The 61,591-nt window shown below is 39.0% G+C and overlaps 1 protein-coding gene and 1 long non-coding RNA gene across 5 annotated transcripts; both read right to left on the reverse strand.

The window, feature by feature from the left end:
- Positions 1-7,120: 7,120 nt before the first annotated feature.
- LOC124859155 (EGF-containing fibulin-like extracellular matrix protein 1) lies at positions 7,121-38,193 on the reverse strand. Of its 3 annotated transcripts, none has more exons than XM_047351732.1 (11): positions 38,038-38,193; positions 37,378-37,486; positions 37,221-37,266; positions 36,856-37,134; positions 15,029-15,151; positions 14,776-14,895; positions 12,040-12,159; positions 11,806-11,925; positions 10,983-11,109; positions 10,700-10,892; positions 7,121-8,796 (listed from the first exon to the last, which is right to left on the reverse strand). In XM_047351732.1, the coding sequence occupies exons 2-11, from the start codon at positions 37,456-37,458 to the stop codon at positions 8,635-8,637; spliced, it is 1,371 nt and encodes a 456-aa protein (XP_047207688.1). In that variant the 5' UTR covers positions 37,459-37,486; positions 38,038-38,193; the 3' UTR covers positions 7,121-8,634. The 3 variants fall into 3 exon arrangements, with proteins under 3 accessions (XP_047207688.1, XP_047207687.1, XP_047207689.1); XM_047351731.1 differs by having other exon boundaries at positions 38,028-38,193; XM_047351733.1 differs by lacking the exons at positions 14,776-14,895; positions 15,029-15,151 and having other exon boundaries at positions 38,028-38,192.
- A 5,172-nt stretch (positions 38,194-43,365) lies between these two features.
- LOC124859601 lies at positions 43,366-52,303 on the reverse strand. Of its 2 annotated transcripts, XR_007036157.1 has the most exons (4): positions 52,211-52,303; positions 49,927-50,102; positions 49,737-49,825; positions 43,366-43,488 (listed from the first exon to the last, which is right to left on the reverse strand). It is a non-coding gene; the product is annotated as an uncharacterized LOC124859601 (long non-coding RNA). The 2 variants fall into 2 exon arrangements; XR_007036156.1 differs by lacking the exon at positions 43,366-43,488 and having other exon boundaries at positions 49,245-49,825.
- Positions 52,304-61,591: the final 9,288 nt, after the last annotated feature.

Below are 61,591 nucleotides of genomic sequence, written 5' to 3' on the forward strand. Positions count from 1 at the left end.
TCTTGCAAAAAAGTTTCAAAATAGTTTCAAATTCACCTTGTAGTGCACCTGATATAAAATTTTAAATCCATATTTAGTTTAATGCATGTAGAAATACCTTAAATTCTACCAGGGGTTGTTTTTCCATCCTTTCAATGCAATTTATGTAACCTGTTCCACATTTACTGTTATTCCATAAAAGATCCAAACCTCAAATTAAATTTATGATCTAATTTATCTTTAAGCACATTTGCCAAGTACAGCTTACATAGCTACTGAGGTCATACGTACTGTCTTATCATATGTGTTTTAACACAAAACACCCAACAGTAACAGAAACTGAAGAATTCATCAGTGGACATTCCTGGGTTAAAAACCTGTTAAGTGCTCACCTTACAAGGCAGAGCTTGCAATCTGCTGTCTGCTCTGACAAGTCAATAAAACCCACTGGTATGCTGAACATTTTTGGAAGGCAAGATAGATATGGTGCTGCAGTGGAATTTGATCAGGGCAGAGAGCCAGCCTGCTTTTCATGACAGCAGACCATCCCGGGCATGCACACCTCAACCTGGGCAAAATTATTGCTAACCGGCATGTCTAGAGCCTCTGTGCCCACCCTTCTGGCTCTCCATCAGAGGTCTGCTTTCATTGCTGCCACATATACATGTGATCACACCCACATACACACAAAGATATCATGCACTGTTGTCTCAAGCTCTTCCAAGTTGCAATGGGAGGAATGGCAGGAGAGTGGAAAATATGAAAAGCTTTGGAAATACAGGGCAGATGTCAAACAACATGGGTGTGTGTGTGTGTGTGTGTGTGTGTGTGTGTGTGTGTGTGTGTGTGTGTGTGTGTGTGTGTGTGTGTGTGTGACAAGAATGGGTGTATTTGAAGCAAACAGCTTGGCATCAAAACTGCTTTTTCATAGTTTCCAGAGATTGTTTTAGGAAAATATGCTTATTAATTTGACAAAGTTGTCACCATCAATGATTATTTACTGACTTTAGGGTGAGCCACATCTTCAAAAAACTGCACATCCACACCTAATTGGTTAACTGTAGCTGGACTTCATGGGGAGGGTAACATATGTGAGAAATAGTGACCTTCCTTTTAGGATTATCTCTCTTGAAGTTTTTCCTCTTTCATCTTGGCTGCGGACCAATCAAAGCCCACATGGCAGAATCATTCAAGTACACTTTCCACTGTATAATCAGTTTATGAGTCATTCCCGATGCTGTTTTGGTCTCCTTTAAAATAAAGCCTTGTTGATTTATAGTAAAACATTTGGGGTATTTTAGGATAAATTGAAGAGTATCGTTATCAGTGGTGTTCCACATCAAAAATGTTATCGGCATACAGTATTAAATGTGAAATCTGTAAGGGCATGGAGTGCATCAGTGCAAACTGCATGGCCAACTCTGATTTTGGAGAATACAACACACAGTGGCTCTCAAAGCTTCTTAAAATGTTATGTTTTTGAGAACATGATTGATTATTACCAAACATTTTCTACATTTAATGTTAAATGTGCACTGTGCAATTGGACTGAAAAGCAAACAGAAGAGTTGGACTCATGGACAGTCGTAAAAGATAAAAAAGCCCCAATGACCAGGTTTCATGAATATGCATACTTTCAAAGTAGCATTTTGTTGAAGTACCTTTGGATTCAGTTATGGCATTTAGTCTTCTTGGGTCTATCAGCATGCAAGGTCTTGACTTTCTGATTTATGCACAAACTGTCTAACAAATATTCTCCATACGCCTCACCTGTGAGGATGTGTTGTGTGTGAAATTTACATTTTGGAGTTTTTGCCCAAAAAAATTAACTATGGTTTTATCAGACCTTAACACATCCCCACACAAGGTTTTAGAATAATTTAGCTTGGCTAGGATGTTTAATTTTGAAGACGAAGCTTCTGTCTTCAACCCTACTTCTCCAACCAGACATGCAAAGAATACAGGAGACTCTTCTCACATGTAGAACAAAACCAGTACTTCCTCACTACCTTTCATTTTTGGTGATCTCAGTGTTCCATATTTGCCTAAACTTTTTGATGGCTGTTTTCCATCTCCCTATCTCAGAGTTTATAATTAGAGGAGCGATTTTTTTTTTTTTTTTTTTGCTCACTTCACCTTACTGAAACCTGACATGGACTTACCATGTATATACATATAAATTTTCACGATGAGGATTTCAGAGCAGACCCAAGTGCAAACAAGCAGGCAGAGGCAGCGTGTCAAGAAAAAAAAAAGGTTTATTAAATAATAATTGTTTTTTAACTCACAGCAAACAGGAGGTAGCAGATGTAGGCAAGAACATAGGATGAACATGGCATGAGCAAAACAGTCGAGGACAGGCTTGGCTTGGCTTGGCGTGACAAGGCATAGCAAACAGTACACTCCAGGAATGAGTAAACAGAACAGGACAGGTATATGTAGAGCATGGCATAGGTGAAAGCAGTGAGACTGATTACATGAAGCAGATGGACTAACTGAGGCCGTTGCTGATGTGATATAAGTTTTCTGGACAAACACTGTTTATCTGTAGGTTTACATCCATATTATCTACATACCAATTTCTTATGGGCTGGTATGGTTGCTGCTCTCCACCAAGCAGCATGAGCAGACCAAAGACAATTCACCAATGCAGATATCAGAATTAAAGAATATGAAGTGAAGCTTCTCTTTCTGCTAATCTTTGATCTTCTTTCTTTGTTTGTTTGCTCCACAACTTCTACTGCAAAACTCTGGTCCAGTAGTTTTATTTTTAACTCATAAACCTATTGTTTTTTATTTTAAAAATAGCAAAAGCAATTAATTTTCTTGCTGAAGATCGTTTTTTTTTATTTTATTCAAATGTGTCTGTTGATGTCAAGCAGTGTGTAAATGATCTTTTTTGGTTTTAACATTGCTACAGTGATTTAGTTACGTTTTGCTTCAGTTGTGAGTGTGCATTCTGATGTCATATTGCAGTGTATCAGTTCTCCTCTGAATATATAAACTCTTCCACAGAATGGGCCTATTTGAAGCACTGCTGCCCTTCTTTTTACCCAGCGGCTAATGATAAATGCTTTACAAGGCGGAATAAAATTATGAGCTTTCTCTCTCCAATGAACTTGTATCCTAAAAGGTAATGGCACTTACTGTAACTGGGATAATTCATAACTTTGTGAAACATATATTTCCTTGTAATTATGTCCTAATTCAAAGGCTTTTCTAAAGATCTGAAAACAGTCAGGTACATCTTCATCTAACAAGCTCCTTTCTGAGGACTGAGCCTAATTATTTTCAGGATATAATTACATTCACAACACCCCAAGGGGTCCTTTTAAAGTTACTGCTCCAAACTGTAATTAGGGAATGTAATCACACAGGTATGAACTTCCAGAATTTCTTTTTCAGTCTGACAGAAGGTAGATTGAACCAACATCTGAAGCTGGATATCAGGCAGACAGGGCTTTACGACCTGGCACTCGTTCAGCAGTCAGGGGCACCAGGTGGCATACCAAATAAGGGGAGCAGTTCAGAAAGTTCACAAACACAAACATGCGTGCATGGATTGGATTCTTGTCAGTTCTGTTATTCCTCAAGTGACATGCATCTACATCATGCTTTGCCCTGTGAATGTCCCTGTGTGGTACAGTTTCCCAGTGTCAACAAGTGACTTCATCACATAATGACTTTACGATGGCAATGAACAGACCTTTTTCTCACCACCTCATGCGCTGTCTTTCACTATAAAAACCCCTCTGACAGCCCCTCTGAAACATGTCAGAACTAGTGGGTGAGAACATAAAAACTTCAAAGTGATTCTAAGGTGATGAAGCTTGAATTTCATAAACCTTTTTGTGGGATGTGGAGTTTAAAGTTTAAAAAGTGTGGATGAAGCAAATGTCTTCATTGATTTTGTTAAGCTGCTGTCAAACACGTTTATATCTGGCTACATCACTTCAAAAGGGTTTTTTATGGGTCCAACATGAAAAAATTAAGTGGATTTTGTGAAATAAAAGATCCTGCCACATGCATGAAGTATGCTACATAGCCTAGAGTCACCACTGCAAACCACTGAATTCAGGTGTTTCTATCTTTTTATTGACCACAGGTGTAAACAATCCAGCCTCTAGGCATGCAGAAGTCTTCTACAAACGTTTATAAAGGAATGGGTCAGTCTTAGGAGCTTAGTGAATTCCAGTGTGATATTTCTTGCCACTATATACTCCATGGAAGGTCAATGGATGCTGAGGAAGATACTGCACAGAGGTCACCAGCTCTCTACATTGCCACAGACCTCCAAACTGTGGCCTTCAGATTAGCTCAAGAACAGTTCATAGAGAGCTACGTGGAATGGGGTTTCCATTGTTGAGAAGCTGTATCAAAGCCTTACATTACCAAATGCAATGCAAAGCAGTGGATGTAGGGGTGTAAAACACACTGCCACTGGACTCTAGAGCAGTAGAGTCATGTTCTCTGGAGTGACAAATCATGTCTTTCTGTCTGGCAGTCCGAATGAAACTCTCGACTACTTTGTGTCAAGTATAAAGTTTGGTGTTGAGGGGATTATGGTGTAGGCCTGTTTTTCAGGAGTTGGGTTTTAGCCTCTTAGAGTAAATTGCAGCAAGTGTGAAGAACCCATGGCTTTCCTAGTGGATGGTTAAACAATTTATCATTCGTGGGATTGGACAGAAATACCTACTGTATCAAAACATGTAAACACGGTGATACATGTGACAGACATCCTCAGATCATGGAGAGGTACTTTTCTCCGGATCCTAAAAATTGATTGGAATCAATGCTAGAAATGGTATCTTTGCTAGCAAAGTTTAATGATGATACAGAAACCTTCCAGAAACGTTGAGACTGCTTAATACAGTGGCATATTTCGATGCCACGGATGAACAACAATTCTGAGAGGTTTTTTTTGTGTTTGTTTTCCTGTCTCTTTGAAATTAAATAATTAAACTCTGACCTGGCTTATGTTTGTTTTGTTTTTCTAGTTCTTAAACAAATAAAAACATTAATGACAACAACCCCATTGGCACTTTTAGATCATGATGTCTGTCAGGCCGCAATAATCTTGGAGCTTTGGAAAAGTATCCTGAGAAGATGCTATAATTGTCATCTCATCTCAGAAGTCTGATCCCTGAAAAAGAATAGCTTCAGATAAAAAGATGCAGCCTGGGAGACCAGAATATTACATCTGGCATTTTTTGGTTGTACCTGGTTATCAAACCTAGCTGGCTAAATACGAACTATATTATAAAGGTTAACATGAAATTAGTCTATTATTAACATATTGTAAAGGAGCTGATTGACACAGAATGCTAAATACTCACTTTTGTTTTGCTTCTTAGTGGCATTTATTCCACAAGATGTTGAAAACAATCCTGCTACATTTTGGACAGTGTGAGCACGACTGCACCACATAATTTCAGCAGATTTGTCAGCTGTACTTGCATTCTGCCAATCTCCTGTTTCCACTACTCCCAGAGGTGCTCTATGAGAATCAGATGGAGTTTCAGTTTGAGTTTTGTGACTCAGTGCATCATAGTGCATGGGAAGCTGTCCTTTCACCAAGTAAACTGAGGCCATAAAGAGACTCAAAGGTCAATGAGAGTTTTTAGCAACATTAAAACAATGATTGATTGGTATTAAACATTAAAGTGAGAAAACAAATTTACCCAATATTAAATACCACTAACAGCTGCTTGCCCAAGGCCCATTTAATTCAGGTATTCAGAAAAAGACAAATGAGAATCATTACTGCTTGGTGTTATAATCTTTCTCTGATCCTGAGCAAGTTGTAAAGTATATACACTTTCATAAAGAGGGGATTAGTAATCACCTCACATGTATATTACACAGGAGAGATGGCAGAGGATAATAACCATTAAATTGACAGAATTTTTGCTTTCCTGTGATCTGTAGCCAATAGGTTGAGCTTTGATCTGATCAATAGATTTTACTGTGATTAATGAGATGTCTTACTATACGCAGGGAGATTAAGTTAATTGTCCCCAATATTATCCCAAGTCGAATACTAATCAAGGGGAAAGAAATGAAAATGGTGCTTTTCCTCGGAAGTTCTCCACATGGTTGACCCAAACAGAAAGTGGGTAAGCGGTGTTTTCTCATGGGGGTTTCATTACGCAAGGACAGCAGAAACCCAGCTTGCATACAAGGGTTGCTGAGTTTGGTGTTTGGGGAACAATGACACATTATGTATCATCTTTCACATCCCAGTGCTGCTCGGACTACAGCCTGAGACAGCGGGTTGATTGAGTAACAACTTACCATAAAACCACTCCCATCCAGTCTCACATCTAAATATGATGTGTGCGCAGGTTTCAAATTTGTTCCTCAGCACACCCCGACTCAACTGCATTACTGTATCCCCTCTGGATGTCTTTAAACAAGATAGATATGATGCCTGTGGCATCATGTTAGGTGCATTTATCATTGTTAATTTCAGATGAAATCATCTTTAAGCTTCCCTGAAGCATGGAAAGAACGGCCCATTTCATGCAGACACTGTTACATTATATTTTAATGGACAGTGCCTTGTGAAAGTATTTTATCCCACCCTTTCCATTTTATTTGGATAGACAAACAAAAAGTAGTGCATAATTGTGGAATAAAAATCAGCCACCTAGAGTCAATGCTTTGCAGAAACACCTTTTGTTGCAGTTCCAGCTGGATTGAACAGATGCCTAAAATTTTCTAACCTTGTTTTGGATATTGTTATACAACCCAACAATGCTTAAGATTTCTCCACAACTTAATCCCTGACCCCACCTGATGTGTTCCTGGTCTGCATGGTGATGTTTGCTCACTGATTTGCTTTAGAAAACCTCTGAGTGAACAGTTGAATTTATACTCTGGAGGCTGAAATGCAGGCCCACATTTCAGATTTTTGTGTGTCATCGTTATTACACTTCACAATTATGCCCCACTTTGTGTTGGTCTATCACATAAAACAGCAATAAAATACATTGTTTGTGGTTTCAATGGTACAAAAGTTGAAAGAATTAGGGTTTGCAAAACCCTGTATGTGGAGTCGTGTGCTCCTGTTACCTTTGTTGAGTGTGCTGAACAAGCTGGGACTCTGGTTATTCCTTTTCACAGAGCAGGATGAGCAACCTGGATTTTTACATCATTTTTTATTTAACAATATAGCTTTTGCTCTTTAGAGTACAATCAATACAAGATAGATATGACAAAATATATATTTAAATAGAAACTGAAAAAAACATTTAGGCAACTCACAGAGGACAGTTAACAGGCTTGACAGCATGAATGATTAGTGTTACAGGTTTGAAGGCACTATGGCGTAATGAGAGCTAACGCCACATAAAAGGGATTTTTTAAGGCAAAGCTGGGCAACTTTCTGTACTTACAAAGGGATGACATGTCATTTTTTCAGTGGTGTAAATCAACAGTTTACAGTGTTTTAGCATTGAGCCAGAGCAGACACGTGGAGCCATAAGAATCAGAACAGGTAGTGAAAGATCTCTCACTCTGCCAAATGTCTGGTGGCATTGCATTAACACCTAAATAATCCCCTAAATTGAGCAGGAACTCGCTACAGGGAAAAACACTGCAATTATCTTTTATAATGCAAGGCAGCCTGGTGCCGGTGTGACTTCTTGACTGGGACTGACATTAGAGGGTCTTGCTGCAACTCTGGAGAATAACCCCGGCAAAGGAGAGTAGTCGAGTTGCCAAGGTGTGTTACCAAAGCCGTCATTTCTTGTATGTGTTCTCGAGTTTAAAGGTCTCTTATTGGCTCTGTGACAGAAAACTGCTGGGATGGCATCACAGAAACGCATAAACAGCTCAGCCATGTCCACCAAACCAAAGAAAGGAAAGCAAATGCTTTCTCATTCTTTCCTCTTCTCTCCCACTGTGTTTCACACTTACATCTGCATGCATGCATAAACAAAGCTAGGGGCACACACGCATTCATCAACATCCACACGTACAAAGATTTTTTTATCTATTTATATACATGTCTTTACTCTTGTGAGTCCAGTCTACAAGCTTTAAGCTTGCTATAACACAAAGTTTAACACTCTCTCAACTCCCGGGGTAATTAACTCTCTTGAACACCTTTGAACTGAGTTCTCTGGAAATTGTTACTTATGATGCAAACTATATAGAAACTTGCACCCTAACCCCTAACATTCATCAACAGAAGCTTGGATGTACAAACTGTAGATTACTGTTGCATAAAAAGCTGCTAATGCTGGATATTTGTTATGTGTTTAAGTGGGAATTTTACAAACTACAGATGCATCAAGAGCTTACTCAAAGCAGTTCTGATTTGAACAAAGGGATAAATGTATCGAGCTGATTACATTGTTTTCAGTTGTTTGGGATATTGCAAAAAAACAATTTATAAAATACAACTTTAAGGATTAAAAAAGGCATGTATTTGAAGCATCCTGACAAGAACAGGATATCTAATGGTGATATTATAGCACAGATTTGGTGTGATTTGACCAACCATATAGGAACTGCTTTTGCTAGTGTTTAAATGTGAGGCAGGCTATGCTATATGCATGTCTTGAGAGTGACAACATAGACTATGCTGATGCAGGCATTCACTATGTTTGCTGAAACCAGACTTATGGGGGTTGCTGGGACCTCTAAAGCTCAGAAGGGATAAGCTCCCACAATGATGGTGAGCCGCAGCAGTGAGCTGGCGCGGTAGTTCATGGTCAGATGGTGAGTGATCATCTCCAGATCCACCACGTACTCCCTGGGCCCTGACAAGGGCTTGGTAAGCACCAACATGGCACTCACATTACTGGAACGCTGCAAAAAACAAGAAGATGATTACTGTGTTTTATTTTACAGGCCATTCAACTTTAATTCATGTGACATTAAAATAACCATAATGAACTACAAGGAAAGCAAAATTTAGGAAAAAAGGTTATGTAAAAAGAGTAATACAGAATTTGCAATCACAAAATTTGATCTAATTTAAATTAAATAAAAATTGTTATATTTATTTAATGTTAGGGCTATTGAGTTAATTTTGATTACACCTTTAATACCACCTTTATAAGTTCCCTAATTTCTGGTAACACTAATACACACACTCCAGCCTCATAGGTAGCTGCAATTCATCTTAAGTTTGTCTGCAGATACATAGAGTTCACTAAGGCCGTGTTTATACGACAACAATCTATTTTGTCTGTTTCTGTTAACACTTCTACATTTATCATTTATAATGCAGCTAGTGATGCTAACTGTGCTAACTCTGTTAATCACTAATAAATGTTGTATGAAACAGCTTAAAAGTTCATGTTTTTATCTCTAATGTACACATGTAACATTGCCTCAGTTCATGATTAACAATAATTTTTCTACTGAGCGATATTTGTTGCTGCATTTTTAACCAACGCTTTAAACTCCAAAAAAGCAAAAAATATGACAGCAGAGACATTTTTTAGAATACGCTTAATACTGTGGTGGCCCATCCCTCGCTCTCTACAGTTTGTATACAGATTTAGAAGAACGAGAATCTAGACATAAAATTATTATTTGGACACTTTAAGTACAACTGACATTTACTACATTTGCTACTTTTTTCAGTTTAATTTAATTTTAAATTATATATTTATTACTTAGACGACTCATTGCAACTGTGGCTCACAGAGGCAATTGTGGCTCAGTGGGAAGAGGAGTCATCTCACAATCTGAAAGCTGTGGGTTTAATTCTAGCTTCCTCCTGCCCCATGTTGATGTGCCCCTGGGCAATGCACTTAACCTCGAGTTGCCTACCAATCTATGTATTAGGGCATGAATGTGTGCATGTTGGGGAGTGCGATTGGATGACTGTGGCTCTACTGTGAAGTGTTTTAAATGGTCATTATGACTGGAAAGGTGCTATATAAGTTCTGTCCATTTATTGCCTTTTTTTATTGGATGTTTGTATAACTCTTTTGGTTAAAGTTTACAGTTAAATGTTTTTTACCATTAGTGCATTGCCTTAATTATTGCATTTAATTGTGCAGTTGGTGATTTTTATTTCTGCCAAAGCAAGTGCTATTTTTTCTTTTATTTTGTTACTTTTTGCTTTCTTTATTTTGTCTCTATATTACAAATAGCACAAAAATGCTATTAATGTGCACAACACTTGCACTAAAAAACATTGGTACTTGATGTTTATATTTTGATAATTTATAGATAATTTTATGAATATATATACATAAAGAAATATTTTTTTTATTTTGAACACACTTTGGTTATATTTCAAACCTTTTAAACAAAAATATTAATCTTACTTAACACAGACAATTAAACTTTTTTGTGAATTTTATCCATACATGCCAGGTTTCCCAAAATTAATATATTTAACACTATATTAGGGATGAAATGACTTGTTCTTTGAAATATTTACAATTTTAAAAATGGATGATTTCAACAGCTCTTTTGTACGGCTCTCTGAAGTAAACGGATCCTGAAGATTCAGTTCCCTTGAAAGAGCCATAAGTCCTATCACAATGTTTCTAAATGGTTAGCATTGCAACCCAAGAGGTGAAATTCTTAACAATCCTGATCTGTAGACCTTTTGTGCGGTAACCGTTAGACATGTAATCATTTGATATCAAATTAATCCTGCTGTTCATTAGTGTAAAGAGCTATAGCAAAATAGTGAAAATGGTAAATTTATACCAGGTATGTAATCAATATCAATCTTTTTTAAACTTACCCGAAGGAAAAACTCTCCGTCATCATTACCGGCTTTAATCCTAAATGTGTTGTGTGTGTTGGTATACACACTGGTGGCCTGAATCTGGAAAATGTCCGCTGGCACAGTTCGGTCTGCCTGGATACTCATGTATTTGTACACTATTGACGGAGGAAGCCCCTGGCACTCTGCTTGAGATCGACAGATGCAGCGACTGCAAATGTACAAATGTTAGTAAAAGTAAAAGCATTTTGTGAAACAGGCCAAGCAGATGACGGTGACAAAGGAGAGCAGGATAACTAACTTTTCAGAAGTCAGGGTGTAAAGCGACTCGCAGGGGTTTCTGGGATAACAGCGAAAGCCTCCATAATAGTTCCAGCACATTTCATCATCTTGGCACTCATGGGTCCCCATCTCACACTCGTTAATGTCTGGTGAAAGTGACAGAAAGAACATGGCCTCAAACTCAGCAGGACTGCCATGCACTCTTTATGCACTCAATGAAACAGATGTTAAAGCTCAATCAACATTCGGGGTCTGAAGCTTGTAATTTGCAGGTGGTAACTGCAGGAAACCCTCCGCGTCTGTAGTCGAGGAGAATCCCCTAATGCAATCCTGTACAGGCCAGCAACTCAAGTTCTTTCAGGGAAGCAGCGTGAAAACAAAAACATCAAATGTTCCCCAAACCACAAAGCTATTTCTGGCACAGCAACCTGAATTCATCACCCAAACGTACCTCGGACCCAACAAGCTGGATTCATGGCTCTGTCATTTAAATCCATTTACACAGCTCTCCCTTTGAGAGAGAGGCACGGCTTCAAATAAGTACACTTCAAGAAATCAGGATCATGTACAGGAATTTTACAGATCTGACTTTGCAGGACAAAACAAAGCCGATGTGCATGTATGGCCTATCCTTTGCATTCTTTCTATGAATGTGCTGCCTGAGAAGTGGAACACCAAATGGTATATGGGAAAAAAAAACCGTTGTGATCTTTTAAAGCTTTAGGAGGAGGAAGGTAAGATGAGAAATTGCTTTGGAACTTTGTTTTGTGTAAAAAGAGAGGTAAGGGCATACAGTTAAATGCACTAAGTAAGAGGGGGAAATGATTTATGGACTGCTTTACCTTGACACAGCCTGTTTCCTTGGAGCTGATATCCTGGTGGGCACTCACAGGAGTAACTTCCAGGGTTGTTAACACACTGGTACTGACACATGTAGCTGGACAAGCTGCATTCATCAATGTCTATTCAAAATATGCACACACAAACACAGATAAAACTATGGTACGTGCTGAGAAACAGTTTATTTTCTTGTTTGTGTAGATGCTGAAAATAAATGTGGGTTTATGTGTGTCCACCTTGGCAGGAGACTTTGTCTGAAGCCAGCTCAAAGCCGTGATCGCACTGACACATGAAGGAGCCAATCAGGTTGTAGCAATGATGCTGACATGGAGTCTCCATATCACATTCATTCACATCTGAAACAAAAGCAGAACTTTTTTTTATCACACCTTGTATTTAATACCTATATTTCTGCTGAATTCTTTTTAGAGTTGGTGCAGTCGGTAGTTGAATATAAGGTTGTTGCTCTTTGTCTGGATCTTTTAACCTTTGTCATGTTGTCTGACTAGACTCAACCTGTTACCGAATAAATATAGCAGACAATTTTTTTAAATACTTGCCTTTTTTTGGATATTACAAAATCCTTTTTTGTCTTTGTAAGTTTGGTGCTTTAAGACTCGTGTTTAGACAATTTTGTTTTGAGAGCTTAATCGTTAAATAAATAAGGAACCAGTTAAGAATGGAGAAAGAAGTAGGAAGGAACGGAGAAGAAAGACATACAGCTAAAAGCGAAGTTGGATGACGTACCCCCACAACATTTTTTCCTAAAGCTGCCGAAAAAACACTAGTTATGTGGGTCTATGAGTAAATTAGCAACTTTTTGTGAAACTATCAAGTTTTCACATCTTTAAAGAAAATGTACTGCTTTCACTGCGCCCCCATTTTGGATAGTGAGTGTCTATCAGGATGAAAGGTATAGAGTTCATAGTAATTAGCTACTTCAGAATGTGGTACCTTTTACTGGGACCTCACTGTGTTGTATTTTTTTTTCCTAAATCAGGTGTGCTCGACCATCTGGGGATGACAGTTGAAAGCTCATCATACAGTCCGTGAATCCCCCTGTGTGGCCAAATAATTCATAGCTAAATCAGTCAGAAAGAGACATCAATCTAAGCCAATTAAATAATAATGCATATACAGTGCCATTTCTGGTGCAGTTGGTTGCACTGTTGCCTTGCAGCAAGAAGGTCCTGGGTTTGACTCCCGGCTGAGGGTCTTTCTGCATGGAGTTTGCATGTTCTCCCCGTGGATGCGTGGGTTCTCTCCAGGTACTCTGGCTTCCTCTCACAGTCCAAAGACATGTCTGTTAAGTTAATTGGTCTCTCTAAATTTCCCTTAGGTGTGTGAATGAGTTTGTACATGGTTGTTTGTGTGTTGCCCTGTGATGGACTGGCAACCTGTCCAGGGTGTACCCTGCCTCCTGCCCATAGACTGCTGGAGACCCACTATGGAAGAAGCAGTATAGAAAATGACTGACTGACATTTTCTAAAACAACAAAATCAGTTGTTTTCATCTTGCATACTTTTATTTTGTCAGTTTAAAGTAAAGTGATGTACAAATTCAGTTTTTACTGAAAACTGACATAATATTCCAAACTCTATGACAATAACTGGAGGCCAGAAGGGCACAGTGAAAGCAATAAATTAACACAGTTGCATACATTCAGCCTAAGTACACAGATGCACATTGCAGCATAACTGGGGGCCAGTTAGGCGTCCAGCTGGATTTGCAACAGAGATAAATAGTTCCGTATCACACACTTAGTAAGTCTATTAGACTTTAGCAGAAGATCTGTTTCATGGGCTCTGGATGGAGGAATAATGCCATGATAATTAAAATCTTCCTTCCATTTAAAGCAATGTAAAATATACCTTTGTTTCCTTTGTTTAAATATCTGCAACCTGAGAAAACAGGGTGATTACACAAAACACATAATGTGCTGATAGCTCAACCTGATCACAACTTGATTTGAGTGGATTTTATTACGTTTAGTTTTTCTCATTGAATGTGAATATTTCTTTGTTTACTTTTGAAATGTTAGTATGGTTAAAATCTCACTGTAAAGGGTACAAATATGTTTAGTTCTGGACTTAGAATGTTTGGAAATTCGACAAAATTATGTACAGTATTAAAGGCTAAGTGGAAGTAAGTGGAAGGTAGTTCAGGTCATGGAAATAAATAAAAAGGGTAGCTATCAAAACTCAAATGAAAGACAATAAACTGATTTATATACATTAGCTTAGAGTAGCCACCTCTTTTTCATTGCAGCTTTTTTTCTTTAATCAACCATGAAATTTCCCTCTCTTTATGCAGTTACCTTTTTATGCAGATGTTTTTATTTGTCAGCTAGACATGTGCAAAAGAAACACCAGAATTAAAATGGCTGACACAAAGACTAGAAATGCAAAGAAAACTTGGCTGGTGGACCAGAATATGCAGATTTCCAACTTGACTGGTCCTTTTTGGACACTGGCCAGTTGATAACTCAAAAATCTGATGATTTTCCAATCAGTTAGCGCACCATATGTAAGTGCTGTAAGCACTTACAACAGCACCCTTCATTGTGGATGTTGTTACTGAGAAAAGAAGACCCAAAACTAGCTATTATTAGCATCAGTAAGGTTTAAAATTTTTATCACAGAGAGGGAAAGCACAGACAATCTATTTCAAAGGAAAGTGTACTTTCTACAACAAACAGAAACATGTCCGCTGTTCATTCAAACTATGAGTGAGAGAAAGTTGGACCTTCAGCAGAAACAGAAAAGTTGAACATATTACAGTAAATCTTATCTTTCTGAGCTTTCAACCTCTGTCTGTCATGGTACAAGCTGGATTTTGATTGCTGTCATCCTTTTGGGGTAAAGGTAAGGATCAGCATTCTCAATTCCAAATTATTTGGTCTTGGTTTAAAGTAATAACAGTAAAAGCAGGAATTCTAATTGTGGTATCTCTTATTTTTACAACGACTTACCAACACATGAGTAGTTGTTATGGGCTAATTTGTAACCAGGATTGCATTCACAGTAGTATGAGCCCTGGGTATTCACACATCCGTGCATGCAGTAGTGGCTCAGGGCACACTCGTCTCTGTCTGCATGTGCAAGAGAGTCATGAGGGCACAGGCGGAAAGATTTAAAACAGATAAGGTACAGCCAATGTTTTCAAAAGCGTCACTATCGCGAGATAAAGTGAGAGGAAAATGTTTTTTTGTGTCTGCGGCTCACCGACACAGCTGTCCCCGTTCCTATAGTAGCCAGGAGGACACTGGCACATGAAGGAGCCTCTGGTGTTGTAGCAGGTCTGTCCAGGCCCGCAACTGTGTATGTCTGTTGCACATTCATCTATGTCTGCAGTTAACACACAGAGAGACTCTGAGAGGAAGCTGCACAAAGTTAAAAATGGCCGCATGCAGGAAAAACACGGACAAACTACAAAGCAGAGCAACATGTCTGAACTGCATGCACTTGATGATGTATGAACTGTTTTAAACAGCGAGCTAAATCCACGATCATGGACACCTTCAAATACAACACGCATGGGCATAAACATGCATCTCCACCTGCAGGAGATTAAATGAGGAGGGTTTTTATTAATCAGCTCTGGGTGAAGGATAAAACACAAATCATATATTCTACCAACAAGAGTTTCTTGTAGGGTGAAGTCTGTACATGCATATGGCTGTAAATATGCTTGTAAGTCATTTAACTCAAGTTAATGTAATGCAAAGCATTATAGAGTCATATTAAATAAATTAGAATATTATTGAAAGGTTCATTTACAGTTCCATGTAATTTAAATGTTTTTAATCCTATTTTATGTGATGGATGTGCACAAACTACTCTACGTTGGTAAATTGCAATGAGAAAAAGCTATCTGAAAAAAATTGGCATGTGCATATGTACCCACACCCTTTGCTATTAAATACCTAAACGTTTCTGGTGCAACAAATTACCTTCAAACATTTGTGAAATGAAGTCTACCTGTGTTTAATCTAAGTGTCACACGATCTGTCAGTATAAACACACCTTTTCTGAAAGGCCATCACGTCCCACCATGAAGACCAATGAACTCTCCAAACAAGTCAGGGACAAAGTTGTTGGAATGCACAAGTCAGGTTGGGGTTATAAAAAAATATACAACTCTTCTATGTTCCCCCTGAATCACTATCAAATCCATAATTTTCCAATGAATAGCACATGGTTCCACAACAAACCTACCAAGAAAGTGCCGCCCACCAAAAATCACAGACGTGGCAAGGAGGGCACCGTACTTTTGAAAATGAGGTGACTGTGACTGAGTGGGAAGAGTAGTCTTGCAGTCCGAAAGTTGTGGGTCCAAAATGACTGTAAATGTCAAGTACAGACCCCCTATGTGTAATTTGATCTCAGTACAAATAAAGCTGTTTTGTGAAGTCAGATGTCTGTTTGAGAACATTAGTAATCAACCAGCATCATGAAAACCAAGGAACACACCAGCCAGTGAGGGTGAATGTACTGCAAACCTGCCAAGACATTGCCTTTCACCTAAACTGACTCATAAAAGAAAAGCTACCAGAATGGTCATGGTAAATAAGCAGGAGCTGCAGAGAACCACATCTCAGGTGGGAGAATCTGTTGACAGGACAACTATTAGTCATACAATTCACATCTGGTCAGATGTGATCAAAACTGAACTTTTTGGGCTACATGAAATCTAATATGTGTGGTGGACAGATAAGCCTGCACCTTACCCTGAAGACACCATCCCAATAGTGAAACATGGTGGTGCCAGTAGCATATTGTGGGGATGCTATTCTTCAGCAGGAAATTTGGTAAGAGCTTATGGGAAGATGAATGTAGGTAAATACAGAACAATCTCAAGGGTGCTAAACACAACTGAATGTCACAGCCTTTTAGATTATGTGTAAAAGGTTTTAAAAGCAGTTTATCATTTTCCTTCCACTTCACAATTGTACACTACTTTGTGTTAGTCTAGCACATAAAATCCCAATAAAATACATTGAAATTGTGAATGTAATGTAACAAAATGGGAAAAAGCTTAAGATTAATAATTACTTTTGCAAAGCACTGTACCCCAACTACAAATATGTGTGCATAACAGATAGGTGTATACAAAAAACTAATAAATTTAACTACAGTAGTTCTTGAGTGAGAGCAAGATATATTTCCACAACGGACATATCTGTGAAAATCCTAATGTTTTTCCTGCAAATAGATTTTTCACATTTGGTTTGTTGCAGGTCCAGAGCTTTTTAAAAACAGCTTTCTCAGCATAACCCATGCACAAAAATATGTCAGTAGTGTATACTCTCATCCCTGAGGCCCACCAGCACTGCTCTTGGGTGGTCTGATGCAACCCATCATATGCAGACAGCTACTGGGCATCAGTTGAACAGCATGACAGACACTTATCCTCAGTATCACACACAAGGGATAAACTATATTACTGCATCACAGCCTAATAAGAAGACTACAAATGTGATTTTAAAAACAAACTAGAATTGAATTTTGTAGCCTTAGACAGACTTTACTCAAACCTTTCATAATGAGAGCAAGACACCAAATTGCTGCTCCACTGAAAACCTTGATGTCCTTAATACTGTATGTTCATATACTGGGATCACAGCTGCAAAGGTTGTACATCCTATCCTGAGTTCTTCAAATGCTCTGATATTTCAGTCACACAGCCTTCACTCTGTCAGTGAAATACTTTGCCAAACAAGGCCAGGGGAAAAGAAAAAGTAAGGGAAGAAGGCTGAAATGTGCTTGACTCCATGGGGGCACAGTGAAGGCATGAATTTGCAGCATAGAGGACAAAAGCGGGGCTTATCTGAAGGTGCTTCTCTGAGATAACAGGTGCAAATTGCACAAAGGGAGGAATGGACCAACAGGGCTTGTTGCTTACTGGGGCGTTAAGTGAAAAAGGAAGATAAAAGAAGTTTTGTTCTGGAAAATCTGTGCTTCGATGTGGCGTAAAAGGCTTCTTGGATAGGGCATCTATAAGCGTCACCAAGTAGAAATGAGTAAACAATCAACTGTCCTTATATAACCTACATGTCTATTATTTCATGTGCAGCATCCATCAGTTATTGCTCATTTCTTTTTTCTGTAAACTGCATGCATTCATAAACTAAACACAGACAGATTAAACAGATAATATAGAAAGCAGATACAGAGAGAACGATTTTACTAACTAGCTATTAAATGGGGCTAGCAGCTAAATAATCTATGAAACAACAACACAGTAGGATTTTTTATTTATTTTTTGCTTTGTAAACACTGAGAATGAACACAATGTCTGAATGGATACTAAATTACTTGGACAAGATGGAACAATATGAATCCTTGATCATGTCCTTATGAGTCATAAACAAGCCCAGTTACTGGAGGTATGCGGTGAATCATGTAAACTGGAAAAGCCCTGCCCTCAAGCATTAAAGTACATTTAAACAAACAAAAGCATGATGCTTAATGATTACAGTTTCTCGAGTTTAAACCAATGTGGCCTTGACAAACGGGCAACAATCCCTGAAGCTAATGAAATGCTGTGGTTTTAGTGACACAAATCAATATTGGCAAACTTCAGCTGTTTCTCAAACGTGTTATTTTAGATGCAGGAGAGCATAACAGCACCTGTGTTTGTGAGGTTGTGCTTAGCATACTGGTATTAAGGATATCAAAATTAGATTGACTATATAATATACCATCATGTTAATGATGAAGACACTTAAAGAGCTGACATCAATTCACACTAAGAAAAAAGTGTAAAAAAAAAATACAAATTTACCACAAGATACAAAATAGTGTTTTTACCTTCTGGCCCAGACTTTGGCAAGGGCTTTATGGGGGCAGTGACCTCAATACTGGATCCTAATTAATCTAACTCCAGCCCTGCCAACAATAATCCTTATGGACTGCAATTATTGCTGTTGAATCCCAGACCTCCTCTGGAGGCGCTGACAAATAATGAGATAAGAATTTTTCATGAACTGAAGGGTCTTAAATTATTTGCAAAGATAGCCAGTAAAATCTTATGTGGCCACCAAGGCATTGGCCACACCTCTGAAAACCTTCTGAATAAAAGGATATTTGATCAGTAACTACAACCAGCTGTCATGTCCAGTTGTAAATTACAAAAGTTCTCAAATGGTTAATATTTTCTCAAGTGTACTTGGGATTTGTTGAAATCTCACGGCAATGGCTAGATATCTGTTGTCAAAGTGAAGTTTGTCTTGTGAAAAGCTATCACTTTTCTGTCAACATGACCTTGTCTAGTTAAAGTGCAAGAAGCTATTATGTGTCCCAGATGTGAAGGTAAGAGCTTTAGGCTTTGAACTTGTTTGCATCAATGCTTGAGATGCTTATTTTGAAGTGAGAAAGGAAGTAGTTCTTGCATTGTTCACTGTGTTGACACCACTGACTAACAGACTTCTTATTTACATTTACAGAGGGTGACCGTTGACCTCCATGGATCCCCCATTGGTGGTGCCCCTGAGAAGGTTTCGCCACCATAAGGAACATAATCATGTGAGATCTGGATCCCATTCAAGATAATTCAAGAATAAACTGTTGCTAACTGTATGTGGTTTGATGTAAAGACCGCAGTTCTAGAAAGCCAGTGCGTGGAAAAGTGAGAGTCATCTTCTCAATCCCTTAAAAATGGGACCAGGGAGCTTTAAATAAAGACATATGTGCTGAATGAAGTCCAAAGTTCATTTTCAAGAATATCTTGTGGTGACTGCTACTTTGTCACTAAACCTCTGAGAAGCTGCCAATACAAAGTTACAGAAACATTCGTGTGTGGGAGTGGGTGGGGTGGGTATTCCACACTGTATCGTTCCCATGTCCCATAAAGTCCTGACCGCTTGCCACGTGCTTCACAGTTAATACAGTTTACACGAGAAAACAGATTTTACTGCAACAAGTCATCAGGAGTGATGATGTGTTGCATGTGGGGAAAAATGACTCCTTTCACTGAGGTCAGATCTTTTTTTTCCTCTTTGGTGAAATTTATTCAACATCGCTTACAAGTTCCTTCCAAGTGCGAGCCTGCTGAAACATCACAGGGAAAGATAAGCCTATCCAGCAGAAGATGTGGAAGGAAAGAATGAGGAGAAAGGGTGGAGGCTGTATTCCTTTTTTTCTCTGCTTTTCAAACAAAAAAAGGGGTTTTTAAGATTTGAAGTAAGATTTACGGCTGTGTGTGCTTATGTGATGTCAGGGTTAAAAACTCCTTGCTGTTCAGGGAGATTAATTCTAAATGCCTCGCGGGAGCAGAGGGAGTAACGGGAATGGCGGCAGCTCAAAGAATGCAAGTGTGTGTGCGTGTGTGTGTGTGTATAAATGGGTGTGCATGCATTTGAGGTCCTGTTTGAGGTGCTCAACAAATGGCCTTTCTGCAGAGCTGTGAATGTTTTAATAGAGTGGGCTGATGCAGTGTGAAGCTTTGAGCTGCAATGAAAAAATAGAAGAGAACAAGTATCTAGAACAGGTACTGGATATCCTTTGGCCTGAATTCTGAATAGATTGTTGTCTAAGTGACATTATATAACTTGCTGTAATTATCACTTGAGAGTATTTAGTCCTGTTTTCACTGAACCACCGCAATGGAAAGCAGGAGCTGTTCCAGAGAACAGTTGGAGGCATCCTGCTGCTGTTGGACACCAGCTCCGTTTCGCCTCTGGATTATTGGATAATTCAATTTTTGGGAAAGCAGGAGGCGAAATGTGCAACGTTAATAACTCATAAAACTTTACAACATTTAATGTATCAGAACGTCTAACACCATCCTGTGAGTGGCTGGTGTTGCTCAACCTTGAACACCTTAACACAGCCACTCGTGGCACTGGGTGATGTCCTTTAGGTTTGTGAATGATTATCTCTGTGATGTAGTACAAGCAAGCTCAAACAAAATGCAAAGAAGAAATCATCAATCATATAAACTTATATTTTGCCAATAATAGGGCATGAAACATTTCCCTCTCATTAGTCACTGTTCGAAAAGAGCTAAATTTGTACTTACAGTGTTCACAGCCCTTGAACCTATAACCTTATTCTGCCCAGATAGCTCAAGATCAGTCAGACTAGATGCTCAAAACAAATGACTGTCAAATGAATTAAGGTCTGGCCTTTAACTAGGTCATTCAAATGTATTATTATGCTACAATCTAAACCACTTCTACTGTAGATCTGGCTGTATGTTTAGAGTTGTTGCCCAGATTGAAGGTGAAGTCTTCTGCATGCTCTAACATGTTTTCTTCCAGTATTGCCCTGGATCTGGCTCTATCGATTTTCCTTTTAACTCTGACCAGCTTACCTGTACCTGATGAAACTTATTTCCACAGCATAATGCTGCCACCACGTTTGACCACTGGGATGATGTTCAGGGTGTGCAATGATAGTTTTCTGCCACAAATAGCATTTTGCAAGTAGTCCAAAAAGTAGAATTTTGGTCACATCTGACCAGAACAGCCTCTTCCACGTGTTTGCCTTCCCCCCTACACAGCTTGTGACAAACTGAAAACCAGACTTTTGATGACTTTCTTCCAATTATTCCTTTATTCTCGTTCCTCTTCCACAAAGGCTGGATTGGTGGAGTGCGCAAACATTGTTTGTCCTGTCAACAAATTCTCCCACCTGATCTGTGGATCTCAGCAGCTCCTTTTGGTTTACCAAGGGCCTCACAGCTGCTTTTCTGATTGATGCTCTCTTTCCCAGGCCTGTCATTTAGGTGGACAGCCTTGTCTGGATAGGTTTGTAGTTGTACCATTGTCTTTCTATTTTCAGATGATGGCTTCCAGTGCTTTGTGAGATTATTTAAAGCCTGGCATACATGTTTATTGAATCAAATCTGCTTTAAACTTTTCAACTTTATCTCTGAGCTTTCTGATCTGTTTCTTGATATTTGGAATGCTGTTTTTTCACTAAGGTTCTCTAACAAATCTTAGGCTTTCATAGAACGTTCAAGAAGTATGAATACAAAGTGTGCACTGATTGCAGTTTTCTGACCAATCACAATTACGACCTTTCAAAAGCCTGACCTGCCTATTCCGAATTTGGCTGATATCAGTTTTTTTATAACTGACACTGTTAGGTGTTATAAGGTCCCAATACAATCTCTGAATTTCCAATTTTGTTTTATTGAAAAACGTTGAACAATTCCCATGAAACAATACAAAATTGTTTTAACTGCACATGAGGAAGTGCTGTCAAATATAAGTGACATGTTTAGAGCATTGCAGTTCCTTTAGTCTTATTTTTCACATTTTATAAAGAAACAAAACTTGCTCAATAGGTTACACAAGTGGATATGATCAGTTAATAAGATTGGTTTCACATGTAAGTATTAAGGAAATCGGGGCTGATAGATCAGCCAGCCGATCAATCGGTGCACCCCTAATGTATACTTTTGCAAAACACAGAACTCAAACTTGAAGCAAAATACTGTTCTTGAAAAATCTTGGCAATGTACCTGCTACAGTTTTGAGTGATACCCATCTAGCTCGTTACTCGGTTGATATTCGAAGAAAGAAATCCAAAACATCTACGTATAAGAAAGATCGATCACTTTGGCCTCCCGACAATGTTTTTTTCAGGCTGCAGAAAGTTATTGTCATTGAAACGAAAAAAAGCTAGAAATTAATTAAAAATTCTAGACTTATTATACAATAAGAAGAATAACCGTGCAAAGCATTAAAGCTCAGATCACATGCAAGTGTCACCCAGCAGAGCGAAAAATGGTGATTTATAGCAGCTCTGTTACAAATCACTATTCCCTTCCATCATGAGGTAAACGGAAAGATCAACACATGCAAGCAAATCAGAGGAGGAAGCAGCTGTTGGACAGGCACCGACCTAGGGGAGGATAATAACAACAAACATTAGGCACTTGCACCGAGGAGGCACGGCAAAGCTGCTCCCACTTCAGTTTCCCCTGCTTTTGATAATGTGATTGCAGCAAGGAGCCAGTGGCAAACCACAAGCAATAACAATGTACTCTATGACAGCACTTCCCAGACCAACAGAAGGGATGCCTACATGATGGTTTGATTAAGCTAATTGAAAAGAAAGGCTCTGTAGTCTTCTGTCTGGCAGCATGACAAAGCTGATGAAGTACTGTCAATAAGGCATTACAAAAGGATAATTGGAAATCACACTAAAGAAATATTTCAATAGACTGGAAAGTTCAGTTTTTAACTATTTGAAATACAGTAGCTTGCAAAAGTCTTCATATCCCTTGTACGTTTTCCCATTTTTTCCTGTTGTGGCCACCATCTTCAATATATTTAAAGGGGATTTTACGTGACAGATCAGAATTATGAAGTGGGAGTAAAAAAGATACAGGGATTTCACTTTTTTACAAATAAAAATCTGGAAAGTGTGGCATGCATATGTATGCCTTTAATAAAATCTAATGCATGAAATTGGCTTCAAAGAGTATCAAATAGCATCATGAAGACCAATGAACAAAGAGAACAGATAAGGAATACAATTGTGGAGTTTAAAGCAGGGATTTGTTATAAAACAATATAATAAGCTTTGGACATTTAATGAAGCACTGTTTAATCTACCATCTGACAATAAACACCTACAAAGGCCACTCCAGTCCCATAGGGCTGATTTCCTGCTAATTTTAGATGTGTCCTTGGTCCAACACACCCGAATCAATTATATGGCTCATTACACGTGCTCAGACATGTGCAGAACTTGATTGCATACTGAGGAGGTAATTCAGCCATTTGATTCGGGTGTGTTAGGCTACATCTATAAGTTGCAGGACATCAGCCCCCGAGGACTGGAGAAGCCCACCTCTGTACAAAAACTAATACCACACATAATCCTGAACACATCATAATCACAATGACACGAGGCAGTGGAGCTTCATGCTGTAGAGATGCTTTTTTTCAACAAGGACAGGGAAGCTGTTCAGAGTTGATGGAAAAATGGATGAAATTAAATGCAGGGCAATACTGGTGGAACACTTAGAGGCTAACATTAGCCTCCAAGGATTTAAACAAACCCTCGGATATAGTGTGGAGATTATTTAATTCTACTCTTATAAATCAGTTATCTTTCTTATACGTCTTTAGATGGGTTTATTTCCTAAATCACAATGAAACTGTGTCTCAACAGTTAATTGTGTCAGGAAAACCTGGTATATATTTGAGCATATTCGCCCTTTAGCGTGTGCTATGGTGGGCTCTCAGGGTGTAGAATAATAACACACTTGATGGACTCTAGACTCCTCTTTGTACTCTAAAGTTGGGAGTAATTAGTGCCAAAAATGAAGTGGCGTAAGCCTGCACAGATGATCTAAAAAAACACTAAATGAGACAGAAATAGCACAAAAAAAGTGGAGTTGAGGCACTCCACTCTTTTCTACAAACCAGCTATTATAAAAAGAGCTACAAATTCATGATTCAATGGTGAGCAGTGATGCTGTTTTGCTAAGGTATTAAAACTTAAGCATGCCACTTTCGTGTCAATAAGAGTGTAAACTACCATCATCTGTGTCTAATCTTTCCCTGTATGTAGATGAAGTACTTGTTTCATTTATATAGTACTTATGATGCACATATTGTGTACATTTCTTTTGCTGTGTCATAAAAATCTGATTTTTTTCTTTTATCATATTTAATAATTGCTTGACCATTCTGGGCTGAATCTTCAATGCTCTGTTTAGTTATTAGCTGAACTGATTGGAAAACAGGTCTCACTTCCCTGCCATCTCAGCTACTTCATGGATTAGCCATGATGAGGTGAGTTAATTTCCATGAGTTCAAACATTAAGTAGTTTTATTATCAGGTTACTGCTGCAATGTTTGCATAGCTTTTACATGAATTTCCTATCAGTGGGTGCTGCAAAATGAAAGGCAGTTATGCAATACTGTGTAATGCTGGTATATAAAATTGTGTCAGTCTGTCATAATATACAGTACAGACCAAAGGTTTGGACACACCTTCTCATTCAAAGAGTTGTCTTTATTTTCATGACTAAGTAAGGTGACTCCTATGCTGGACAGGGGTGGTAAGGCGTATTCGTCACTTCCTGTTTTCGCTGTTACACTTGGTGAATTGTTTGGTGTGTGAAGGCTCTCTCATTTGATCTGATTTCTCTCTACTGTGATATCTCTTACTTGTTCTAATATATAAGCATGTTAAAACACATACTTTCTGTTGCTACTTTTAACGTTTGGGGACTCTCCATGTCTTACATGGTTTTTCTAGTAGTGGTAAGGAGTCGCTAGCTTAGCGTCCACCATGGCTACCCGTTCTGCTGTTTCTCTCTCTGAGTCTTCTCCTCTCTCCTGCTCTCTCTGTCAGATGTTCAGTTACTCCTCTGCCTCCTTTAGCGATAATGGGACGTGTAATAAATGTAGCATTTCTGTAGCTTTGGAGGCGAGGGTGTCGGAATTGGAGGCCCGGCTCCGCGCTGTTGAAAAACCAGCAGATAGCTAAGGCCCCTTAGCCACTGAGGGTAGCTCCCTGTAGCAGTCCTCCAGCAGAGCCCACGCAGCCGGGGCCTCAGGTCAGCTGGGTGACGGTACGTAGAAAGCAGAGTCCTAGATCCCAGCCCACAGGTCACCACCAACCCGTCTGCGTTTCTAACAGATTTTCCCCGCTCAGCGACACACCCGCTAAGAAGCCAACTCTGGCAATTGGCAGCTCCATAGTCAGAAACGTGGCACTAGAGAGACACCAGCGATCATAGTCAAATGTCTGCCAGGGGCCAGAACGGGCGACATCAAATCCTACCTGAAACTGCTGGCTAAGGATAAGCGTAAATACAGTAAGATTGTTATTTACGCTGGCGGTAATGACATCCGGTTACGTCAATCGGAGGTCACCAAAGTTAGTGTTGCTTCGGTGTGTAAGTTTGCCAAAACAATGTCGGACTCCGTAATTTTCTCTCGTCCCCTCCCCGATCGGACCAGTGACGACATGTTTAGCCGCATGCTGTCATTCAACTGCTGGCTGTCTAGGTGGTGTCCAGAAAACAATGTGGGTTACATTGATAACTGGCGAACATTTTGGGGAAAACCTGGTCTGATCCGGAGAGACGGCATCCATCCCACTTTGGATGGAGCAGCTCTTCTTTCTAGGAATTTGGCTGAATTTATTAGTTCTCCAAACCTCTGACAACCCAGGGTTCAGACCAGGAAGCAGGGTCATAGTTTAATACTCCTCTCTGCAGCTTCTGTACTGCTACCCACCCATTACCCTATTAAGACAGTGTCTCGCCCACGGCCAAAATTTAATAGATTAAAAAATAATCTCAAATGAGGAAACCAGGAAAATCTAATAAAAATAAACACAACTCGGACTAAAAAGAAAAATAAAACAATTAAATGTGCCTTACTGAACATAAGATCTCTCTCTTCAAAGACTGCTAGTTAGTGACCTGATTTGTGACAATCAGATTGATTTATTTTGCCTCACAGAAACCTGGCTGCAGCAAGAGGATTATGTTACTATAAATGAGTCAACTCCTACTAATTATTTAAATTTTCACATTCCTCAAATTACTGGGCGAGGAGGAGGAGTAGCAACCATCTTTCAGTCCGGTTTATTGATTAGTCCCAGACCAATCAATAGCTACAACTCTTTTGAATATTTAATCCTTAGTTTTCCTCATCCAAATTGCAAAGCACTAAAACTACTTCTGTTTGTTGTTTTGTACCGTCCACCAGGCCCTTACTCTCAATTTTTATATCAGTTTTCAGACCTTTTATCTGATTTAGTGTTAAATACAGATAAAGTTATTATAGTGGGGGATTTTAACATTCATGTTGACACTGAAAGTGGTAGCCTAAATATAGCGTTTAATGCTATCTTAGACTCAATTGGCTTTGCTCAAAACATTAACAAACCTACCCACCTTTGTCTTCATTCTCTGGACCTTGTGCTGTCATATGACATTGAGTGTAAAGACATAACATTTTCTCATAACCCTGTCCTGTCTGACCATTTTTTAATAACCTTTGAGTTTAATTTAACCGAGTACTCCACACCTGAAAGAAAATTTCATTACAGTAGATCATTATCAGGCGATGCTGTAACAACATTTAAAGAATCTGTTCCACTTTTAATTTCCTCATTACCACTGAAAAGCACAGTGGAGGGCAATAATTTTGTTTCTTCCCCTTCACAAATTGATTCTCTTGTTCATAGTGTTACTTCATCATTGTGTGGTGCATTAGACAATGCAGCCCCCTTGAAAAAGAAGGTAATTATTCATAGGAGGCTAGCTCCATGGTTTAATTCAGAGCTGTGTACTTTAAAGCACAATGTTAGAAAATTGGAGAGAAAATGGCGCTCTACACACCTAGAGGATTCCTACTTAATCTGGAAAAATAGCCTACTGTTGTATAAAAAGACACTTCGCCAAGCTAGAACAGCTTATTTCTCATCATTAATAGAAGAGAACAAGAATAATCCTAGGTTTCTCTTTAGTACAGTTGCTAAACTTACACAGAGTCATAGCTCTGTTGAGCCATCCATTCCCTTAGCTCTCAGCAGTCATGGCTTTATGGGATTCTTCTTAAATAAAATTGATTCTATTAAAAATAAAATCTTTGACATAATCCCGAAGATGATTACTTCATCCTCAGCAAGTGAGACAACATTGGAAGTAACTAGAACCTGATGTGTGTTTGGACTGCTTTGATCCTGTGGAGCTTCCTGAGTTATCAGAAATATTAGCTTAATCTAAACCTTCAACTTGTATGTTAGACCCAAACCCAACCAAATTATTTAAGGAAGTGTTCCCTCTGATTACCAGCCCCATTTTAGATATGATTAATCTATCCTTAGTAAATGGATATGTACCACAGTCTTTTAAGGTAGCTGTAATTAAACCTTTACTTAAGAAACCTTCGCTTGATCGAGATGACTTGAAAAATTACAGACCTATATCCAATCTTCAATTCTTATCTAAAATTCTTGAGAAAATAGTTGCTAATCAAATGTGTGATAATTTACACAGCAATGACCTGTTTGAAGAGTTTCAGTCAAGCTTCAGAGCTCATCATAGCACTGAAACAGCTCTGCTGAAAGTCACTAATGATATTCTTATGGCCTCAGATAATGGGCTTGTGTCTGTACTTGTCCTGTTAGATCTCAGTGCTGCATTTGATACAGTCGATCACAATATTCTCTTAGAAAGGCTGGAATATGCTGTAGGGATCAAGGAAACAGTGGAAGGCTGGTTTAAATCTTATTTGTCTGACAGATTCCAGTTTGTCCATGTAACTGATAAATCATCTTTAAACTTCAGGGTTAATTGTGGAGTGCTGCTATAGGCTTAGGCTGCTGGAGGACATAATGACCACTTTCATCCTCTTCACTACATTCTCACACTACTCTCTAATTCTGCATTATTTGCTGTTATTTCAGTTTTTAACTTTATGTTCTCCCTCTTTTCTCTTCCTAGAAGCTACACCTGGCCTGACTCTGTGTCTACCTCTGACACCTTTCTGGTGAGGGGCATCGTCCAAGCTTCTGCTTGAATTGAATTTAAATTTAAATTTAATTGACTGTGAATAATTGTAGCTTCACACTGAAGGCATCAAAACTATGAATTAACACATGTGGAATTATATACTGAACAAAAAAGTGTGAAACAACTGAAAATATGTCTTATATTCTAGGTTCTTCAAAGTAGCCACCTTTTGCTTTGATTATTGCTACACACACTCTTGGCATTCTGTTGATGAGCTTCAAGAGGTAGTCACCTGAAATGGTTTTCACTTCACAGGTGTGCCCTGTCAGGTTTAATAAGTGGGATTTCAAGCCTTATAAATGGGGTTGGGACCATCAGTTGTGTTGTGCAGGAAGTGGATACAGTACACAGCTGATAGTCCTACTGAATAGACTGTTAGAATTTGTATTATGGCAAGAAAAAAGCAGCTAAGTAAAGAAAAACGGGTGGCCATCATTACTTTAAGAAATGAAGGTCAGTCAGTCCGAACAATTGGGAAAACCTTGCCCAAGTGCAATCGCAAAAACCATCAAGCGCTACTAAGAAACTGGCTCACATGAGGACCGCCCCAGGAAAGGAAGACCAAGAGTCACCTCTGCTGCGGACGATAAGTTCATCCGAGTCACTAGCCTCAGAAATGGCAGGTTAACAGCAGCTCAGATTAGAGAACAGGTCAATGCCACACAGAGTTCTAGCAGCAGACACATCTCTAGAACAACTGTTGAGAGGAGACTGTGTGAATCAGGCCTTCATGGTAAAATAGCTGCTAGGAAACCACTGCTGAGGACAGGCAACAAGCAGAAGAGACTTGTTTGGGCTAAAGAACACAAGGAATGGACATTAGACCAGTGGAAATCTGTGCTTTGGTCTGATGAGTCCAAGTTTGAGATCTTTGGTTCCGACCACCGTGTCTTTGTGCGGCGCAGAAGAGGTGAACGGATGGACTCTACATGCCTGGTTCCCACCGTGAAGCATGGAGGAGGAGGTGTGATGCTGTGTGGGTGCTTTGCTGGTGACACTGTTGGGGATTTATTCAAAATTGAAGGCATACTGAACCAGCATGGCTACCACAGCATCTTGCAACGGCATGCTATTCCATCCGGTTTGTGTTTAGTTGGACCATCATTTATTTTTCAACAGGACAATGATCCCAAACACACCTCCAGGCTGTGTAAGGGCTATTTGACCAAGAAGGAGAGTGATGGGGTGCTGCGCCAGATGACCTGGCCTCCACAGTCACCGGACCTGAACCCAATCGAGATGGTTTGGGGTGAGCTGGACCGCAGAGTGAAGGTAAAAGGGCCAACAAGTGCTAAGCATCTCTAGGAACTCCTTAAAGACTGTTGGAAAACCATTTCAGGTGACTACCTCTTGAAGCTCATCAACAGAATGCCAAGAGTGTGCGGAGCAGTAATCAAAGCAAAAGATGGCTACTTTGAAGAACCTAGAATATAAGACATATTTTCAGTTGTTTCATACTTTTTTGTTCAGTATATAATTCCACATGTGTTAATTCATAGTTTTGATGCCTTCAGTGTGAAGCTACAATATTCATAGTCATGAAAATAAAGACAACTCTTTGAATGAGAAGGTGTGTCCAAACCTTTGGTCTGTACTGTATCTTCTTTGAACAATTCAATATGTCTTAAGTGTAAAGAGGCCAGTTTAGCAGCTGAACATGTATACTACCATGACTGTTGTAACAGGATACTAAGGCTGCAAAATATATCACAAATATATTATCACAATATTAGTGTTTGCGATATTGATGACGAAAAGGACTTTTCGGAGTGCAATAGTTGTTGGCTAATATATTCGAAGTGTTATTGACTTACATTTTTCATGCTAGTATAGTATTAATCCAGTTGGAAAGAGTCTTACGGCAGCAGATGCTCAAGCCGGACACAAATGACATTGCCCAAAATGCTAACAGTGACAGAGTGTAGCAACTCGTTATTACAATGTTTAACATTGTTATCGCCATCACAAGATTTTCGATTATCGTGTAGCCATATAGGCATATAGGCATATTAGGCAGTCTTACAATTAAATTTTCTTTTTAAATTGTTGAACAATTTGCAGTTTTTCAAAAGACTCTGGGATGCAATTTTGTACTTGAAACTCAATGGTATTTTAACAATTTTCAAGTCTGTTTTTGCCTAAACCATTTTTTATAAACTCTCAAGATATTGTATTACAATTGTGTCACAAATCTTTTACAAAGATGTTTACATGATAAGATTAGTTTACAGATCTCTAGTTGGCTTAAAATCTGTCAGCTTCCTGATATATAAGTTAAAACTATAGCAATTTGTAAGAGTAGGAATAATTAACTGTTGGGAAAAGTGAGGATTTTAGGCTAAACGCACAGGAAACTATAATCACATGTGCAATTGTTGAAAGTCAGTAGCCAATCAACCAGTAGAAGAATGGTCCCATCACTGCAAAGCAGCTATTCTAAGCGACACTATTCAAAGGCGACACGGCTATTGCAGCTAAAGCCGCAGTGCAACAGGTGCAACGAAGTGGTTAAAACAAATCACAGGGCACCATAATGGCTCTGTAAATACATACAGATCCAAGACAGACAAAATCATCCCTCTGATGGCAAGAGGAAGACAGAGGCTTAGGTTATAATTCATGGGTTTTAATTGGACAAGGGAGTGTCTCATCATTTAAGCAACACCAAACAATGTGAATGAGTTTTATTCGAACAAATCCTAAGTTAGTGAAGCAATAACATTTCTACATAACGCTTTCATACCAACACAAGGGTCTCCTGTATCATATTTTGTGTGTTTTGAAGGGTTTCCTCCCTCTGAAATAATGTTTTCTTAATAGCTGTTGCCAATCTTGATGAAAGTTTTGAAAAAACAAACACAATCAGATAAAATCTGAAGTATTTTTCAACAAACCTGTAACGACTTCATTTATGTGGATCAGGAAAGACTCAAGGCTCTGCCTTAGATGCAAACGTCAGGATGACACAGCAACAAACAGGACTGCTAGGAATTAACTGTAAAGGTCAAATCATGAAGGCTGCTGGCAGCTTCATCTCGAGCTTTGCAGCCACTGCTCTCTATCTGCTTGTTCTGCTCTCTGCATTCCTGCTTCTCTCAGATCGATCTGATCCTTATCTGTACAAAGGTGGATAAAAAATTCCTACCATTACAAAAGATGGGGAAAAAATGGAAAAAAACAACCACTACTGACATTCCAGAGATACTCCTCCAAAGAGCATTGTATCTCTGGGTAAAAATGTTATTGCCTGAACTCAGCCTTGTTTGGAAAAGTACACAAATTTCTGTCAAACAGGGCTTAACGGCCTTAGTAGAACATACTTGGGAGAGGTTTCCATCCAGGTGCAGGTGAGGAGCTCCCAGATGTAGCTGAAAGTAGTCGGGCACGTAGGTGGTAACATGGCTGCATGACCTCAAGAAACCAGACAGCTAAACAAGTGTGACATGTTCCTTCACGCCCAATACTGCGGCGTATAAGTGTCTAATTTAGACATGAAAAATAAATAAGCAGCAGAGGAGGTATGTATGTAAAGTCAGGACTTATCAGCAAAACAACATAACCCACAAAGTGTAAAACATGACGTGTTTAGGAGCAATGTAGCCAAAGAACTCAGTTAAGTTCATATTATAACTTTTTAAATTATGGGACTCATAACTTGTATACACCATAAAAATGGGCATGGTTTGAAAAACAATAACTTTTTTAGATTCCTTTGGTCCATTCATCATTTAAATGGTTTTACTTCAAACAAATGGTTTTACTCCAGGTAAAAAGGAAATTAAAAACAGCCTTCAGAAACTGCTGATAAGAGCTAATTAGATGTGTGATAAGATCTCTGGACATAAAATCTCATGGTAATAAAACAATACGAGTTCTTTTTTAATAAATGAAGTTTGTCTAATGAGTCAGGTACTGTCATTTTGTGGCTTTGTCTAGTGAAGCATGCACAAACCAGAGATTGGGACTCATGCTGGCAACTTAGACCCGAGTCAAACATGAGTCAAAAAAACAAAATTCCAGAAATGACTTAAACTTGGACTCTGAAGACTCGAGACTTGAGTCTTATTTGAGGTTTTAATGAATGAACAATATTATTATTATGTTCCTTTGAATAAACTGTGATTTAGTTTAAGCCACAATTTCGTCACCTGTAGTCATAGGTTTAGTCTGGTTTTAGTTGGCTACATCTTAGTGGACAAAATTAACAGTAAATTTCCTCAACTTAAAAATATAGTCATGATGGCAGATAGATAAGGCATCCTACATTTTTGGTAAAAGTAATTTCATTACACATAAGTGAAATATTTATATTGGGTGTAATGGAATTAAAGTGTATTTTGCAATACACAGAGACACATTAAGTTTTGTTATGTATAACAAGTTTAGATTAAGACTCCTTTGCTATTTTCCAAACAATCAAAATTGCAGTGTGTTGCAAAAGTGTTATTACACCCTCCCTCCTCATCCTTTACTCACCAGAGTTACAGATTTCTGCAACTTCTCTCGAGATGAATTGGGCCTCCTGTGCTTTTATGATTATTGCTTTTCATGACTTGCTTGTAGGTTTAGATGGATGGCCACATCTTGGGAGGTTTGCAGTTGTGTTATTCTCTCTTCATTTTAGGATGTTGGATTGAGGTTTTCAAAGCTTGTTTTATTGTTTTATAACCAAACAGCTTTAAACTTATCCTCCATAATTTTATCCCTGACCTGACTAATGTGTTCATTGATCTTTATGATGCTGTTTGTTCACTAATGCTCTCTTTGAGGCCTTCACAGAACAGCTGGATCTATACCGACAATAAGTTACATACACAGAGACTGTGTTTATTAATCAGCTGACCTTTGAAGGCAGCTGGTTACACTGCATTTTATTTCGGGGGATTAGAGTAAAAGTACAAATGCATGTCACACTTTTTACATTTTTATTGGTAAAAAAAACTTACTTATTCAAAAGAGCTACAGTTTTTGGTATAACAAAGGCAGGTTTATTATTTATACAAATTTTTTATTTATTAAGATCACTTGTTCACTTGTTATCTCTATGTTTAATTTGAGCTGAAAAGGATAAGTCATAGATCTAATCATTCATGGTTCTATTCAGTTTTTGTCAATTTTAACACCAAAGTTACCCAGGCTTTAAGTGCATTAATTTTCATCATTAGATCCCTTTTACTTTTTTTTCTTTTAGATCATAACTGTTCAGATTGCTTTTTGTCTGCATATAAACAAAATCTGAATTGTGTTACACTGTTATTTTAACTGGCTGGTTATTAATTATTACAAGAGTTCCTTTCACTTTCCCTAACACCTGCTGAGTGACAAGGCATGTCTGATGGACAACCTTCATTCCCAGGAGGATGTGATCTCACCTCTGCACACAACAAACCGCTTGTAAGCATCGACCGGCGGCAGCCACGCTGTGCGACTGGATGGAAGGAGGGACCTTTAAGCCATCACACATACAGCAAAGCTTCTTGGTGTCTCTGTGTGGCCAGAGTCCGGTGCCAGCTTCCTGCTTGTGTCACTACAACAGCAATCATTCACACTTGACCCAAAGGATTTTACAATCAAAAGAACATTATGAAGCTGTGGAATGTTCTTTGTTTTGTGCTTTTTTTTGCTTCCTATTAGCTTGAGCAAAAGCACGTCTTTGTTTTAGAGACATGTTTTTTTTTTTACAATTTAGTTTGTTCGGTGGAAAACCGGCACATTAGATTTAGCTTTCAACAGCGTGCCTTGGACCCAGCAGCTGAACAACTTACGAAGCTGGTGCAGCTTGGCTCGGTCCCTTCTGCGGTTATACACAGTGTCGGCCTTTCATCCTCCCCTTTGCCCTACCTGACTCTGCACTCCAGGTTTCCTCCACAGAGTGGTGAGTTAGCAGGGAAGAAGCCTGATGTAAGCGCTATTTGATACACTGAGGTTTCCCCCTCTATTGAAATTGAAATTTAATGGGAATTCCTTTGCTTGCAAGATGCAAACTGTGCAGAACAAGAACAAAAACAAAAAGATGATAATGCCGTGTCCAATAACAATTGGCTGATTGTAGCGAGTTGAAGGTAATGACAGAGAAACGAGAGACTGATGTAAACAAAGATTATATCAGCCTCCAGCACAAATATAAGCCCACATAACAGCGAACGACGCCAACTGCACCCATCTCAAAGCACTCACACTGACAGCAACAGTCAATCTTTGTTTAGCTCGAGCTTTGCAACAGCTCACCAGTGAATGTGTCTCCGCCAGCTTGCCAATGTGGTTGCTTTAACTGATATGCTGCCATGTTTTACACTCCAGTAAAACCTAATTGGGTTCCAACTCAGAAAAACACATAAAGCAGCTTACACGTATCGTCGCCCCAGGTGTAAAATCAAATTTGTTGCTTTCACTAGGGCCGTGTGACCACAAACCCCAACACCGCACAGCCACTCAACCACATGCCTCTGCCTGCTGGCAAGAGGAAGTCCTCACCACCTAACAAATAAGCAAATAAGCATATTGCATTTATAGATCTACCCGACATATCTCAAAAAGGACAGTGAAAGAGATTCTCTCTATTCAAATGCTAAAGCGAGTGTTGGTGTGTGTGTGCAAGCAGGACAAAGAATGAATCTTTCAACCACTCCTCATTTCAGAGGATCAAAGAGTCTTGCTCAAACACAAGATCACACCCAGCCCGCCCCTGTGCATCTCAACCTCATAGAGGCCCTGCTGTAGATGTAAAGGCTGCCCATGAGCACAGAGCTTTCCTGCAATTTTGCAAAATCATCTGCTTGATATTTTTTTCCACCCCCTGATGCAGTGTACTTCATCACCCAAAACAAGAGGACTTTTAGACAGAAGCTGAACTGTGGCCAAAAACATCATGCTGCAAGCAAGCAAAGAGTTTAGAAAACATGACATCACAGCGAGAAGGAGCGAGAACCTTGCAACACATCTGGCAGCTACAAATAGTTGAGCTGCTGATGGTTGTCAAACAGATGGATCAACTGTTCACCTTTGGAGCTCAGTTTACGGAGACTCTAAAGTAGTGAGCAAGTAACTGTCAAAGACCTACAGTCACAGGGAGAAGAAACCTTTCATTGACTGTCAGTAAAGTTATGGAAAAAAACTAAGTACATCAGTTTTGCTTCCATATGATTTAAGAGGGAAAGTAATTACTCAAAGCAGTCAATTTAATGATCATCCTCCGAGCAGGAGCAAACCAGATTATGACACCAAGAGTCAGCATTACCAAGGACCTGCCTTCGCCTGCCAAACCGGCTCGCACTCCACCAGACCTCAACGTTCCTTCCCACAGGTGGTCGACCCATGCAGGAAAAAAATTGGGTGCAAAATAGGGCTGCAGAATATGAGGAAAATATATAATTCTGATACTACTGCTTAAATCTGCCCGATGGTGGAAAAAATTTGACCCACAATTATTTTGGTCAATACTGAAATCCAGATTTTAAAAAGATGTTGCCATTAGGTTTGGGAAAACAAAGTGTTTACCACACTTGAAAATTTGACAATTGCCTTAAAACATTAAATTATACAGGATAAGACCATTATTATGTATATCATTTTTTTTCACATTTTGTTTACATTAAAAATGTAAATAGAGCAAAAATGCAGGATTGAAATGCTGCCATTTATTTCAGACAAAAGCTATTTTCAATTTACTTCTCAACCTCACTGTAAGGGGATCAGCCAGTGGCTGCTTTGCACCTGCATGATTCACTTCTTTTAAAAGCAGCTAGAGGCAATCAAAATGCCCAAATTGGTTATTGATATATACAAAGTGTGACGGTAAGGCACTTAAAGGACAATATCCTACCAAATTGCATCCAAGTTGACTTTTGATTTTATTATATTAGGCACACTGATATTGTGATGATGATAGCGATTCAATACATTGTGCTGCTGTAGTGCAAAACATTTAAAACTGTAAAAGTACAAAATGGCAGGAGAAAGGAGAAACAATTTCAGCATTCACCCAATTCACTGACTGGAAAAATGTTAGATTTTTGAGTTCCCAAACAGTAAGTCTCTGTCAGTTCAGCTAAAAATCAGCTCAGGTTTCCAGCCCAATTCTTGGTGCATCACTACTGCAAATCTCAATGAATTAGAGAAAGGAAAAATCTATGTAAGAGACTAGAAGGCTGAAAAGGTCATTCAGAAAATTAGTACTTCAAATTGCTGTTGCTAAAGGTTGTGTAAAGTATTGAATCATCATGTGTGCTGCTAGGCATGAAAACCCCCTTTCTAACTAAAGCAGTTGTGCTTTTCTAAAGCACATTTTTGAGGTCAAAACACTGAAACTAGAAAATAATAGAATATTATGGTCTCAGAGGCAGCCCAGAGGTCAATGAGGTCAAAGTGCAACGACAAAGAGTACAACCTCTTTTACGAAACTAGATACTATTCTTTAAACAAGATTAAACAATAAACAATGGGTGCTTATTAATATTCAGAGTCTGGAAGCCAATTACTGCCACCACAGGCAAAAACAAAACTAGTTTGCTGTCATCTTATTTGAAAGAAGCACCAGTGCTGCTAAACATACCTCTGCAGACGTTCTGTTCATCAGCAGTGAAGCCTGAAGAGCAGCGAATGGTCTGGCTGACTTGAGGGCCCCTGTTTCCACCCGTATGCCGAGTGTATTGAGCCTGGCTCGGTGGGACGACAGGAACCTGGGGGACCTGCTCAGGCGGTGGAGCTACGTCCACCTCGTTTGTAACGTAGATGATGGCGCTCTTGGGGAGGCAGAGATACCCACCATAGTGGTTGACACACTGCATCCCTCCTTTGCATGCATCCTCTAGAAGTTGACACTCATCAATGTCTTAAAGAAAAACGTTTATTAATATGGTAAATATAAACAACCCATATGAAAAGCTGCACAAACGAGACAATGCTGCCATATCTTACCTCTGCACTGTTCCCTTACTTTGTCATATGTGTAGCCTTCTGTGCACTGTGAAGACATACAGTAGGACACATGTTTATATTGCACCATTCTGTTCCCTATTAGAAATTTTAAAAAGAACAGGCCAGAGTGTGCTACACACAGAGTGACTACACTCACTGAAACTGTAATGGGCTCTTCGGCATCCTGAGACAGAACCTGCGTGAAAACCGCACACAGACACACGCAGATCCCCAACATTTCGACCCAGCTTCAGATAGGAGAGGTCCTGTAACAAAATATATAAGGGGGGGGGGCGAATGGATCATTTTCTGCTCGACAAGCCTACAAGTTTTAATACCAGTTATTACATCACTTGATGGCATTGCTTAACGAGTCCCAACATCTCCCGCTGCTGGCGCGGTGTTTATGTTGGCTGAGGTCCAGTTGAAATGTGCGACTTCAGTTCAGTCAAGTGGTTTTTTTTTCCGGCTGTTTTTCTTCAAAAGGGGATTAGAGTACACGCGTAAAGTTCGCGCGTAAAACTTGTCTTCGTATGCCAATAAGTGCCAAGATCATGAAGAAGCTCTGGAGCTCATGTTGGGTAGGACTAAAATGATTAGCAAAATATATACTTTAACAATTGGGTAATTCACTTACACTAGCTTTCATTTTTTTATTTTTTTTATTGTGTGCTTTAAAACAAATAATAAATACGTCTGAAACGTTTTAAACGTAAAGAAAAGAAAACTTCATTTAATTTCATTTTACTTTAATCGGCGCAGCAACTGCCAAAGTACTGAGTTCATTGTAAATAAATGAGAACCTACCTGCGTTTACCTGCGGTTGCCTAAATTTCCAAGCGGTGCTGCAGAAACCGTCTTCGGGTTATGTTGCTTCGAACCTGGACGCGTGTTGTGCGCAGCAGCCTGGCCGCTACTTTCCAAACTAAGCAGAGGATGTTAGATGTTTGACGCAGAACAAGCTTGTGATGAACATGCTGTTTGAGTAGACTGAGGCGGACCGGAGGGGGAGGAGATGGGGGGCGGTGTGCCGAGCAGGTTCAGCTCTGAGGTTGTCTCTCTCACCGGCTGTGGTTCAGAAAAGCATGGCTCCCTCTATGGACTAACGGATAGTAAAAGAGAAAATGTTTATAGATTCTTATGAAAATAGACAGGGTTATGACAATAAAATAGAATAGATTTTATTCTTGTAATTCATCTGAAAATATGAAACCCATATATAAATGAATCACACTCGATATTTCTCAAACATTTATTTTTGTTTTTGTATTTTGATGATATTGGCTTACAGCTCATGAAAACCAAAAATCCAGTGTTGTTAGAAAATTTGAATATTTAACAGGACCAATAATAAAATGTTTTTTAATATAGAAATATGTTTTGGTTATGTTATTGCCGACACAATTATGGCAAAGAATTCTGTCAGTAATTAGGAGGGTAAGTCATGAGTGTTGTATACAAGAATAATATTGGAAAGTTGAGTGGAAGGAAAAGGAAGAAGAAGAAAAAGGGTGCAGAAAAACAGGGAAAACTTCACGATTTCTGAGGGAGATTCACAAGGCATTAACATGCACCTGGAGTCACTGCTTCAAGAGCCACCAAACACAGACATATCCAGGACGTGGGCTACAACTTTAACATTCTTTGTGTGCCACTGCTGTACCAGAGACAACTTCAGAAGCATCTTACCTGAGCTAAGGAAGAAACAGAAATGACTGTGGCTCAGAGGTCCCAAATCTTCATTTCAGGCTAAAGATAATTTTGCATTTCACTTGAAAATCAAGGTCCCAGAGTCTGGAGGAAGAGTGAAGAGTCACAGAATCCAAGCTGCTTATGGTCCAGAGTGAAGTTTCCACAATCAGTTATGATTTGGGGAGAGGTGTTCTCTACTGGTGTTGGTTCGCTGTGTTTTATAGAGTTCAAAGTTAGCATAGCCATCTACCAGGGCATTTTAAAGCACTTCACACTGCCAAAACTACAAGTACCCATATCAGTTCCTGGTTTAATGACCATGGTATCACTGGTCAGCCAACTCACCGGACTTAGACGATGTAGAGATCCTATGGATTATTGTCAAGAGGAAGATGTGAGACATAGTAGACCCAACAATGCAGATGAGCTGAATGCTACCAAAGAAACCAGAACTTCCTTAACACTTCAGCAGAGCCACAGGCTTAACCATGCCAGGCTGCATAGATTAAGTAACTGATGTAAAAGGGGCCCAGACAAGGTATCAAATGCATTAACATGTCTATTTTAAGAAGCTTCTTTCTTTGGTCTTTTGTAATATTATTCATCTAATTTTAATTAGCTGTAAGCCATTATCATCAAAATTAACTGGCATAAATGCTTGAAATAATTCACTATGTGTGAAAAGAATGCATCACTTTGGATCTTGAATTAAATTAAGTTTATGATGATGTCCTAATTTATTGATATAAATCTGTACCTTTTTAAATTATATAAACCATTCGGTCAAGCATTTATAAAATTTGACTCTTTTAATGTTCCATAAGTTGGTTGTCACCCTGAGAACTCAGTAGTAAAGTCTACTCTGCCGGCTATGTGTGAGCAGCAGGTGGTATATTCAAATCTTGTGTCGAAGATCTCTGTCAGCAACTAGTACATTAACCTCCAAACCATTTCATGGTGTTTACAAGATGCCTGCGCTTAAGGAACATCTGTTGAAATTGGCATGGCTCCTCAGGATTTCACTTAGAGACGAAGAGACGGCAAGTGATTGCGTGTTTCTGCGGGCCAGCAGCTTGCTGATATAAGTTGATTGATAGACACTTGGCACATCCACCTTGCATGCTGACCTTCTGCCTTCTCAGAGGGTGTAGACAAGAAGATGGCAGGTAAATTTTGCATGAAGCCTTAGCCCTGATGCGAGAGTTTTAATTATAAACTTTACAAGGTCAAAAATAATTTTAAGAGTCAACTATATATATATATATATATATATATATATATATATATATATATATATATATATATATATTGTTGCACAAGGAAATGTGGAAATACACAAAACAACAAGAAAAACCCTTTTACTTATTAATGGAACTTTATTTAACTTTGCAAGTTATTAAACATACTAGACACAGAGATAAACCACAGATTTAATCAAATGTAAATCAAAGCAACTGCAATAAGAAAAAATATATATATGTATTTAAGTGTGAGAAAGTCTCTTCATGCAATTTACAATTATTCTTGAATTATTAAAGGTCAATGTAAGGTGCAGGGAAATAGCGTGTGTAAGTATTAAGGTGTGACCTGAAAGCAACCCTAACCCTAACCAGGTGTGTCATCTGAGCAGGAGGGGAACATGATAACTCAAATAACAACGAGATACCTTTAAATTCTGGTGAGTGCCTTCCATATTGCCCCAAACCTCATAACGTTTCCACATTTTGTAACATTACAACAGCAAACTTCAATTCCCTTTACTGAAATTGTATGTGACTGACCAACCCAAAGTATTCGATAAATGACTAGTAGAAGGAAAAGAATAAGTGGTTTGTTCAGTCCATTATATAAAAATGGAAATAGTACGGCACAACTGCAAACCTGTTGAGACATCACCCTCCACCTTAACTGACAGGCTGGATAGGGATAAGGTTTAATCAGAGAAGCAGCTAAGAGGCTGATGGAAACCACTGGAAGAGATACAAAGATCCACAGCTCAGATGGGAGAATCTCGTGGCAGTACATCTATTAGCTGTGGACTTCACAAGTCTGTGCATTATCGAAGAGTGACAATAAGAAAGAGCTTAATGAAACAAAGCCATAATAAGTCAAATTTAAAGTTACCCAAAAACGATGTAGGGGACACATCAAACATAGAAGAACATGCTCTGCTGCAAATCACCCTGAATATACCATTCCCACGGTGAAACACGGCAATGGGAGCATCATCAGCAGGGACAGGGAAGCTGGTCTGAGATGATGGGAAATTGGATAGAATTAAATAAAGGCAAATTCTGAAAGAATGCTTGTTAAGCACTCCAAAAGACTTGAGACTAGGGCCGAGATTCACCTTCTTGAAGGACAATGACCCTCCACTTACAACCAGAGCTTCAACAGTATGGTTTAGATCAAACCATACTGTCTAGCAAGACTTGGAAAAATGATCTTTAGAATGTCTCCATTCCGTTTGAGTGAGATTGACATTTTCTGTCTCTAAACATGCACAGTTGGTTGAGATGCAGCAAAATGTAGTGCTACATATATTGATTCTGGGGCTGAATACAAATGTATGCCACAGTTTTCAGATTTTTCCTTGTTAAATAATTTAAAAGGAAGATGTGTCCTTTTGCTTCCGATTCACAATTATGCACCACTGTCTGCTGGTCTCTCACAAGGAACCCCAGTAGAATACAATAAAGTTTGTGAATGTAGCTTGACAAAATGTGAAAAAGTTCAGGTAACTCTACAGCTTTTACAAGGGACTGTATTTTCCTCTTATTTTTAAGTTATCAAAGATCAATGTCTACTTTTAAGTATTTCGTGAAATACCATGTGTACAAAAATCATGAAGCTCCCAGTTTTGGACTTCGGAGAACTAGAGGGAAACTATGATATTGCAGATAGCACAAACATGCACTTATATATCAGGCTGGTAGAGTGAACCCATAAAACATAAACCCATATTAGGTTTCATGACACGATTTCACCTAATAGCAGAGCTCACAATTTGGACTAGTGTACACACATTTGCAAACATGAAGAAAAAAGTTTATTATTTTTTTCACACAATCAAAAGCAGATGGTGTGATGAGATGTTTCTTTCGATGCTGAAGGCAATGCATCAAGTACTGTTGGCAGTGAAGTATCAGCCAATCAGTTCCTGATGCAGTACCGTCCACATCAGAAAGCTCTTCCTTTGTGACAACATCATAAAACTTAAATAATAAGAAGAAAAAAGTAACAAATTTGGTTCTTTCTGCACTTTCCAACTCGAACCCAGACAATCAAGCCATGATTATTCTTTTGATGCTGCAACTATACAATAGGCGGTCCTGTACAGTACACATCATTATAAGGCAACATGGCAGCAGAAGCATCTGGATGGTGAATTCATGCAAATTCAAAATGGGCCTGCATTATGAAAGACCTGCAAGAGATGAGGCTGCACTTCAAAAGGGTTTCGAAAAGAAATTTTTCAAAAAAGAGGAGAAGTGGAGAGATGGGGGGGTTATGAGGAGGAAGAGCAGACACAGAGGGTGTCTATGAAACATGCTTGTGTAATTGCAGTGACATCTTCATTGAGAGCCCTCCATCTCCTTTCCTGTGCGCTCCAAAGGGCGTCGTCGATGCCGGTCGATGCAGGGGAGCAGCCGAGGCGCCGCGTTTAGCATAATCCCAGAGGCCATTGTGAGAGCAGCTAGTGAACGACTCACAGTTGCCAGCTGAGATTTCACCAAAACACAGCAGAACACGGTGGAGAACGAGATGAGACAGTGGGGGGAAAATGAGGGGTGGGTGTGGGGGACTGTGGTGATAAAAGCTATGAAGTAAAAAACTTGCATAATGGTGATAATTAGAAAGAATCTGAGGAGTAGTATTTTGTGCATAAAAGTTGTCTCATGTATCGCATCAAAGAGTGTGAAGCACATTTTTCTGCTAGTGGCATGCACCTGTTGGCCCTCATTCTGCACTGTAACTCAATTATCATTCCTTTGTTCTTTAGACCAATTACCAAATGTTTTGACTTTTAAGAGTCAGGCATAAAGAGGTTTGAAGCCAGTGCCTGGCTAAAAATCTCTTCTATTAAGCTAGAAAGTGAAACCCCTTTTTGATCACAGATTCACATATTTAGTCAGTTTAGTAAACAATGTGTTTCTAAGAGTAAATATGGAGAACAGAATGCAAGGCAAACTGCAGAATCTCTCCAGGTGATTGTGAGAACAAAATGCATCATCACAGTTGCCTGCAGAGATTACCCAGTGAGCCTTTAGCTTCCTTGCCCGTGCCCTGTCTGTCATGTACAAGCTGCTCTGCGCTGGGCTCGTTATACATCCAGCAAGTCAATCGACAGCAGATGTCTTACAACAATCAGCATAAAGACAGCCCTGACCCTGCTCCCCACCGTTTCCCAAAAGGTCCTACGTTACCATGGAGATTAGGCCAAGGCACGTGCCTCATATTGTCGGGCCGTGTCCTCTGGGGTCAACGTGCACACCAGGTCAGAGGTCAGATGTCATTCTGGCGTCCCGCTCAGGTCACCCACTGACCAGCTTTCAGCCTCTGACCTTAACAAACACTGGAACAAATTGGAAGATTAAGAAAAATACCAAATGTTTATTAATAAACTAATCACTCAAAAATTAAGGAGCTCAGACACATTTAAGTCCTGAAACTGTTTCAGGACTGCTAAGTTTAGATTTTGCAGTGAAGTTGTGTGTTAAAAAATGATTCTGCACATTACTGTATGTCTCCCTCTTGTGGTGATGTATAAGCCTTTGTAATCAAACATTTTAGCTGAAATTACTAACATTTAAGGGAGATACAATACCTAGAAAATCAACAACAAGAACAGCAAAAAATGATCAGCTGATCTATGTATAGGAACTGATGTATAAACATTTTTACCTTTTCTAGTACTCATTAATTCTACTAGTTGTTTGTTTTATTGTTGGAAGACATGAGCCTCCAAACAATACAACTCTGACCCAAGTTTGTGTATCATTAACCAAACACCATCAGCTTTTTTTAATGTTTAACCGCCATGCTCCTACATTTTTTAAGGACGTCCCTTCCTAAAAGATGCATTCTCCGCCACTGAGCTGGAAGAATGTGGGGATATTCAGGTCATCGAGCTGCAAAAGTGTTGCTCGGGCAATGACAAAAGAAAAATCTTAAGTTTATTAAACGGAACAGGCTGACAGTCCACACTTTGTTAGGCAGTGAATGAGCAGAGTGGTTTTGACAGGCCTAACCTCTTAAGCTTCGGGTCCCACTGAGCCCGGCACAGCTAGAGCTAAATACCATCTGTCCCAACATCATGAGGCCCCCCCACCCACACACACACACCCCAACCTGTCCCCCAACATTTTAGGATAAACATATTAAAATTGCTAACTAATATAAAATATTTGACAAGTATTGTTGTGCTTTAATTAAAACGGGTGTCAAGGTTAAATAGCTGCAAAAATGGGACACTTTTCATTGTCCATTCCTGTCAGTTGTGTTCATTAAGATAAATAAGATTGTTAACAGACCATCTGCATTTGAACAATGCAACTGAAATTGCAATCACTATATAATTTCAAATAGTTGTTATTGACTTTTTTGTACTGAGATGCTTTCTCTTCCTCTCTGTATGCACCTGCAGCTCGGCTCAAAGGCATTTACTAGCTCTGCTGTGGGGTTCATTTACAATGAAAAGAGCTCAACAGCCTGAGCACTGAGAAAAGAGACAGTCCAGGAAAAAAAAATTGAAGCCACATCTGAATGGATAGTGATATCCAAGGAACAGAGGCTACTCTCATGTTTTGCTACAATCACTACACATAAAACCATACAAAGCAAGTATTTTCTTTTAAAAAGTGGATCCAAACTGTAAATTCCTTTTGAGCCAATATTTTATGTTTTTATCAGTTTTGATAAAAAAAAAATGTTCAGTTGCATTCTCTCTTGTTCTAAAACTATCACTCATTCGAAGTCATTCTGAATCAGAGTTTTAAGCTTTGCTGATTACCACAGACAATACCGAACTATAACTAAATAAATGAATAACAAAATGCATGGTATTTTTTTTTGCCTACATGGTCTTCTACAGTTAAGAAGAGCAGAGCAAACACCTTTCGTGCCCTTTAGCGTTTCCTTCAGCACTTCATTAGTCCTGAACATTCACTGTACAAGCAATTGTCCTCCTCTAACAAAAAGACTGACGCATTGTATCAGTTGGAAGTAAATTTATCAAAGGAGGCTGATACAATAGACAGAACAGCTCAAATTATGAAACACGTCTGTAAGGAGGCCTCCTGGGGAGCCATATTGTACTGTTTGTTGATGGTCCAGTTTGGATTCAGTGACATGTGGTGCAATTCAGACAGAAAATAATAGAGAGAATATTGCTGTACGTCCACAATATGAGTTTGAAAAAAGGTGGGTCAGGAGCTGTGTGAGAGCATGTGCAAGGCTTTAACATATAAGAATGCATGCTGGGAAACACACGCAACAAGAAGACCTTTCAGAGCTGCACAGTGGCTAAAAACAATTGGGATCTGCGTGAACTGATATGACATGTGTATTAGCCCCTGTCTTTCTGTTGGGAACCCTTCTGTGGAGAAAGAAATGCACAGGAGAAAAGGAGGGAAAGATAATGATGAGAAGGAGAAATAAAATCTTGGGTACTAAAACACATTAATCTGCAACAGTTTGAGCTTCACAATTGAATCTGAAGGGAGTTTATATAAAAATGAACCACATTGGGATTATATAAAAAAACATCAGTATTCCAGAAGGTTATAATGCATAATTTCATTGTTAAATCTCTATCAGAAATACCAGAATGGTAGAATGGTAACAAGTAACTTTCCACAGAAAATCTGGGAACCAATAGGAGAATCTGTTTAGGTGTGCAAAATAACTGAGATACACCCCATAAGCTTTTCCTGGCCAATGAGAACTATGCGACACAAAAAAGAAAAAAATATGCTGCATGATTTTGGACAGAAATATAAGTTTTGAATCCAATAAAAAGAACAAAAATATTAAATAAAAACTGAGTGATAAGAAGATTGCAACATTTCTGCATAAATGCAGATGTCCCTTACCCTAATCTGATTTTTATGAAACTCAAAATAAGAACACACAAGCTATCCGTTGGTGCAGTTATCGACGATTGATGCATTTAATGAACAGGGGAAGCAATGTGAAATTTTTCAGTATCTAAAGATCACAAATCAGAGTAGATCAAGGAAAAATTGTCCATTTCTGATCTCTGGTCGATTGATTGGTGCATCTTTAAAAATAATTAAATGCCTTTATTTATTTCAGCCTCTAAATTTAGAAGATATTTGCTGCTGTTGAACAGCATAATTAAATATCCAATGTTATCCAGTGGTCTGTAAGTTCTGCATTGTAAACTGCAGCCACCTTTTCTTGCCAGTCACTGGATATGAGTCTGGCTGCCATTAAGCCCCTGCACTGCAGTCTCGCATGGATCGGCCAAAGAAAAACCAGCCTATTCACTGTCCACACCACAATTACATCCCATCTCGGTTATTGGATGCATAATTCCTCAATACGTCTCTTCAATCTTATTTTACCTCCATGCATCCCAAATACACACACATACACATACGACTGACTGCAATTGTATTTTTATGTGCCACAGTGTATCAGCCGCCCGAGCAATTTTCTTCCATTTAAGGGTGAATTTATGTCTCATGTAAATGAGCGGTTTGTAGATTTAAGACCATCTGAGGATGGTCCCTTTCCCATTCAGCCTTTGGTCATCACCTTTACTTCACTTTCAGTTACTGAACAATGCCCCGCAGTCTCACCAACTTCCAGAGCTGGTCCAAGGCTGTTTGGGGCCCTGACCAAAACTCGATATGTTGGTTTTCCAACTACCATTAATCACAAAAGCTCAGCTTGCATCCCTTGTGTGTTTAACAGTTTATACATTGACATTTATCAGCCTAAAAATAGGTTGCCTTAGTTTCTATTGATCGCCACTTATTTTTTATTGCTGCAAATCTTTTTTTGGTTTTTCAGTTTTCTTTAATACAGTTATAAATCTCATTTTTTGGATCTCAGTGAAACCTGCACGTGAAACAACTGGAAAGGGCCCACCCCAGTAGGTTTAGGTTAAAATATTCCTCAACAAAATTATTTAACAAAAATATATAACAGTCTGACAACACAAATTTACATTTACAGATTTTAAGTATGACAAGTTTTAGCTTGCACCATCACCAATGGATGCCTCACTTATACTTGAAATTGTATTTATCTCTGTAAATCTTACGTCTTACTTTTTGTTTTTTGTTTTTTACTTTCTTTTTACTCATTGAGATTCCTTGTTGGTTTGTGGGCCCTAAACTACTTAGTTCACTCATTCCTTGGGCCGGCTCTGCCAACCCCTGCTTCTTACCTTGATAAGCAGGACTCAAGTGTTAGCTAAATGATAAATCAAACAATCTTGGCTCTTTTGGCTAAATTGTCCTAAGTAATTGGTTTGTGTGTTTTTTCTAAAATGTTCTGATCTTTTCTAGTACTCCTGTATACTTAATATTAAGGATCAGTAACAGACACACAAAAACAAATTATAATGCCGTTTGTTAAATTCATCTATATGTTCATGTTGTGTTATTTTTCCATCCAAAAAACCAAAACAAATGCAAAAATGTAGACAGAAAAACGTTTAAAGCTAACTTTGGCAAACGTTTCCTCACTGTTTAATTGATCTGGAATAGAGAGTCAAACAGATCATCTGTTGTGACCCACAGTGTGTGATATTATCTACATAAATAATGTATATTGAAATAGAATCACTAATGTTACCAATGATTATCAATGTATTAATATTTGTTTTAATAGAGTGCATGAATCCATTTTGATCCAGAAACACATCTAAGAAAAAATCCAAACCCAATATTTATCAGAACCCATCCCTTATGTGCTGGCTGCGTCAAGGTTTTCAGTTTGTAATCCTATATGTTTATGAAGTGTGTAAAGAGAGATTTTTTAATATTTCTCCTGATGTCTGTTTTTATGTCAAAGTATAAAATTATTGACAGAACATTCCAATTAGGTTCATGTTTCACAGGGAGTTATTGGTTGCTTCATTGTCCACATCACAACAAGCAGTGACCTTTACAAAGAGCATTTCTAAGTAGGTTCCTGCATAACTTCAATGAAAGGCTATCAGAAGACGGGTTTCATTCCTTCATCTGAAACAAAACTATACGTTTAAACCAACACATTTTGGTGCTCTATTTGGAAATGTGTTCAAATAAAATCAACTTAATGTAATCACAATTATTGGAAAGCTTGACAGCATGTTTTCTTCTACACGTATATCAGCAGCCGTTAATTTTTAGGAGATAAGGGTGACGTGAACCTTTCAGCTGGTCAAACTTATTCGATAAACAAGACCTTGACCAAATGACTGATTGCTTAATCTTAACACGACAAGCAGTCCACCAGCTGCTTATCACCAGCGCACTTCCAAACTGTTCACCACCACTGTGAAAGGCATTCAGTTAAGCCTGTAATTATTCCCACCCCTGACAGATTTAGATTTAAAATTATATTTAAATCAGAAGGGATCTCTCGAAAGATAATAAAACAATGTAAGAGGTGCATTAAGTCATATTGCTTTAAGTCATAATTTCTTTAAAAAAAATTGTATGTTGAAAATTATTTAACCATTTTAATAATCAGTGGCAAAAATCTTTATTGCAGTGAAACCCCTCTTATAATTGCTCAACAGAATTTTGCATGTTTCCACTGATATTTTGACGATTTATCTTTGGAAAGGAGCAACAATTCTTTTAGGTTGGAAGAACTCCTTGCCATCACCCTAATCTTTGGCTTCTCTGCACATATTCTCTATCAAATTCAAGCTGGGACACTGAAACTTTAACATTATTTCCAGTCAGAAGACGCTGGTTGGTAAAATTTAAAGATTACTTTAAATCTGCCAGTGGTATGAATAACTTTAGGCTTAACTGTTGGAAGTTCAGCAGGCGCCTGACCCTGTCTTACCGAAGACGCATGGTTTTTTTGCTCATAAGCAGCGCTCAATATGGAGGGGGTAACTAACTCAACAGACATTGGTTAGATTAATGAAATATATTTAAACATTTTTGCGGGATAAAATGTATCTATCCAAAACAAAGCAGGATGTGCATATTGATTGGCGAACATGTGAACTAAAAAGACTGGAATCTTAAAGGGAAATAAAATGTTAAGATGATGAGGTAAAAAATGGCCAACAATACTTAAAGTGACAATAAGACTTTAATAGAGGTTTGCTCTATTAAACAGTTGAAACACACCCTACACATTATATATGATATATTTTATTGTCATTTCAAAATAGTGCTACAGCTACAAACGTTAACCTTTTACCGAAATTAGGGAAAGGCATCATAAAAAACGGTTTGAAATGCATTCTATTATATTTATTAAACATGCATATTAAACTGTAAAAGTCTGATTTGCATGATTTGTGGTCAAAGTTTACCACAGAAGTCCACCCCAAATGAATAGTGTTGCAGGCAAAGTGCTGCCTAATCCCAGATCTGGGAGAAGACTTGAGGGACCAGCAAAAAGAGCAAGGCAGCTTACATTACTGATTGATGGTCTCTGTCTGTGCAATAGCTGACTGAGCAACATGTACACTTTTCTTATTCACACATGTAATGGCTCACCCACATCCTTTATAGGGTGCGTGTCCTCAAATATATGCACCTTAACCCATTGAATGCTATGTGTAGGTGCAGGACGGAATGGGCTAGGATTAGTGTTGGTTAATTCGGCCGATGGACATACCATACTTTAGCGCCAACTTGGTGCAGAGAATGACCTGGAGTCTCCGCTTTCCTTCCCCTGTTTTCTCAACCATCCTCTTTCTGCCATCACTGTTAAAAGATTAAATAAAACAAAAAACATCAAATGTACAATCATACTTTGTTGATCTATAGTTAAACAATACTGCATAGTGTAGGAACACTTTTCTCACAATCCTTGATCCTGTCACGTCTCTAGTCCGGTGCCACGGCATGTCTGATCTGGCCCTCAGCCAGGCTGGGCTGGACTGGGCTGGTCGCCACCAAGGCCCCAGCAGCCTAGCAGGCAGGGCTAGCTTAATGCTGACACATCGCTAACATCAACCAGGGAGGAGACCACTGGATGATGCTGAAACATCAGCACGCCATCATTTCAGAAACGAGAGGAAAAGATTACAATTTGGTCACAAAATGGTTAAATTTAAGAAAATGTCACAATTGTGTTTAACTATCTTTTTTTTAGCAGCGTCAGGTTTGCAGGGGGAAAAAAATGGAAATGCACAAAAAAGGCCACACCCCTTTACATAAGCCCATGCTCCTTCAAATCAAGCAGCTATAACTGCTTTTCTAAATTAGAAGGCGTGCCAAAATAATGATATCCTCCTTATTCTGAGAGATTGGTTTAGCTTAGTTGTTAGTAACATTGTTTTGCCCAGAAAGACAAGAGAACAAAAAATATTTTTACAAGTTGAATCAATGAAAAGATATGGTGGTTTCTGGACTCAGCAAACCAATACTTGACTGCCAGAGTTATACCCACGTCATCATATAAAGGAAAGAAAGGCAAAAAATATGCATATCATGCATCAATACGAGGTTAAAAATGTTTACAGAAATTTAAAAGCGCACCATTGTCTTATATAGCTGCACTTAAAACTGGACCTCTTAAAAACACCTATGCAGTTTTGTCCACGTTATATGATATCACTGGCTTCTGTTGGTGCTTACCAAACAATGCAAATGAGATTAGCAGAGTGGAGCATGTTATCGATATGATATGCACAGATATAACCAGGAGTGCCACTGATTGATGATGCAAACCTTCTCCTACAGCCTTGTTTGTGACCTCTGACTTCTCGTCCCTCGAGGGGTTAAACTTGTTACCCTTTGACTCATATGACCTCTTGTTTGAAAGGAGCAAGATGGAAGGATGACCACAGCTTGGGTCTTATTGGCCACTCTCTGACCATGCTGCGGCCACGGGGGCTGACCATCCGAAGCCCCTGTGGGATGTAACCCTGGGCCTGCCACACGCTTTGTGGAAAATATCATTAATAGGTCAATACTAGCCATAGAAAATTATATTTTAAAAAACAAGATGACAGAATGTTGATATCGTGTTTTGTAAAGGCCTGCAAACAGCGACACACTTTTTTAAAAGCATCAACTTTAAACAAATACTCCTTTAAATCTTGTTTACTAAAATGATGATCCATATCAGTGTTTGGCTGTGAATGAACAACTGCTGCAAACAAATTGGCAAAATATGTTGCTCATTCATGCGATTTCCTAAGTACTGGTTACAAATAAAATGCATCTTTGTGATCCCAGTTAAACAAGCATCGAACCCCCATACAATGGCCCATAAGATGTTCAAAATATAGCTTTTTTCCTAAATTCAGAACTAAAGATTCAACTTAATACAGAAGGCAAGTGTTTAAAAAGGGTGGTTTTAGTCACAATTTTAAACGAAAGTTGCATTTTACTCTGTGTCCATCCTGAGTAGAAATGGTTGTTCTGGGTGTCTGCCAGTGCACCACGTTACATATGAGACATGTGCTGATCTTCACACACGCACAGTATTAATTCCCAGTTTAGATATTTCTCCAAAAAACATGCAACTTAAACAAAAAAATACAAGATGTTACTCTGCATATATTAAATGTTACTTTTATATTTAAAAATTTGAATAAGAAATCTTTACTCTATTAGGAATCTATTTGTAAAAACATTTAATAAAACACATTTCTCTCTGTAAAGATGTATTTGGTTATTGGATTTAATTTGATTGAGAACCTTCAATCTAACATAATAAAATTGCATATAGAGGGCGTACGTAATGCGCTTTGCTTTCTCCACCCCTAAGAGTGCCAATAAAAATGAAACTCAAGGCTAAATAGTGCAACAAGCAGCCAGATCGCTAACCTTTACAATAAAGGTTTTTTAAAAATGCAGTGGATGGTGGTCAAATGAAAACCTTATAGAGTTGTACCTACAGGAGCCCACTCTGCTGAAGTTGTCAGACCTGCGGCTACAGTAGAGCTTGTAAACAACTGTAAGAGCACACATTCAACCTCACACTGCTGCACATGCAACCTCACATAAGCGGGAAAGGCTCGGGGTTTACTCTGAGAGAGAAATCGTCCATCAAAATAAACAAGAAAATAAAAGAGCAAATTGTACAGTATCCTGATTCTGAATAAAATGTTGAAAAAAGAAGCAGAAATGATTCAGTACCTTCTGGAGCATCCTGGCCTTGAGAGAAGGGTGGGACACCTGCAGAACCTCGCGTGGAGTATCTAGAGCTGCTCATCGACTGCTGCCTCATGGAGCAGAGTGTGTGTGTGTGTGTGTGTGTGAGCCACAGGGAGAGGATGTGTGTGTGTGTCGCTGGCTGAGGGAGGGGATCCCACCATCCTCCTCCTTCTCTTCCTCCTCCTCCTCGGGACTATGCCTCCTTAACAGGATGGAGAGGTAGGTGGGGCCACTGCAATAAGCAAACACACACACATTTTTCTACGGTTGTTATGTCCTCACTTCCCTCACTCTTTCCCGCCTCCACACTTCCATCTCCCTGTCTCTTTGCAAGACTTCCTCTCCCTTGCAGACATGCTCGTGCTCCTCTTGCCTCGTGTTTCTCCATGAATCTGTCGGACTCTTCCACTCTCCTTCTACCTTTTCATCCCTCGCCTCCTAACCCCTCCTTGTCCACTGGGTCATCGTAGTAACATGCTCTCATTAATCTGGTGGGGAGATAGGGACATATGCTGTTTTTTCTTGAGGGGAAGGGGCGGGGGGGGGGGCTGGTGTTCCACAAACTCTTGGTGCTTGTTGTGTGCTTGTTGGTCTTTGGTCACATAATACCACAGCAGAGCTATGAGATTAAGCGGGATGGTCAGAGAGCATGGTGTGATGGAGGGATGAGAAGAAAGGAGGGGTGGTGGCACAGACAACAGCAGCAAAACGATTCAACTCTAAACCACTCACCCTCCTTCGCTTCCTTTCATTCATCCATTCAACCACCAAACACATGTCCCATCTGATGCAGAGAGGAGCCATCCCTACATAAATCATTCTCTTATTCCAGCGGCCACACATTATATTCAAAGTATTGATTTTTTTCCTAACCCCCCTCCACACTGCTGCAGCACTGATTGCAAGAAAACCCTGCACACTGATCAAAAACAGGAAGTGGACCACAATGGGAGACAATGGGCTTTGGTAGCGATGCTGAAACGCAGCACATGCAATTGAAAAAGTTTAGGTAAAATGCAAAATTAAAATGTCAAAAGCTGTGAAAAATGCAATTTGCAACATTAATCTGTTACTGACAAAGCATCAGAGGTATTTTTATTTCCACTGTGTAAAATCATGACATGAACTCAGCAGGTTTTACTCTAGCTGAATAAACACACCTAAACTCCTGCATTTAAATTGAACCGTTTTTTATAATGAAGACTGACCATGAAATGAGCCAAACCTATGGTTACCATGGCAGCACAGCTGAGGACACTCTGAACCCTGACCCTGTACCTCTGTCTGAGCTCTGAAGCGGTGACCAAACCGAGGGTCCTTCAAAAAGAGGGTCAGGAGGGGTCAAATGGTAATGACCTCTCTCTGATTACGCAACACTGCCATATAAATCTCTTCCAAATAGCATCTGAGCATTATTTATCCTAATCAGAGCAGAGCACCTTTAAAGGTGCTCCTTCATTGCCAGTTACCATACGTCACCAAAGTATTCACACCCCTTGAAGTTTCCCACATTCTGTCACATTATGTATTTTATTAGGATTTTATGTGATAGGCAACACAAAGAATGACATATTTTTAAGGTGAAGGGACAATGATGCATGATTTTAAAAATCTTTGTAAAACTAATAAAATCCGAAAAGTATGTCATTCATTTGTATTTAGCACCCCTCAATCAGACTATTATGGAATTACTGCAAATATAGCTACAAGTCTTGGGGTATGTTTTACCACATCATGAGACTGATATGTATGCCAATTCTCCTTTGCAAAATAGACAGATAGGATTTACAGCCAAACTTTGACCATTCCAACAAATAAATAAGCTGCGATTGAAACAATTTCGTTGTAGCTCTGAATGGTTGCCTTTCTGAAAGGGAGCCTCTGCCCTCTGTCTCAAGTCTTTTGCAGTCTCTGACTGTTTTTCTTCTAGGATTGCCTCCATCCTGCTTCACATCAACTCTGATCAGTTTCCCTGACTCGGTCATCTCCACAGCATGATGCTGCCACTACCAAATAGACTAAGCCTACAATGCTTTTTTTCTTTAAACTTTATTTAACCAAATAGTTCTAGTTCCATTGAAACCAAAATCTCTTTTACATGTGCAACCTCTTCAATAAGTCAGTGAAATAGACAGATTAGGAACAATTAATTAAAATGGTAAATGAAATATCAATAATTAGGAAATATAAACACAGGTAATTATAAAATCCAGTCTTTGCGACCAGAGTAACATTTAAAAACTCAGGCTGTGCTCAATGGACTAACACTTTCTGTCATTTAAAATCGAGCAAAACAATTCAAGTCAGATGAATTCAGACCAATTTTAGTTTAGTTTGTTAAGAACTCCAAGCAAAAGGAGCAGCAAAACTAAACGTTCTGCTCCCCAATTCAGTCTGAACTCCAGGATAAATCAATGTTTAAATACCACAAGAATGCAATTCATAAAGGCCATTGGTTCTGTGTAGCAAACATCATAAATAAGGTGGAACCAAGCCAAGAAGGGCCTTATAAACTGGTTCCATCAAGGGAGTTTGCATACTCAGAGAAGGTCACTTAACTTTGACTTACAAACCACAATGATGGGTGAGGCATCTGCAACCTGTCATAAAAATCATAGTACAGGGTAATACTGCAGTGGTGTTCAATGTGAAGCTCGAGGGCCATTTGTGTACCTCAGAATCCTGCAAGCACAGTTCAAGAATGTTACAGATTTGTCCCAAAAGCACAGGCAGTTGAGTGTTTTACATGCAGACCCAAAATGTTCAATTTTGGTCTCATCTAACCAGTTTTTGAGTCTTGTGTGTTTACTGCATTCCCTGCATTTTTTGTGCCAAACTGCAAATGAGTCTTTTTATTCTTCCTTTCAACATTTGTCTTCATGCTTTTTAAAACCCTTCGTAGTACTTTTTACAACTGACTTCTAAGTTTGACTGGCCTACACTAGGACTTCATCTTGCGTTAAAAAAAAAGAGGTCAGCGAGCATGGGTCTTGATTGGCCTTCTGACATCAGTTCAAACAGCAACACATATTAAAGGCTGGAGATACATATTTCAACCGAAAATGTTTTGCGAGCAAGAGACAGTAGAAACGTGCTTCCTGTAAAGGTGGATTTGCCTTTACAGGGAATGCCTCTGATGAGTCAGCAAAACATTTTGATGGTTTGATGAAAGGCTCCAAATATAAAATCTTAACATTAACTGCCTGTAACATAATAAACTGTAAGACAATGTGAAGGAATACAGTTGAAAAGGGTCTCAAGAGACAGTGGAGTCGGTCTTTTAGGAAGGATGACACTGTCTTGAGGAGGAGAAACTGGGTTGGAAGAGATGGGGGGGGGGGGGGATGGGAGAGACAGATGAAGGGGTGGAGGGACTGATCAGAGGGGTGCCAGACACAAAGAGGCCAGGCTATGGCCAGTGGCACGCGATGGGCAGATTAATCAGCGTTTCCTCCCCTAACTGAAGCATTAGGACACCTGACTGAGTCCCGCCAATGGCAGCCAGCCAAGGATTTGTAGGGTGGTGGGAGGGAAGACACGCTGGGGCTCGCCTTTCAGCACTCAGGCTCTGCAACAACAAAAAAAAGGGTGGGGTGATGTTCGCTGGGGGGAAAAAAACTAGAGGGAGATAGGACTGGTGGCTTGGAGTTGGGAGGATAGGGGGGCTACAAGCCTTACCCCTTACCATCTGCTGCCCGGGCTAAGTAAGGACAGGGGCAGGGCCCAAGTGTGGAGCAGGGTGGAGTATGAGAGCGTGTGCAGAGAAAACACATGTGTATCTGCATGCACGCACCTGTTAGTATGTCAGTGGGTGGGTGAGTGGAATGGCAGATGGACAGGGCAAACTCCTGGCACTGCAGCTTCCATTTTGGCCATGTCACGTCACCCCGCAACATTCCTAACTCCTGCTTGTTAAAACACAGTGTGAGCCAATTCTTTATGTTTTGCTCAGTTTGATTAAGACATCTACAATTAGACGTTTCGTAACGGGTGAGAGGGTGGGTGAACCGTTTAACTGGGGAGAGCTCTCTGCAATCAAAGCCAAACAGACGCAGCCCTTTCGGCCCCCACGCCACTTTGTCATTCCCATTCCCATTTACAGAAATTTGCAGGTGAATTTAAGCTCTTATTACTGGCAGGCAAACAACTGGTGACCTAAATTAATCACACCTATTGATGCGTCATTTTATCATCCTTAGCAGCTTCACTTGTTTTGTTTACTTCTGTCCATTCACCCCCACCAGGGAGCGGTTCATGCTGCCCCTGTTTAAAATAAAGGGGATCAGAGGAACAGACAGTTCAGTCTCGTTTAACAGTAATCTGAAAATTCCTGTAATCCTCCACACAGAGCCCTTCTGGAGAGCGTGGTTGGAGCATTGAGAGGTGTAACCTCGTCTCAGTTAAGCGGCCATGTGTCTGACACACAAGCAGAGCTTTACAGCTGACAGGACACACACTGGGACACTGGGACATGAGGCACAGTAATGCTTCCTCAATCACTTCCAGGAATGAATACACCTTTTTATTTTGTTACAGTGCAGGTTGAGTCCAGTGCTTATTTATCTCAGTAAAATAAGTGCTATTGATGAGAGCACCTAAATGCAATTTATTCTAACAAAAGTAATGGGGAATTTGATAAACATTTCTCCATGATCATTTAATTAAAACATCAGCAGCAATACAAAAGAATGACAATAACAAATTGTTGTGTCCCTTAAATCATATTCATGATCAAAAAATACACAACCATGGCAAGTCTTTTGTGTAAAACATAGATAGCCTTGACATCAGTTGTTACATTTGTCTACTACACCTCACCGGTAGGAACAGATGTCTTAATAGGGCTTAATGAGTAGCACAAAAGTCCAAAATAAAGGCTTTTTAACACACTGGCAGGAGCAGAATGCCCTATTTGTTGACCATAACAAACTAGCTAAAAACTACAGCAGATTTCAAAGTTTAAACACCCTTGTCTAATCATGATAAATCATTTTGATTTATTTCTGCTTTTAAAATGACATATATAGGCCTACCCTTCAAATCAAAATAGTCTAAGTTAGTGAAATGATGACTAAAAACTGAAAATTGGCCTGTGCATGTGTATCCACCCCCATTGCTATAAAGCCCCCAAAAGGTTCTGGTGCAAAAATTACCATTACAAGTCACATAATTAGTGAAATGAAGTCCACATGTGTGCAATCTAAGTGTCACATGATCTGTCAGTATAAACACACCATTTCTGAAATGCCCCAGAGACACCGATAAGCAAGAGGCATCACACCCTGAAGACCAGGTAGCTCTCCAAAAAATATCCAACTCTTTGATTTTCCCCCAGAGCTCCATCGAATCTATCATCTTCAAATGTAGAGCACATGGTACCACAACAAACCAAAGGTAGCCCTGAAGGAGTTGCAGAGTTTCACAGCACAGACTGTAGTATCTGTCCATAGGACCACAATATGCTGTATGACAGGGTATGTAGATAATATGGAAGTAAACTTACAGATAAATACATAAATGTAATGGTGCAAACTCTCAAACAATCCATTTTAATTCCATGCTGTTCAGCAACGAAACATAAAAAATGCTAAGGGGTGTAAATTCTTTTGCAAGGCAATGTACGTTTGATTTAAAATTTTCAAAACAAAAAAGGTGCAATGATGTGGTTGCATAAGCACACACAACCACGTTTTATGCACCTTTGGATCCAGTTTCAACATTTAATCTTCTTGAGGACACTTCTTGCCATCAATTATACTGAACTCCATGAAGCAGAAATAAAGTTCAGTTGTCCTATTAGGATTTTCCTGACATTTACTCATTTGCATCCTTCACCCAAAGCCGGAGTTTGTTCGGAATTTTTCCAAAACGGGTGAAATAACAAGACAGAAACTGTTCAGGGAGGCTATCAAGAGCCTGACATTAACACTGAAGGAGCATCAGAAATTTCTGCCAAGTAATGTTTGTGTTCCACATGTGACACCAATGCCACATATGTTCCTTTAATTTTAGACTAAGATTAAGGGTTGTAAGATAGAAACACATTTTCTTCTACAGACAACATCCAGGCCTGGCAAAAATATTCTACAACCTTGTGGGAAAATGTGTCATGGTCTGGTAAAGACAAAATAATTTTTTGGGCCACAATTTCCAAAGGTTTGGTATAAACCAACACTACGCATCCGCAAATGAAGATTATACCTACAATAATACATGATGGTAGTAGCATCGTGATCTTGGCTTGCCTTTGTACAAATGAGGCTAAGGTTTTTGTCAAAGTAAAGGAAATTATGGACAATTCCAAACATCAGTTGTCTGCTAAAAAGCTGAAGATGAAGAATGGTTTAATTTTTCATCATCTCTATGAGTCCAAGCCTACATCCAAATTATCACAAAAATTGGCTGCACTTGAAAATAATCTAAGTTTGAAATTGGCCAAGACAGAGTCTGTGGACCAGAGATGCCCTCAGTCTGAACAGGAGATCTTCTGCAAGGCACAGTGGGTTCATGTCACCAGATTAAAATGGATGTACATTTTTTTATCCTTTGGGAGATGCTTGTGTCATTTCAGATCATAAACAAATGTCCTAGTTGAATGAAACTCATTTAAAATCTAAATTTGCCAGGGATATTAATACATTTGGTCTTAATTGTAACTTTCACTTGAAGCCTTAAAAATATTTTATTGCTGTAGTCAGGAATGCTTTTTTTATTTTACAGTTTTGGTGGCCCTTATAAGCAAGATATTTCCAGCACTAAACTCAGCACTTCAGTGAAGGCAAAACCTTTTAACTTTACTCTACATATGTGTTTTATTATAATTATTTTTTTGATAATACTTTTTTGAGTTTTCTGACTGGCTACTGGTCCTTCGTTTTCTTTTAATTGTACTGCTGTGAGGAATCTTGCTGTAGTTTTTGATAACTTTTTTAAATTTGATAAACAGGTTAGTGCAGTAGTCCAGTCTAGCTTTTATTATTTGAGGTTAATCAGCAAAATCAAACCCTATTTGCCTTCTGGTGGCCTTAAAAGGGTGATACATGCTTTTACAACATCTCGACTAAACTACTGCAGCTCTCTTTATGCTGGGTTGGACGACTCCCTTCCATGTCGCCTGCAGCTGGTCCAAAATGCTGCAGCCTGTCTGCTAACAGGTAATAAGAGACGTGAGCACATTTTCCTCCTTGCACTGGTTGCCTGAATGTTTTAGGGTTCATTTTAAGATTTTTATTTAGTTTTTTAAATACCTAAACAGTCTAGCTCCTTCTTATTTAACAGAGCTACTGCACCAAAACGTTCCCAGGAGAAGTCTGGGGCCAGAACTGTTGCTGTTAGTCGTTCCTAGGGCTCCTCTTGCGACCCGAGGAGACAAAGCCTTTTCTGCTGTTGCTCCCAAACTCTGTAATAATCTTATTCTTACTGTAAGGATGGCCAGTACCTTGAATGATTTTAAGTCCTATTTAAAAACCTATCTTTTTAAGTGGGCTTTTAATTCCAGTTGAGCAGAACTATTATTAGTCTTTTATTTTATTTTACTTTCTGTTATTACTTAGCTTTTCTTTTTGGTTATTTGTGGTATTGTTGGTATGTGTGTCTTTTGATCATTTTTATATTTCTGTTTTCTTTTAATTAATGGTCCTGTGTAAAGCACCCTATAAATAAAGGTTGACTGATTGATAAAGAGCTGCAGACTCTTTATTTTAAACTGATTAAGACACAACTTGCAGCCAGGCAGTGCACCAATATGCTGTGTTAAGCTTGTGGAGATGGTCTCCTGCTGCAGAATCTCCAGGCTTGTGATGGTAGGTTGGTCAAAACAGGAAATACAGCAAAAAAAAGAAGACTTTCAGATAAGAGATGGAATATCTTCGAGACACAAGAGCATATGTCCAATTGTGCTTTATGGAATCATTTAGGAAATGCAGCAAAATGCTCAGCAAGCCCATCTGCAGAATACTTGGAAAGCTATTTGTTTTCTAAGAAGACAGCCCCTTCATATATGCAGTTATTGGATCAAAGTAAGAATGCCACATATGGGCATATGGATGTTTAATATCAGTTTTCACAAATCTAAAAAAACATTTTTGTAAAATAAGGAAAAACAAAAATATATATAAATTACATTTTAAGATTTTCTGTAAAATGTAATAAAAAGGATACCCCCACATTTATTCCTACTGAAAACAGCTAAAAACACTCAGGCATATCACTTAAGGTGCACAGGATGAGAACATTGTTTCTCAGCATTTTTAGGTTTGCCTGTTTAAAACTCAGACATTTAGTTTGGTTTTCTCCTGACTGCTCAAGAAGGGTCAGACAGCTTGGTGAGATACGCAGAACATTTAAAACAACTGCCAGCATGCAGAGGTCTGCTCGTCAAAACAAGTTCACCTTCAAAGCTCCTAAAAAGAGCAAAAAGTCTGAAATGTCATCATCAAACCTACATGCTGCTGTTAATATGGAAGAGCATGCCTGTACAACCAGAAAGAGACTAAACAAGTTTAGTTTCCATGAATGATGTGTTAGGAGGAAACCTTAGCTCTCTAGGAATATCATGAAGGCCAGGCTACAATGTGCCACAGAGAACACAGACAATGACCAGAACTTCTGGAATAATGTTCTTTGTACAGATTTTTTTGGACACCAGAGCAGAGGACAGGTTTGGGTATAAACCAAATTCAGCATTCTAGGTAAAGATCTTGTGTAGTAGCTTTAGTCATTAACTGAAGGAAAATGTATAGTAAAAAAAATCTAAACTTGAAAACGGTCTCTCACTCATGACTCTATAATACAAATTAACAAGACTCACATCCAACATTTGTTAATATTCCTATAAACGTACCCTTAACCCTGCTAAATGCAAGTATACAGTTACAAGAATGTATCATTTAAAATTTAACATCAGCAAGAAAGGGTTTATCAAAGAGGTCCACAAACTGGATAAAAACTAACTTATTGATTAATAAAAACTAGCTAAACCTTTCAGAACTGAAGTACTAGATTAAAAAAAAGACCACTTGGTTTAATCAAGCAAATATTTGAGAGTCTTCATAAGTGTAATGATTAATATAGATCAGCCAACAACCAAGCCGCTTCTCATAACATATATCCTGTGGCTGTCAAAAAGATTTTACTCATTTTTGAAATCGTCAGAATTATTAATTTGAGAACTAATGACTGTGAACAAAGATCATTGAAACAGCTGAATCAAACTGAAGTCCTTTCAAAAGTAGAACTTACAGCCGCGTTTAGCAGGAAATGAAAGAGTATTTCCACAGCCTCGAACCTTTGGAAACAGCAGCCTTTAGAAAACTACTCAGTATGGAGGCTAAAAGCACTCCAGTTTGCTGGGGAGCACAAAGA

The sequence above is a fragment of the Girardinichthys multiradiatus genome, chromosome 22 (genome assembly GCF_021462225.1).
Source record: "Girardinichthys multiradiatus isolate DD_20200921_A chromosome 22, DD_fGirMul_XY1, whole genome shotgun sequence".
Classification (NCBI taxonomy): Eukaryota; Metazoa; Chordata; class Actinopteri; order Cyprinodontiformes; family Goodeidae; genus Girardinichthys; species Girardinichthys multiradiatus.

Excerpts from the sequence above, each read along its gene's own strand:
- LOC124859155 (XM_047351732.1), bottom strand. The coding sequence starts at position 37,458 with ATGTTGGGGATCTGCGTGTGTCTGTGTGCGGTTTTCACGCAGGTTCTG. Across the intron at positions 37,135-37,220 it reads AGTAAGGGAACAGTGCAGAG|ACATTGATGAGTGTCAACTT; the intron begins GTAAGATATGGC and ends TTTTTCTTTAAG. Across the intron at positions 11,110-11,805 it reads AGGAAACAGGCTGTGTCAAG|ACATTAACGAGTGTGAGATG; the intron begins GTAAAGCAGTCC and ends CACTTTCACCAG.